Here is a 72089-nt window from a genome sequence, read left to right on the forward strand (position 1 = left end):
TCCAAGACTGTATGATTTATAAATAATAGATTCAGAATGTCCCCAGAAGTCTAGAGGTTGATGTGGTTGACAGCAAAGTGTTCTGAGACTCTCTTGTGTGCTGAGGGTTATTGAGTGTTCAGATTGTTGCTGTATCAGGAAGGGTAGAACTCTGCTTACTCATCTGAAAGGAGGAATAGTAGAAGCATCAACAGTCAAACTCTTTGTTTTAAATATGGCTTCTATAGAATACTTAATTGCATGCATGAAGTCATGTCTCCTCATGCTGTTGCACTGGATCATGCCAGGATGAAATATGAAGAAAATATCAATACCAAAACTATAATGCCTTCTATGCTCACATAATATTTACACATAAATATAGCATGTTTTTATCTGAAAGACAAAAAATGTACATGTTTCATAATTTTGTATGACAGTCCTAAATGCTTTAGTGAGTTTGTTCAAAATGTTCTTGTTAACATTAATTCTGAAATTGGCTTATTCATGATATTTCAGATTTTAAGAAGTACTATCAACATAAAATCACACACACACACACACACACTCACACACTCAAACTAACGCATAGCACCTAAACCTAAAAATGGAGCTCATTCCCCATGGTGAGATGCCATGCTAAACCTTAATGTAGCAGTGGGGTGGGGGTTGGTCCTGGTTCAACTTAATGTGCCTAATTTTGTTGACTTCCTCTGGAAGACCTTATCCATTGGGAGGAGTTGAGGGGGGTAGGCTGTGGGGACAGAGTGTTGGTGGGAGGAGGAGTGGGGAGGGAGCTATGGATGGAATAAAAAAATGAAATTTAAAAAATAAAATAAGATGAAGAAATCAATCTTTAATTTTTTATTAAGACAGATTATTATTTTTATTTTTATAAATGCTTAGCTTCCATTATTACCAGAAGAAGGTTTAGATCCTTGCAGACTGGAGATACAGAGGGTTAGGAGTCTCCTTAGGGATTCTGGTATTTGAACCCTGGTCCTTTGGATGATCAGTTGGTGTTCATAACTGGTTGGCTGGCTCTCCAGCTTAATAATTGCTCTTTACCTAACACCTTTATAACGTCCTCACATGCAAACATGTTTTAATGGCATTCTTTACCCAAGGACTAGACTGCTACTCTACTCATTTCAGTGATTCCCCTTTCATCTGCCCAATGAGTCCCGTATCTAACTTAACTGTTTTTCCACACATTGCTTCCTCACAGTTTAGTAAAACAGAACATTGTGCTATCGTTTCATTTAAATGATTTTCTCTCTGGTTCAAAACACTTAAGCCACTGTGTTCTTCAAGCACTAATATTCTAAAAGAAATATCTCCATGTTTCATTATTTAAATTTTTCCATAATTGAATTTATGGCCTTCTGGGCTTTGTTTGGTCTCCCTTTTGTTACTCAGTGACATGCACAGCTGTTGTTCCTTTTGAGACAGGATCATTCTATGTAGCCTGTTCTGGCCACCAAGTCACCACAATCTTGCCACTGCTTTCTAGATATTAAGATATCACATGTCTGTCTCTATGTGTAGTTACTAATAAGCACTTTTATTCATGTTTGTAATTCCCAATCAAATGTCAAGCCATTTTATTTAATTGATTAATTAATTAATTTATTTATTTTATTTATACTAGTTATTTTTCAAGAAACACTAATATCATGGTTTTTATGTTCACTATTTTATTATTAATAATCTTGTTTTACTATATTTAGATTTTGCCATCACCAAACAAAACTCTGTAGATTAACAACTTGATAAGAATTATTATTTTTTTGTTTTCTTGCGATATTCTGTTGTCAGATTGCCTGTTTTCTGTCTTTCTGTATTGAAGCTTCTATTAGCCTAATCTCATGCAATAACGTGTCTTGTCTCAGAATGGCAGTTAGAGGTAATTAAAAACACAAATCTAGGACCTCTTAGAACAAAATATAATGCAATAAAATTTAAGATCCCTCAAAAGTAATCACACAGAGCAAGTACGGGTAGTGACTAAGTCACTTATTATTCTTTGTGATTCTCAAATTAGATTAGAAGTCAAAAATTTGTATGTGTGTGTATATTTCTGTGAAAAAAATTATCAACAAGAAGACAGGGATAACACTAGATAAAAAAACAAATAAACTGCACTAATTTTCTTCCTTTGCATTTCTGAATCTCAAAAACTTAAACAATATCCAGTAAGGCATAAACATTGGATACTAGAAATTCACAACTTCCATAATGGAAACAATTTAATAAATTAGAAATGAGAGAGTTTATTGTGTTCAGTTTCTCATCACTTGAAACAAATTGCTTACAAAAGGAAATTAACTTATAAATCAACTTACAAAAGGAAATATTTATTTTGTCTCTGGGTTTCATAGATTTCGATCCAGGCAGAGTAGCATGGCAGGCAGCAGGTAGAAATAAAACTGACTACAGATGGGATATGAGGAGTAGAAAAAAAAAGCTTCATGGTGATACAGTGTCTAGAATTTGATATAGATATCATAGACTCAATATAATAAAGGCATTGTATGGGTCCTGCGTCAGGACCCATATCTACTATTTCTCTATCTTTCCAATTGTGCTACTGCCCGATCCCCTGGAGTTTGGCTCATCAGTCGTTAGGGTGATGTTCTAGATCCTGACTACAGCACAGACCATGTAGTTTCATATCCTTGATGAAATAATTTTCACAGGATTCCTGAAATGCTGATGCTACTGAGCTCTTTTGGATTCTTACCCAAGGAAATAAAGTTTCTTTAAATAAAAAAAAAATATTTCAAATATGTCTCATGTGTTTGTAACTACTACTTTTAAAATTTAAATGATAAACAGATCTCTCTGCCATTCTTGTAGCCAACAACCATCTCAGATGCTCTGTAGATTTTTGTCCTTTAAAACAATGAGGTATCACTCTGTCACATGTTTTGTTGTAAGCATATATTGCAGCAGTAAGTCCCTCTCAGCTCCCAGGAAAAATAAAACCAGTCATTAAACAAGGAAAGCCCTCACTTAGCTTAATTGCGGTACTTACATGATTTCCCATTATGTTTGGCTGGCCAAAGATGGTTTGCTGGTGGAGGGCTTTCTCTTTATCTCTGCTCATCTTCTATTCTGAAACTGATTTTGGTTTGTAGGGAAAAATTGCTGTTATACAGACTTGTTTTCAGCCAGAACAGTTTAGAAGGCTGTCAAATAATCCATCCCTAGCAAACTTGTATAATAGTGTATCTATATAATTTTAAAGTAGATTAAACATCAGGGATAAAAATTTTTGGCTTATTTACCCAAATAACAAGTTGTGTTACATTTAGTCCAATGTTTTGCAACTTGCAATAATCGATTTCCTTTATATTTGAAAATAACCAGTTATTTTCAAGCTACTTGTAGGTTGTGTCTTTATTTACAGCTTCAAATAAAACGAGTTCATATTGTCATAATTCAAAAGCTGTGCAATAATATTACAGTGCTGAAAATTGAATTCACATATATTATCTAGGTCTCATCTATCAATCATCTATGTATATATTTGCATCTATAAACATTCCAGTTTGCAGTGTTTAATACTGAACAAGAGTCTTAGTACTTTCACCTGCTTGATAAGTGCTAAGCAATGTACCCCTGAGCTACATTCTCAGCCAACAATCTCTTGTTTGTGTTTTGTGTTATAAATAACCATGCCTTGATCTCTTCTTCATAAACCTCTAAGTAATTAGTGTACACTTCATTAGGGCTTACATGATTATAACAGAAAATACTTGAAATATACATTGCTTCTTTGGTAATCTATATCTATATCTATATATCTATATATCTATAGATATATAGATATGCCTTTGAGCAGACTATGGTTACATAACAAATTATATTTAAGTTTAGAGGGTGTTATACAAGTTAATGAGCTCACCTTAGATTTTTGAGCAATATCAATCTATCTCTGCCTGACTGTCTGTCTTTCATTTTGTGTATGTGTGTGTGTGTGTGTGTGTGTGTGTGTGTGTGTGTGTGTGTGTGTATGTGTGTTTTAGTGCAGGACTTGTGTACATGCTGTGTGTTTCTAAATTGTTCTATTACTCATAAAGTCTCAGGAGTGAGATTATGGGATAAAAACCTGACAGAGCAGCAGAGGATCACCAGCTGTCCATTTCACCACACTTTCCAGGTCTGAGCCTACAAAAATCTCAAAGTCCCTCCCTACTCCTTCCTCTGTGTCTTCTATAGACATATTCCTGGCTTCTCTATGACTAATTCCAGTCAATTGGTCGCTTGTTCCTCCCCTCTGATACAAGGTTAACTTTATTAACACAGCCTCAGGGTGTCATAGTGTGCTCAAATATCCTGTAACATGTACATGTGCAGGTGAAGGCCAGAGGTTGCTATCAAGTGTCTTTCTTGAATTCTCTCTCAATTATTAAGACAAGATCTATTTTCAAAACTTGACTGTTAGATATTTTACATGTTCTTATCAATTAGGTTATAAACAAAATCATCTTTCTGCAATTGTTACATATTTATTGTTTCACTTTTTTGTCTTATGTTTCAGAAGGAAGAATGAAGTCAAAATAAAACACTTTGAGAAATCCAGGGCGTAGTCTGCCATGGGAGCCCACACCTGTAATCTTAATTTGGAAGACTGAAATAGGAAGAGTGCAGTGAATTTGAGGTCAGCCTGATTTGCTTAGTAAGACCCTGTACCAAACAAAACTAAACAAAACCAAATAGTAAATAAACAAATATTTTTTTTAAAAAAAAATCAACATCAGTAGCTAGGTTACAGTGGTGTATGCTGTTAATCCCAGCACTTGGGAGGCAGAGGAAGGTGGATCTCTGTGAGTCAAGGCCAGCCTGGTCTACAAGAGCTAGTTCAAAGATAGGCTCCAAAGCTAGGGAGAAACCCTATCTCAAAAACAAAACAACAACAAAAAATGAACACCAGCAAAACAAACAAAAAACAAAATAAGAGAGACAAAAAGAAGGAAGACAGAAAGAAAGAGCAAATGTATAGAGCTGTTGCCTCACCTTCCGGGAAAGTATTGAACTACCAACTTTAGAAGACAAACCGGCTAGAATGAGTGAAGAAGTCTGAACAATTTCTATAATTCAACCCTCAAGTTATGTCAGCGAGAGCTGCTTCACTGTGATAGATAGTTGTCTATCACATAACAGCATTTGACAACATTTTTCCATCAAATCTGGCAGTGGGTAAGTTTATGGGTGTTTCTCTTAACTGATGATTGACATAGGTGGGTTCAGAGAATTGTGACTGTCAAAGGTCTTGGCACGTGGTCGTGTGTTCTTAAATACAATAGGCTGAGCAAGACATAGAAACACTGTACATAGTGTGCGTCTCTGCTTTTGCATTAGTTCATGCCTCTGAAGTCCCTGCCTTGAGCCCTTCACAGAGAGTATTCTTTAAGTGAAATAAACCATTTCCTCCTCATTTTTTTAGCATGTTGTTTTTAATAAAAACAACAGAAAGCAAACCAGTAGAAAAATTGGTTCCCGGATTTTGAGCTATTGCTGTAACAGGCTCAATCCCATTGATATTAGAGGATTGTGAAGGATTTTGGAAGTGTAGTATGGGAAGTCTGTTAGGTTCTCAGAACTTAGCATGCTCTTGCAGCAGCTTAGAAGATAATGTGGAGAGCGGCGCTGACAATGGATACCCGGTTTGTGAAATTTCAGGAAAGATGGGCACACCTCAGAGGATTTGTCAGTCTGCTCATCTGGTTCTTTGAATTAATTCCATGATTCCTTTACAGAGGGTCTAAAGGCTAAGCTATCCTTAAGAAGAGACTAGGATCATTGAGGTGAAATCCTCTAGGATATATTTTCTGCCTTTCAGCACACAGAAGTATGGGTATGGGCTGTATCTCAAGCTGACAGCCAAACATTCTAATATGCTGTGGCACCTGTTTTAGTAGAATGTCTAAACACAAATGGATGATTGGAAATCAAATGGAGAGAACTTGAGGAGTGTGACTGTGAGAGATCTGGAGAGGTCACTGGTAAGGGTAGAGCCTTAGCTAGACTAGAAACCCTAAAATTAAGGAGGTCATTGGGCAGAGGTGAAACTCAGTACCAAGTGGCAAGGCCAGAGTGCTTAAACAGAAGAACCCAGTGAAGGCTATTGGTGAATATATATATGCAGTGGCAGCAGAGAGTCCAGAATTTTAGAGATGCCAGGGCCATGGCATGACCTCTCCCTGAGACTATGAGACAATCCATGACTCTGTGAATAGCGGGGCCACAGCAGAGGAGCTGAGGTGGAGAAGTGGAACTTCCAAAGCCTTGTAGAATCCAGAAGATTGTGGGGTATTTCCAGAATTGGGATAAGAGCTGCATGATTTGATTTACCCTAATGGGTACTGGTTTGCTTTCTATTCATTTGAACTTTGCATTGGCTTTTCCATGCTGGAGTAAGAAAGTATTTAACTTGTTTTGATTATATAGGATCCCATAGTTGAAAGACATTGAATTTTAAAGACTTAGGCTTTGAAAGAGAATATAGATTGGTCAAATGCTATTGAAATTTTTAAAGAACGTGCAATTTTCAAAATTATGAAAATAAATCCAATAACAGTAAAAATTGTGAGTGTTTAGAACAAGGAAATGGAAGGGGAAATGATATAATTGCAGTATTATCTCAAAACAGCTATAGTATGTATTATATCTTGATACTAACCTGAGGCCTGGGGATTGATTAAAAAATAGAAAAGTTATGTTTGATAGTGATGTAGTTGTTTTTTAAGGGGTTAATTGTTCTAATTAGTGAATAAAATATCTCAACTGATAAATCACCTACATGCAATTGCATTTAGGAAAGTCTTGTGGGACATTTTCTTGATTGATAATTGACGTGGGTGTGTTAATCCCATATAGAATGGTAACATCTCAAAACTGGTGGGCCTTAACTGTATATTCAAAAGCACACTAAGCAAGCCATATATGGCAATTCAATAATCCATTTTACTTCATAGGTTCTGTTTCAGGTCTTGCTATGATTCCTGTGTTTGGGTTCCTGTCTGAAATAAATCAGGATGGATCATAAATTATAGATGGAACAAATTCTCCCTTCTCAAGTTGCTTTTGAGTATTGTGTTCTATCACTGCATAGGAAAACGAAATAAAACAGCTACAGTTAGTTCCTAAAAGCAATTTCAGTGCAAGTTGACTAATTGACAGAGCTTCAAGTGCAGCAAGTGTGACCTAAAGGCACATTCATGATGGTGTGATCGAAGCTGCTATGTTGAGTGAGATGTTAACAAATAGTTATCAAAAGAAAAAAATTTTGACTCGGTGGCCTGAGGTTACATTTCAATGATCCCTGTAAACTGGGTCAGGAAGCTAACAAATCATAAAATCAGCACCTTTAGAATACCTGACGAATAGCACATTCTCAGTTGCCAATTAAGCATGAGGAACAATGTTTGTCCATGAAGGAAATCTGGATAATTTTCCAAAATTAAAAATATCATATAAAGATATAAATTGCATGAACATTATTGTATACCCACATTAAACTGTTCATATAATATCATCTATTTTAAGCTATTTGGTCTTCTTTTGAAAAGAATAAAGGGTATCATATTGGGCATCGTACAAATAGCAGTTATAGTGAAGACTGTGACAAGATGTGTGAAAGGCACCTAGGAGCATATTCAGCCAGGGAGTCACCGGAGTGATCCAATTAACAAGTGTTTCATGGGCTTTCTCGTGCAAGTGCTCAGCAAAATAAAACCACTCCAGTGTGTGAACCTCATCATAGAAAAGCCATTTAAAAGAAAGTATAATCAACAACGAAACAGAAATTGCATTCAAAAGGCACAGCTTTATGGAACGTAACAGATTTAAAATACAAGCCATGTCTTCCCTTTGGAAACCTGTGAGATATACCAGTATAAGAAATGCATGTGGAAAAGAACCTGAACAATGAAGCGGTTCTGCTCCAAGGACATTGCTGATTTAATAATTCATCGTAGAGTAAGTGTGAACTGAGATCCTATACTCTTTATGTTTTCTGACAAAAATTCAGAAGATGTATTTTCACTAATTTGGGAATTAGCAGAGAGAGGAGAGAGAGAGAGAGAGAGAGAGAGAGAGATTGTGACAATAAACAATAAATTGATGTTACTATATTTGCCTTTCACTGGTATTCGAAAAGGAAATCAATTCTTAGATTTTTGAAAACATTCGGTAATTCTGACATTTGAGATCTCAGAAGCACACCCTCAAGATTATACAAACAATTAAAAACTAGAAGATATTAAGTGCATTTTAAAAACCAGTTACTAGTTTTTCTCCTTGCCACTATCTCCACCAATCTTTTAAATCTTTTTTATTGAGAATTTCATACATGCTTATAAGATGTTTTGTTCACTGCCCTTCAATATTGCCCCAGCCTCCATCACTATATCCTCCAAATTTCACATGTGTTGTTGCACAACTAATGAAGTTCACTTAGAGTGCAAGAACGCAGAGCTATTCGCTAAGAAATACGTCGCTTCACCCGTGCTTTTTAACCTATGTGTCACGGCCTCCTTGATGTCAAATGGTACTTTCAAGGGGGGTTGCCTAAGACCATCAAAAATTTCAGTTATCTACATTGTAATTCACAACAAAAGAAAAATTACACTGCTCTACAAAGCAAGTTGCAGAACATCTAGGGCTACACAGAAAAAAGTTTGTCTCAAGAAACTAAGCATAAATAAAATAGATAGGTAGATAGATAGATAGATAGATAGATAGATAGATAGATAGATAGATAGATAGATGATATAGAATTCCATGTTGACAGGCTTGAGTTTGCACAGATGTTCTAATGTTGTCACACACATGCACGTTCATATATGCAATTGCGCCTGTTCTGGCCAGGAAAATCTGTCTTGCCATAATCATTTTGGTTGTTTGCATGAGCATATTTGAATATTTGTTTCTAGTTGGTGAACTGTTTGGGTACAGGGAGGTGTGCCTTTTTTTTCAGGTAGTGTGTTTCTGAAGGATTGGGTTGAGCTTGCAAAAGCCCTTGACAAGCCTAGTCTGACTTGTATTCTGCCTCTGGCTTGCATACCACCATGACTGAAGTCTTCAGCTACTGCTCTATTACTATGCCTTCCTCCTCCCATCATGCTTCTTGACACAGTGGACATGGGTTTATCCTGTGAACGTGTAAGGAAGTCACCACCCCACTAATTATATTTATTTATAAGTTTCCTTGGATATTGTGTCTCTTCATAGCAATAGAAGAGAAACTAACTCAGTCACTCACTGCTCTGTAACTTACAGGCTTTCTGCTGCACTCTCCATAAAGATACATGAACCTATCCTTGAAATATGACTCACTGATTAAGAGCACAGATCTTTCTTCAAAAGCCATGGTTGAATTTCCAGTAATCATAAAATAATAATAAATCTTCTCTATTTTCAGAACTAGGTAGATACAGTGCCTATTTTTGCCTTCAAAGAGGATACCAGGAACACATAAAATGTACTGACAGAAATATATACAAACAAACGACACATACACATAAACATAAAATTTAAGTTAATTTTTTTATAAAACCCTGAAACTTGAGAGGCAATGAGATGTAAGTGGCCAATAAAGGGTTAAACATTTTCCAGGCACAGAGTCCCTACATGTCAACAGGTTGTGGCCTCCTGTTAATGTTCCTGGTTATAAGGTGGAGCTTCTCTGTTGAGGGATAAGAGTTGCACTTATCTGCAACCTCATTATTGTGATGTCTTCATACACAATTTATTTACTTAAAAATAATCAAAAGGAGAAAAAGAAGAGAATCACTATTTTAATGTTTACAAACCAGTTAAATATTCCAGCATCTCTCTCTTCTCACTAGACAGCATATCCTTATTTCATAAAGAATGATTAAAAATGTCAATTGGTGATTACTATATTATTATATACCAGCAGTGTGAATAAAATAGAAGATAATGTTGTTCTACTATATGTTTAGGTAGCGCTTGGTATTTTTTTCAAATGCACAATAAAAAAGCAAGAACTTTGGATTTAGTTCACAACTCTGTAACTTTTTAATTAATGGGACTTGGAAAATTAATCATTGTACTATCAGTGATTTCTGCAAAGTTATAATAGAAATTACTATTTCAGGTTTTGTTGTCTTTAGAAAGCACAAAAATTAGTTCTCCATAGTTAACAATCCAAAAACCCCAAATGTTCTGATGCTGGTTTGGTGTATAGTTTTATTCACTGGTACCCGCACATCACTAAGAGATTGAAACTCCAGAGGTGTTGAATTATTTTTGCTTGAGTAAAAAATGTTACACACCATTTAATGCTGACTGGAGATACTCTGTTTCATATCAAACACCTTCTTAGGTGTTATGAATAAATAAGTGCAAAACAGAAACAGAATTTTTTTCTTCCAACAGAGTTCACATACACTGAAAGTGTCAGATAGAAAACGAAACCTAATGTATTACAATAGAATGAGCCCTGTGGGAAAAATAAAGGAAAAAGAATCCTGAGTTTTGGAAGGGTTTACACTTTTAGGGGTTTTGTTTGTTTGTTTGTTTGTTTTTTTTTTTCATTAAACTTTGGATTTATTTAAATTATACAAGTATAATTTTATGTACCTATTGCAAATAGCTTCATGGCTGGTTGTGTTCTGTATTCACTTCTCCATCTAAGTGCTGGAATTTTTGTCTGGTTTGAAACTGTGGGAGTCTCTTGTGTCTCAGCCTCTGTAAATTCTCATGTGCATCAGTCCTCTCATGTCCGGAAGATGCTGTGTTCCTGGAGTCATCTACCACCTGTAGCTTTCACGTCATTTCTGTATAAATTCCTGAATCTTGAGGGGAGAACTTTGTTAAAACACAGTCCTTCCAGGGATGATTGCACCAGTCTTCCACTCTCTGTACAATGTCCAGTTATGAATCTCTGTTAATTACTGTGTACAGCAGGTAGAAACTTGTCTGAAGAGGGCTGAGGGAGTGCAAAATCAGTTCTATTTAATGTAGTGCATTAAATTATCGTAACAATTAAACTGTAGTAACAATGTAGTGCATGTCTGAAGACCAGGATTATTTGCCCAACACAAAGAGAACTATATAAAACTATACAAAATTATATAAAATGTGCATTTTTATGTACTTTTTGTTTTGTTTAGGTTTTTTTTATTGTATTGATTTTCTTCTTTTTATTTTATCTGTTTTGGGTTTGTTTTTATTGCTAATTGTTTGCTTGTTTTTTGTTTATTTGAGAGAGAGAAAGAAAGAACATGAAATTTAGTGAGTTGGAATATGGAAAGTGTTGGGGAGGTGTTGGCAGAGAAGAAAAAAATTGATCAAAGTATATTGTATGAGAGTAATTAAAAAACATTAAAAAGGATACATTTATGAATATTCCCATGAAGATATTTAAATCATTAAAATAATAATCCACCAAAAATAAATTGCACTTGAATTGGTTACATTATAAATAGTTAACAATATTATGATAGAGACAATATAAAGTACAATTAGATAAAATTATCCAATTTTAAACAATCAAAATACATTTTATAGATAATATAGAAACTAATACTAATATGTATATGACACTACCTGAGTAATAAATATTTAACTAAAATACAATATATTTTTTCTTTCATTTATCATAATATTTTTATAAATTCTCTGTAAACTATACTACATTTTATGAATACTTATATTAAATTTATAAAACTACAATTTATTGTTATATCTGTAATTGGCTCAAATATAATTGATTTGATTGATTTTAGCACTTAGTTTTTCAGAACATGTACTATCTGTTGTTAAATTTGAATGGTTTATGTACTGAGTAATTATATCAATACTTGTGAATTAAGAATGAAAAAGAGGAGGCAAATTATACCAATAAATCAGCTGAGACATAATTTCTTATTTAAACAAGAACACATATTTTTAACTTCTTCATTAAATCTTTTTGTGATGTGCCTTTTAAATTTTTAATAACTATTAAAGGTTAGATATTTGTTTTTGTTTTTTTATTAAAAATTCCTACCTCCTCCCATTTCCCTTCCCTCCCCCCTCTCCCCTCCCCTCTAGTCCAAAGAACAGTCAGGGTTCCCTGCCCTGTGGGAAGTACAAGGTCTTCCCTGCTCCATCCAGGTCTAGGAAGGTGAGCATCCAAACAGACTAGGCTTCCACAAAGCCAGTATATGTAGTAGGATCTAAACCCAGTGCCATTGTCCTTGGCTTCTCATTCAGCCCTCATTGTCCTCCATGTTCAGAGAGTCCAGTTTGATCACATGCTCCATCAGACCCAGTCCAGCTGGCCTTGGTGAGCTCCCATTAGATCAGTTCCACAGTGATATTAGCTGTTGGCTTGCTATATATTGCTTTTATTATATTTAGGTATGATCCTTCTATCCATAACCTCTCCAAAACCTTTATCATAAAGGGGTGTTGAATTTTGTCAAATGTTTGTCCGCATGTAATGAAATGATCATATTTTTTTCTTTCAGTTTATTTGTGTGATGGATTACATTGATAGATTTTCATAAGTTGAACCATTCTGCATCTCTGGGATGAAGCCTACTTGATTGTAATGGATAATTTTTTTAATGTGTTCTTGGATTCTGTTTGCCAGAATTTTTTTTAAAGATTTATTTATTTATTATGTATACAGTGTTCTGTCTGTATGTGTGCCTACAGACCAGAAGAGGGCACCAGATCTCATTACAGATGGTTGTGAGCCACCATGTGATTGCTGGGAATTGAACTCAGGACCTCTGGAAGAGCAGTCAATGCTCTTAACCGCTGAGCCATCTCTCCAGTCCCATGTTTGCCAGAATTTTATAGAGAATTTTTGCATCGATGTTCATGAGTGAGACTGGTCTGTAATTCTCTTTCTTGATTGGGTCTTTGTGTGGTTTTGGAATCAGGGTAACTATAGCTTCATAAAAAGAGTTTGGCAATGACTCTTCTGATTTTATTATGTGAAACACATTATGGAGTATAGGCATCAGCTCTTCTTGGAGGTTCTGATAAAATTCTGCATTGGGTTCTGATAAAATTCTGGTTGGGAGTTTTTTAATGACAGCTTCTATTTTCTCACGACTTATATGTCTATTTAAATTGTTCACCTGGTCTTGATTTAATTTTGGTAAATGGTACTTATCTAAAAACAAGTCCATTTTTTTTTTTACATTTTTCAACTTTGTGGCATATAAGCTTTTGTAGTAAGACCTAATGATTCTCTGAATTTCCTCAGTGTCTGTTGTTATGTCCCCCTTTTCATTTCTGATCTTGTTTATTTGCATGTTCTCTCTCTGCCTTTAGATTAATTTGGATAAAGGTTTGTCAATCTTGTTGACTTTCTCAAAGAACGAGCTCTTTGTTTCATTGATTCTTTGGATTGTTTTCTATTTTGTTGATTTCAGCGCTCAGTTTCATTATTTCCAGGCTTCTACTCCTCATGGGTGAGTCTGCTTCTTTTTTTTTTTTCTAGAGCTTTCAGCTGTGCTGTTAAGTCTCCAATGTGAGCTTTAAATTATCAGTCTATTTCTTCACCTCACCTGTGTGTGCATATGTTGCCTTTCTAGATCCTTATACTATTTCATTCAAAAGATAGAAATAAGGAAAGAAACAGAACAAGAGTAATGTTAAGTCATGTGAAAAGCACTATGGCAAAGAAGCATTAGCTATTGAATTTATATTCATGAAGCTAAAGGTAAACTGTTTAATGTGTGCTAAAGCTATAGATTTCAGTGTTAGAGGTCATTCTCTCATCTCTCATTCTCATTTAGTTGTTCTATTATCTTTTGAAACAATACCTGGGTCTTCTCATACCCTTTGTTATAATACAGCATAGCAAAAATGCCTGTCGTATTGATAAGGGGTAGGCCAATGGGAAACCTTAGATAATCCTAGATTAGGTCTCTGTTAATGTGTTTCTAGGCATGTTTTGAATTTAAGAAGAGGATCTTAGAAGCCTCGTAAAGTCCCTGCTTTCTTTATGAGAGACAAGAATGCCAGAGGAGCTAGAAGTGGCCATTTTTCTATCCCAAATTTATTAAGCTTTGATAAAATAGGTTTTGATTATTTCTGCATGTTGTATTAGGTTTTACTTGATTGGTATGCGTGAGGACACTGAAAAGTTACAGAGAATAGAATATGTTGGAAATATTTTTAAAAAATTTCCCCCTGTCCTTACTATATTTTCAAAGAACTTTTCTTAAAAATATTTGATTTTATTAATTTATCTTTATTTTCAACATTTGAAACTCCTATGGTTCTTACAGGGAGAGAGACAGAGAGAGAGAGAGAGAGAGAGAGAGAGAGAGAGAGAGAGAGAGAGAGAGAGAGAGAGAGATTCAACCTTGCTAAATTCTCTCACATGCTTCATTGTAGAGTGAATGGATACATTAGAAAATGTTTTTGGTTTTGATTAAATTACTATGTCAACCAGCGTCCATCAACCCATGATTCTCAGTGTAGTTGATCATTTCAACCCTGGCTCCATCACTGTGTGAATTCTAACACATTTTGTTCAACTGAATATGGGCATTCATCACTTTTTGGCAGTAATTTTTTTTGTCTTAACTTTACAATAGACATAAGAAAATTATGATTTTCTCTTTCTTTAGACATGATTAGGTCTGAAAAAAAGAGATGACAACTTTCAAAAACTTTAAATTTCAGACTAGCAATTAGAATTTCCCCTCTTCAAAGTGAGTAAGAGCTGACTGAACTTATGTTTAGGGTCAAGATACAGACATGAAGGGGAAGATTGTTATGCTGCTTACATATTCATCAGTTAAGGGATCTGCTTATAGCATAAGTGACCTTCTCTCATGCTTTCATTTCAAAGGGGCTTAAAAATCATTAAGAACTCTTTGTGTGATGCCAGAGATTTTTCTCCTCTCTCAGGCTATTCGGGACTCCCTGCCTGAGGGGTGTTGCTGCCCACACTGGGCAGGGCTTTCCAATCTCAGTTAACAATCAGCCCTGCGGGCGTGCCTACAGGCCACCCTGGTCTAGACAGTTCCGCATTAAGACTCTTCTCCGGTGACTCTGAATAGCCTGAGAGAGGAGAAAAATCTCTGGCATCAAACAAGCTCTGATGCATTTACTGCTCTTGACTGCGGATGCAATGTTACTAGCTGCTTGAGTTCTTGCCTTGACTTCCCCAAAATGAGGGACTATATTTTAGAATTGCAAACCAAATAAATCCTTTCCTTGCCTATGTAGTGGTTTGCCAATATATTTTCCACAGCGACAGAAATGAAATGTGTTAAATCAGGGAAGACTCTGGAAGATGCCCAGGTAGCTAGAAGGAGAAAAACCAAGGACAATGGCAATGAACATGAACTCTACAGCATGGACGGGCTCACTGTGAGCCTTGTCAGTTTGGTTGCTCACCTTCCTGGACTTAGGGGGAGCTGGGAGGACCTTGGACTTAACATAGTGAAGGGAACCCTGATGGCTCTTTGTCTTTGGAGAGGGGTGGAGTGGGGGTATGGGTGGAAGGGAGGGGAGGGAAGGGGAAGGAGGAGGGGAGGAGATGGAAATTTTTAATAAAAAAATGAGGGAAAAAAGAACTCTTTGTGTTTTAAAAATTGCAAACTTTCAATAAGTTTATAATTTATTCATAATCTTTTCCATTATTATTGTTAAACACTGTTACAGTTAAAATTGAAACTAGAAAAAAACTCTCTAATAATAGTCTTTTATAGAATGTGCACAAAAATCATAAATAGTAACAGATATAAAAATTCAGATTTTACATTTTTCTAAGTGGTTTAAGTAATAAACCACAAATTCCTTCAAACAATGGGATGTTCTTCCTCTTTGAGCTTATCAGCTATATATTATATGTTATTATTATTAATTTCTATAATTCTATGCAATATGAACTCATATGAGTTCAAACATAGTCTTATTTAAGAGTCTATTGAATGAAACATAAACATTTCAAGGCCTTAGACTCAGCCTAGATGATTCTGAAGCAGGAATAAAAATCTCAAAGAGTTATAAATGATTAAACTAAAAGAAAAAGTAACATTGCCAGGTATTATGTGGAATAATCATCTAAATCAGAGGTCTCCATCAATTCTTTCCAATCAATGCTCAGAGAATGCAATAGTAAATGAGTGAGTAAAGCCAATGAGGATAGGGGATGCCAAATGAACACATTTCTCTAAGACAACTAAGGAAGGAACAAATGAATATGAACTCACAGATACTAAAGTAGCAAACAATGCCTAAGTGAATCTGTACCAGATCTTCTGTGTATGTATTATAACTATTAACTTAGTATTCCTATGTAACTCAGGACTGTGAGAATTAGTGGATCTCTGGCTTCTTTGCCGACTCCTGGAATTCTTTGCTTTCTGTTTGGTTACACTGCACAATTATGATGGGGAATTACTGCCTTATCTAATTATATTTTATTTTGTCATGTTTTATTGTTATCTCTTAATAGCCTGTTTTTTTTTTCCTAAAGAGAGACATAAAGAGAATGGGTCTGGTGTGGAGGATTGATGGGAAGGAACTGGGATAAATGAAAAGGAAATGATGAAAAGAAAATATTGTATCAGAAACAAATATATTTTAAATAAAAGAAAAATAAAAACAAGCAAATTTGCTAGAGTTCTTTCAAAGGAACATCATTAAACTGCATAAGAGCAAAATATGAAAAATAATCTTGGATAGATGAAGGGATTAATTTTTTAATACCTGATGGTATGGAAATTTTCTAAGTAGCAACCATGAAACTAGGGTCAATTCGATAGTCAAATCAAGTTGTCATTCATATGACATTTATGGAACTCATGAAGTTTAAGTCCATATGAATTTTAGCTCAACAAATGTTCACACCACAAAAAAATCACCATCTTGACTGGCATTAATTAAAATTATTGTCCAGCAGTCTCCACAGAAAGATCAAAAATTGAATGTATTAACAATGTCCCCAAACTAATTGCCTGCAGTGATGGATATGATGGGCCAGACATGCAAAGGGCACCTATTGCTGCTTCTACTTTGTCAGGTTTTAGCTATTATAGTTGTAAATTGTCAGTTCTGTGCCAACAGCACAGAAATATTAGTTAAAAGCTTTCAGAAGTTAGGGGTTAAAGAGTCATTTCAGAAAAGGGTGAAATTGTATGATGCTGCCAAATATGTCTAAAGACTGCCTCTGGTGGTTATAGCTTTCCAAACGGATTTTAAGGAAAAATTAAATATTTTGTAAACTTGAAATATATTTAATGAGTCTGATACTCAGAAATATCTGTTTTGTATGAAACTTTATTTAAACATCACACTCAGCATACCACTTATACAATAGTTTTAATGAGCTTAAATCTAACTATATATATATATATATATATATATATATATATATATATATCAGAGTAATACACTGAAATTAAGAAAATAATTTTTTCCTCATTTTTTTTTTATTAAAGATTTCCATCTCCTTCCCTCCTCCTCGTGGCAGGTTACAAGATCAACTCCAAAAAATCAGTCGCCCTCCTATATACAAAGGATAAGGAAGCAGAGAAAGAAATCAGAGAAGCTTCACCTTTCACGATAGCCACAAATACCATAAAATATCTTGGGGTAACTCTAACCAAGGAAGTGAAAGACCTATTTGACAAGAACTTTAAGTCTTTGAAGAAAGAAATTGAAGAGGATACCAGAAAATGGAAGGATCTCCCTTGCTCTTGGATTGGGAGGATCAACATAGTAAAAATGGCAATACTACCAAAGGCAATCTATAGATTTAATGCAATCCCCTTAAAGATCCCATCAAAATACTTCACAGATCTTGAGAGGACAATAATCAACTTTATATGGAAGAACAAGAAACCCAGGATAGCCAAAACAATCTTATACAATAAAGGGACTTCTGGAAGCATTACCATCCCTGACTTCAAACTCTATTACAGAACTACAGTATTGAAAACAGCTTGGTATTGGCATAAAAATAGAGAAGTCGACCAATGGAATCGAATAGAAGACCCAGATCTTAACCCACAAACTTATGAACACCTGATTTTTGATAAAGAAGCTAAAAGCACACAATGGAAGAAAGAAAGCATCTTCAACAAATGGTGCTGGAATAACTGGATGTCAACCTGTAGAAGAATGAAAGTAGATCTGTGTCTATCACCATGCACAAAACTCAAGTCCAAATGGATTAAAGACCTCAATATCAATCTGAACACTCTGAACCAGTTAGAGGAGAAAGTGGGAAGTACTCTACAACATTTGGGCACAGGAGACTGCTTCCTACGTATAGCCCCAGCAGAACAGACATTCAGGGCAACATTGAATAAATGGGACCTCCTGAAGCTGAGCAGCTTCTGTAAAGCAAAGGACACTGTCACTAAGACAAAAAGGCAGACTACTGACTGGGAAAAGATCTTCACCAACCCCGCAACAGACAAAGGTCTGATCTCCAAAATATATAAAGAACTCAAGAGACTAGACTTTAAAATGCTAATGAACCCAATTTAAAAATGGGGCACTGAACTGAACAGAGAATTCTCAACAGAAGTTCGAATGGCCAAAAGACACTTAAGGGCATACTCAACCTCCTTAGCAATCAGGGAAATGCAAATCAAAACAACTTTGAGATACCATCTTACACCTGTCAGAATGGCTAAAATCAAAAACACCAATGATAGCCTTTGCTGGAGAGGATGTGGAGTAAGGGGTACACTCATCCATTGCTGGTGGGAATGCAAACTTGTACAACCGCTTTGGAAAGCAGTGTGGAGGTTTCTCAGGAAATTTGGGATCAACCTACCCCAGGACCCAGCAATCCCACTCTTGGGAATTTACCCAAAAGAAAATAATTTTTAAAATTTTAACAGTTTTTTTTTTTTATTTTCCCACTCCCTCTTCTTCTTCAGCTTCCCCTACTTTTCCTCTACCCAAGCCCCCATCCACTCCTCAGAGAGAGTAAGACTTCTTATGGTGAGTCAACAAAATCTGGAAAATCACTTTGAGCAGGACCAAAGCCATCTACATTACATCTAGGCTGATGAAGGTATTCCCCACAAAAGTGTATAATGCATACTGAGGAAATGAAGGACATTTGAGGAAAAGTCTCAATCCAGACAATAATGTTATTTTCACATAGAGTATAAATTGAGTTAATGAATCATAATATGTAGGTATTTTCAATAAACACTTTAAATTTGAATCGATAAAATATTTCAGTCCAGATAAATTTTAGTATTTTATTTTGCTTTGGTTTTTAATTGGAGAATTGAATGTGTGATAATTACTCCCTAAAAATGAGATAGAGAAAAAAAAGGTAGAGTTGAAAAATAAAGGTGTAAAAGAGGAATAATTATAATAAATTTTATTGCGCATAAAATACAAACTCTATTGTCATGAATGCATTTTACCAAACATTGACAATTCTTTATGTCTTTGAAAGGATTATACAATGCTCATATTATTATAGAGATTTATAGTTTATAGAAGTTCAGCGTCAGCAAGAAACTTATTGAATTCTAGCTGATAAACCTTTGTTTCATCTTGAAAAACAACTGTAAGAAATATAAATCAGCAAAAAATAAGTGATTTAATTAAAAATAGTTTTGTTGTTGTTTACTAAGATTCAATATATATTTGAAATATTAATCCATGACTATTGTTTATTTTAAAAGTCATTGCATTAAGAATATTGGAAAGATTTTTTTAAAACACAGGAATGTCCTCTGAAAATATTTGTTTAAATGATCAAAAACTATTGCATATTAAATCATTGGTTATATGTGTATATATGTGTGTCTTTGTATTTACACTACTATATTCATCTAATTGATTTACTTACTATTAAACACTTTATACATATTTCTTTTAACAGATTGGAGATTTTCATCTTTCTGAAATCTTTACAGATGTACTTCTCTGTGACAATGGTGGGACACTGGTGAGCACAGCTGCTTTCAGAGATGTTTGGAGCTTTCAGAACTGGCTGAGATTCTTGCAGCTTTCCTATTCACAGACTTATTTCACACATAGGTGCATTCTCTTTGGAGAATGATTTAGAGACTTTCATATCATAGCACTGAAAAAATATAGAAATTTCCTTTTTGCAATTATTTAACTCTGTTTCTCCCCATTTTAATGTGCATATATACTTCTTGATTTATTTTCATGGTGACAATGGTGATTGCAAAGCAAACATTGCCCCACCTATGCCCATCTTCCAGTACTGCAATGCTTCAAGTACAACACAAATATTAGAATATGATAATTCCCTGTTCATTGCTCAACCTCTAAAGCATGACAGTCGACATTTTCATCTATGTGCCAGCAATAATCGCTCAATATATTTTAAACCATATTTTACATTTTTGCCAATTTTTATTGAGCTCTACATTTTTCCCTGATCCCCTCCCTGCTTCTCTTCCTTCCCAAGGTCCCCATGCTCCCAATTTACTCAGGAGATCTTAATTTTTTTTTTAAATTTTTTCCCATGTAGAGTAGATTTATGTAATTCTCTCTTAGTCTCCTCATTGTTGTCTAAGTTCTCTGGAATTGTGATTTGTGGGCTGATTTTCTTTGCTTTATGTTTAAAAACCACCTATGAGTGAGAACATGTGATACCTGTCTTTCTGTGTCTGGAATACCTCACTCAAAGTAATGTTTTCTAGCTCCATCCATTTTCCTGCAAATTCAAGATGTCATTTTTTTCTGCTGTCTAGTACTCCATTGTGTAAATGTACCACATTTTCTTTATGCATTCTTTGGTTAAGGGGCATTTATGTTGCTTCCAGTTTGTGGCTTTGACAAACAATGGTGCTATGAACACAGTTGAGCACATGTCCTTGAGGTATGATCGAGAATCCTTTAGATATATACCCAAAAGTTGTATTACTGGGTCTTGAGGCAGGTTGTTTCCTAATTTTCTGAGAAATTGTCACACTGACATCCAAAGGGGCTGTACCAGTTTGCATTCTCACCAGCAATGCAGAAGTGTTCTTTTTTTTTCCCCCACAACCTCTGCGGCATAAGTTGTCAGCAGTGTTTTTGATCTTGGCAATTCTTTTTTTTTTCTTTTTTTTTACCTCTTTTTTTTTCCAGTTTATTTATTTTTTATTAAAAATTGCCATCTCCTCCCCTCCTCCTCCCCCCTCCCTCCCCTCCCCTCCACCCACACCCCCACTCCCTCCCTCTTGAGGCCAAACAGCCATCAGGGTTCTCTACACTATGTTGAGTCCAAGGTCCTCCCAACTCCCCCCAGGTCCAGGAAGGTGAGCAACCGAACTGACAAGGCTCACACAGAGCCCGTCCATGTCGTAGAGACCAAGCCCATCGCCATTGTCCTTGGCTTCTCGGTCAGCCTCCACCATCAGCCACCCTCAGAGAGTCCGATTTGGTCGCATGTTCCATCAGTCCCATTCCAAGTGGACTTGGTGGTCTCCCATTAGTTCTGTCCTGCTGTCTCAGTGGGTGAACGCGTCCCTCATGGTTCTGACTTTCTCATGATCTCTCTCCATCCGCTCCTCATCAGAACTTTGGGAGCTCAGTCCGGTGCTCCAATGTGGGGCTCTGTCTATCTCCATCCATCGCCAGGTGAAGGTTAAGGCTCACTGTGAGCCCGTCCATGCTGTAGAGTTCACATTCATTGCCGTTGTCCTTGGTTTCTCAGTCCTCCTCCACCGTCAGCCACATTCAGAGAGCCCGGTTTGGTCCCCTGTTCCATCAGTTCCATTCCAACTGGACTTGGTGGTCTCCCGTTAGATCCGTCCCATCGTCTCAATGGGTAAAAACGCACTCCTCACGGTCCTGACTTCCTTGCTCATGATCTCCCTCCTTTTGCTCCTCATCGGGACCTTGGGAGCTCAGTCCGGTGCTCCTATGTGGGGCTCTGTCATTTTCTCCATCCAATGCTAGGTGAAGGTTCTATGGTGATATGCAAGATATTCATGAGTATGGCAATAGGATCTGGCCATTTCTGGCACCCTCTCCTCAGCTGCCCAAGGACCTAGCTGGGGGCGTCTTCCTGGACACCTGGGAACCCCTCTAGAGCCAAGCCTCTGTGATCTTGGCAATTCTTACAGATGTAAGATGGAATCTCAGAGTTGTTTTGATTGCATTTCTCTGATCTGGGGTACATACAGCATAATGACAGCATGCAAACATCTAATAACTTACATATCTAGACTCTCTTTCACTTCTTACTTTTAGTACTTACTCATTATTCTAAAAATATTACTAGGCTTATGCTTGATCAATGGTTTTATACTTTAAATTTTAACTTATTTACTCTGAATCCATCCATAATACCTCAGTTGTCAGCTTTATTATACATTAAAATTATTTTCCAAAAATTTGACATGATTTTGAAATTTTTATTTACTGTTCTTTTGATATGTTTCCTTTAAATCATTTGTTTTGTTGAAATAATGTCAGAACAAGAGAAATAATCATGCAAATGTTGTTCAGAGTGGGAATACAATTGTTCACTTTGTTAAAAATGGATTATGTTCCCTATTGTAGCTTGAGGGTTTAATTGTTCAGAACAAATGCTATATCGACATCATCATCAATTTAACATGGAATTACAATTCTTTATTCATTTACTGCTGATTTTTAGTCTTTAAGTAATAAAAATGCAAATTATATTTTTCCTTTTTATTTTTTAATATGTATATATTCAATGTCTAGCCCTATATTATATTTAATAACACAAGTTTATAGATATAGTAAGTATTTTATTTTGGTCTATATAGGATTGCATACAATTTGTAACCATAATATGATATTATATTCATGAGACTACCAAAAATTTGAAATATAAATAAGCAAATTAATTAATATATGCATCCACAAAGAATATTTTATTTGATTACCATATGCCCTATTTTGGTCAATATTATTATTTCATGGTGGTGAGGGTTTTTCTTTCCCATGTGGTCCCTGTCCTGCCCAGTTCCTGCAGTCATTAAGTCCCAAGGAAATCACACAGAGGTCTACATTAACTATAAACTGATTGGTCCATTAGCTTTGGCTTCTTATTAACTCTTATAACTTAAATTAGCCCATTATTCTAGTATATGTTAGCTATATGACTCAGTACCATTTTCAGCGAGGCAGTCACATCTTGCTTCTTCTGTGATTGGGCCGGACAGCAGAGGAATGGGCTTCCTCCTTCCCAGAATTCTCCTGTTCTCCTTGACCTGCCTCTACTTCCTGTCTTGTTGTCCTACCTATACTTCCTGCCTGACTACTGGCCAATCAGCATTTATTTAAAATATAATTGACAGAATACAGACCATTCTCCCACACCAATTTTGCTTATTATATAAGAACACTAAGGTTGACTTAAAGGACTCTTAATTTTAAATCAGGCTATGAATCTATATAATAAAAGATAAAGAAAGTTAGCAATAAAGCATTTAACATGGCTACTGTTTCTTTTTATATCATCTAATCTGTTCCCCTTTTTTAATACATAATTTATTTAGTCTTCCAAATATTAAAGGTATCAATTTTGTGAGTTATCCCAATTGCATAGTTAGAAAAAGCAAATCACACAGGAAAAGGTCATTCACCTTTTTCTTCAATATTTCTTTTTACAATATTTAACTAATATTTACTGGTTTGTTCATATAAAGCAGATTTCCAAGAATATAAGATGATAAGTTAAAAATTCAAAGTAGGAATTGAGCAAACACATCTGTAAATGTTGTTCACATAAATTTCACCATGTATATGTTTCCAATCATTATCAGACAAAGGAATTTGATGTGTTTGAAGAATTTGAAGAAGCAATTGACTATTACTGGAAGGGTCCAAGAAACTGGCATCTGGTCTAACCATGGAAAACTTTGTTGGATACATCAACTTGATGAGCGATTCCACAAAGTTCTCATGTCTTCTTAATTTAAATATCCTCTCATAAATATGAATGGATAAGCAAGGACAGCTAGTGGTTTAAAGAAAATTGACTTACAAATTAAGATAAAAATATCTAAATGGAACATTCAGCATAACTTACATGGTGTAGGTAGGGCTAAATCAAGAAGAAGAAAAGAATTTAAAGCAACTCTAATTAGTTGCTTAGAGAGAGTTAGAAAGTTACTGAATATATGAAAATGAAATAAGATGCCATATAAAGGAGAGATAAGAAATTATGAAATAGCTTATGGATACTGAATGCATGAGTGAGTAAGTTAAATATTTAATCTATGGACTAGGAGAAGAGTATCATGGAATTTTTTCAAATGCTTATGGGGAAATATGGAGGTGTGTGATATGAAGGGATATTAAAAGATGTGAAGCATTAGTTTGAGAAGTTAAATATTCATTTTAAATAAACTGTGTAAAGTGAGAGGAAAAGATATGAACAGAAAGATTATTTAATAAAATGTTGGTGTCAAGCATCCTAAAGATGAGACACATTCCTGCAAACCATCAGGCTGTTTATCAGATTAGCAACTAATGCAGAAAGGAAAGAATAATGACACTGTGATGAAGCCAAGTGAATTTAACAGTCATATAGACATATTAATTACATATTAATTACTACTGCTTCTTTATATCATTCATTGATTCATATGCATAGATCCCATACAAAATTATAAATCAAATGAAATGTTACTGAAATGCTTGCATTTGAGTTAATTTTCACATACACTCCATGCGCGCGCGCGCGCACACACACACACACACACACACACACACACACACACACAGTTTACTCTTTTGTATCAGTTGTGCAGAGTATCTGTAAAAGAACTATAGATTAAATGTTAGAAAAAGTAGAATCTATTTCTCACATTCTGAAGGTATAAAGATTTAAGATCAATGTGTTGCAATGTTGGGTGTGAGGGAAGAAGGAGGCTCATAAATTTCAACTTATACAATTTTAGTATAATTTAGTAATTATGTGATGGTGTTATAAATTTTAATTCACATTTTCTTAATGTCTGTTAATTTTGAAAAATCTATATATTTTCATTGCTCGTGCATATGTCTTTGGTATTTTGTTTGTGATTGTGTTGTCTTTTTATACATTAACAAAAATGATCTGGCCCTTCAACCTTTATGAACAAAAGTGAAACGAGTCACAGAAGGCAGAAGGCATTGATGTTCCTCACATGGGAGTGATTCAAAGTGCTTTATTCTATGCATATTTAAACACAGCTAGGATTTTGACCAATAATGTCAATGACATGTTTTCTGAATTTACTGTGAAAGAAGATACATATTTGGATATGGAAGACACAAAAAAGTAATAAAATTTTACTATTAATACTTAGTTATTCTGTATGATAATATAAAGCGTGATAGTTGATAGAATAAAACTCTAAAAAGTATACTATTAATTAATTTTAAATTCATCTATTTTTATTTTAATCCCTTGCCTATAGTCTATTGTGTCATTTGTCTAAATAGTGTTACTGCTTGTCTTTTAGAAAATTCCATTTAAGGTAAAACTCAAAAAAATCATACGCAGTTGAGTAGAACAATGTAGTATTTTAGTGTAATAAATAAGTTAGGAAAGGCACTTTTTTGCTGGTATAGGAAAGAAATCTATTGAATTGTTTTGCAATTTACTCATTGATGTTCAGAGAATCTGCCAAGTTTATGAAGTGGTTTAGGTGAGAAGAATGAGTTTTGGGAGATTAGAAGCACTTCTTTTCTTATGCTATTTGCTTAAATAATGTGTATTCAACAGTATTTGCTGAAACTATTATTAATATTCAAGGACACAATTTGGTTTTGTAATGGAATAACTTAATGCTAAATCAGCTGAGAAAAAAGTAGCAATAAGCCAGTAAATATCAAGATCATTTCTGGAAAGATAAATCAGTGCTTCATATGTCAATTTAAAAACATCTTCAAATGTCATACTCTATGTAAGAGAGCATATCATCTTATAAAACACATAGACATTTTAAGTAATAATATATTTATTAAATTCAGAAGCATGACTTGCTCTAAAAAACTTGTATACACCGAAACTTTAAACACACACACATGCACGCACATGCACACACACACACACACACACACACACAGAGAGAGAGAGAAATAACAAAGTGCAGCTCTACTCCATGAAACAAATTTTAGTTTTCAGAGTCAATGAAGAAGCAAATTATAAAGAGCAATACATGTAATTTTCTGGCACATACAAATATGCTATTTCTTTTACACAAGAAATTAATTTTCATTTTAGCTCTTTAGAAGACTGGTTATAGCAGCCTTATAACTGATTTAAAATTCTACATTTAAACAGTTTAATTTATTTACTTTTTAAAAATATACACATTTTATACCCTTTTTAAATACTTAGTGCACTTGCTATATATTTGTAATGTTTGCAAATTTTTAATTTACCTTTATTTAATTTATTATAATTTATTATAATACCTTCAGTGGAGCTTAAACTGTAGCAGTATAATATTAATACACACACATACAGTACACAAACTTCATTCTTTCTTTACAGAGGTTTCTGACCCACCTGGTCCCACAGCCTTTCAGCTCCAAAGAAACACATAGAGACCTACATTAATTATAAATTGGTTGGCCTATTAGCTCAGGTTTCTTTTTAACTTATTCTTACATCATACATTAACCCATAATTCTTGTCTCTGTTAGTCATGTAGCTTGGTAACTTTTATCAGTGAGACATTCTTATCTTATGTCTTCTGTGTCTGGGTGATGACTGTAGACTGAGCCCAGAATTCTCCTGTTCTGATTAGCCCACTTATACTTTCTGCCTGGCTACTGGCCTGTCAGCATTTTATTAAATCAATACAAGTGACAAATCTTTACAGGGTATAAGACCATTGTCCTATATCACTTCCCCCTCCCTTTTTATTTCAAAATAAGAATTCTGAATCTAATTTCCTTTATTTTAGCTGTTTTCCAGACCATTATCCATAACAACTTGTTATCAACACTCTAAACAAAGACAAACATCCATAATCTATATTTTGGGAATGGGAGTGTAGTTTTCTAGGCTACTTCTTGCTGATTTGGGGAGCTGATAATCTTAATGGCGACCTTAAGAAAATTTAGGATCCTGTCTTGCTGATCAGATAACCTGTTACAGAAAGCTATATAAGCTGTCCAAGATGATTTTATCTTCCATTTTTACCTAGACTTTTGAAGCTACAGTAGTAAGCAACTAAAAGTGAGAAATAGCCCTTGAATAATCACAGTAAGTTATCATGGATTATGTTCATTCCCTTTTCAATGCCTTTAAAAATCGCCATTAGAAAGTCCTTCATGATTTGATTCAGACAGCACAACTTCACAACTTAAATTTAGCCATCCATTCTTTTCTAAAAGCATATCATATAGTTTTCTTTATTTATTCCTTCCTTCCTCTCAGAAAAATTAAAAGTTTAGTTATTCAGTTGAATCACCACACATGAAAATGCATCTTTGTGACATACAGGAAAAACTCTTTACCGCAAAAGCTCTTATTCTTTTTCTTTCCTGGAAGAAGGGGGATTTCTTGCATTCTTGTTGATAATTCAAAACTTATCTATACTGCTTAAAGCAGTGACTAATGAAAACTGTTTTTTTTCAACATGGCATTTCTTTTAAACACTATCGCTTAAAGATGAATCTCTCTCAGTTCTCTGAGAGTAATATGGAGATCTTTGAGGTGGTGGGCACCCAATACATATTAATTAATCTTGATTTCTAAAACAAATGTAGGACGAGGACAAATGAAGATTAGTAGAAAGCAGAAATGGCTTATTAGGAAAGAACACAGTTTCATGAAAGGAAGTGGTTCAGAAATGGGATGAAGATTAGAAACTAAATGACAATACTGTAAAAGACGTTAGGACTTTTATAACCCAATAATGTGTGATTATTTGCACAGTGTGAGCTTCTACAGAGTATTCTATAAGTTAGAATGTAGGGGGAAAGAGTTTTCAGTCTTTATCTTTGTTAACTGGTTTCTTTCACACATATATTTCATCCTGTCTGTAAGGATTTTTAGATCTCACTTTTTGTCTTTTTTTTTCTGTCTTAACTGTGATAAAGTAAAATGCAGGAACGTTCTGCTATTTTGAGCTGGCAGTCATAATCAAATGCCATATATTGATAATCAAATGCCATATATTGAGTGGTTAAGGCAGGATCAGTGCACGTGCTTGTGGAAGGTAGAGGTTCACAGTGAGACAAGATCAAGGCAGCTAAACCAATTTCATTTTCCAGCACCATTTTTTTCTTTTTCAGGCAACTTCCTTTGGTTGTGTCTGAATATTATTTTCTCTCTGTTTCCCATTATGTATGAAGGAGACAAAGAGAGAGAAAGATACAGACAGACAGACAGACAGACAGACAGACAGAATGAGAGATCATGTGCATTCTGGTGTCATATCTTACGAATTGATAAGTATTTTGTGAACATATATATCTGTGCACTTTGTGTATATGCCTACATAAGACAAATGAAGATACCATGTGCTTACACCTCTCACTCTCTATTCATATTTTGAAACATTCCTCTCCCGTAAACCTAAGCTCACCATTTAGTTAGTCACTGGCTAGCAAGTCATATGATATTTTTGTGTATATATACCTCTAAGTGATCAGGTTGTACATATGCAATTTTTATGTAATTTTTGAGGCTATTTTCTCAGGTCCTCTTTTTTGTGCAACAAGCATGTTACCTACTCAGTTATCTTCCTACTTTTCCCATCGTACATTAGTTATGTTTCTTGTATGTTCTGCTTTCAAGGCTTCAATGCACGATTGAAGAGGGAAGAACATTCAATTTATAAAAATTTAGTTCAGACACAATGGAACACTCAGTGGAGTAATAATTATTGTTGATGTCTTTCTAGTCACTTAACCATACAATTCAGGATGAATACTATATTTCTACTCTGTCGATTATTTTATATTGTGGAATAAATAATAATTAACTTCTTTCTCAATAATCTTAAAACTAAACTCCCATTTTACTGTCAGTACATTTCCTTAGAGTCGAATTGTCGAATCAACCATTTTATTAAATGTGAAAGCTATGGTTTTGGAAACAGTATGATTCAAAGAAGCCAAACTAATTTTTCCTTCCCACCCTTTATACTAGATTGCCATATTTTCACTTGAAAATAGCAATTATGTGTTCAAATATCAATATTATTTCCTCCATACTTCCATATAGCTAACAGAAACATATGCTTGTAGCTGATACTTAAGACTTCAGGTATAGGGATTTTCTTTTTTGCTTCCTCAATTTTGCAAATGGTCTCTTTCTCTGTGTTTCTGATGTATGTTTGTGTGTGTGTTCCTAACCCTCAATAAATGCAGTTCTTCAATTGTTGATTTTGTGTGCTTCTGTCAGTGGTGTTGGAGACTTCTCAACTGCCACCAGTTGTGCTAGAGGGTTTTCCTGCCCTTCACTTCTATACTTTACAGAAAATGAACCAGAACAAGACCTGGAATCTGTGTCATTTTTGAGAACTTGTCTTGGGATATCTTATGAAGACTTCCCTCTCAGCAAGGGAAAACATTAAGAAAAAGTTTCCATTGATCAGTTCAGTTTCTAAACAAAGAAAGCATGAAACACAGGATGTCTCTATCTGCTTCTTTTGGTAAGGAAGAATCCTACATTCTAGTAAATCAAATTGGCTGGATGCACATCACTGAGGACTTATTTATAGACAAACTTCAGTTTAACATTTAACCTCATGCTCAGTGCCCAGGAGAGGACAGTTCAGTCAGATAAACCCGAGAACATAAAACTCAACATAAAACTCAGAGGAGTCTTTCAGGATCAATAAGCTAACAGATGACAGCTTCTATTTCCTCACAACTTACAGGTCTATTTAAACTGCTCACCTGATCTTGACTTAATTTTGGTATATGGTGCTTATCTAAAAAAGTGTCCATTTCTTTCACATTTTCTAATTTTGTGGCATACAGGCTTTTGTAGTAAGATCTAATGATTCTCTGAATTTCCTCTGTGTCTGTGGTTATGTCCTCTTTTTCATTTCTGATATTGTTAATTTTCGTGTTCTCTCTCTGCCGTTTGATTAGTTTGGCTAGGGGTTTGTCAATCTTGTTGATTTTCTCCAGGAACCAGCTCTTTGTTTCATTGATTCTTTGGATTGTTTTCTGTATTTCTATTTTGTTTATTTCAGCCCTCAAAACTGGCCTTGTCCCATAGTCACAGTGATGAATATCTTGCATATCACCATAGAACCTTCATCTGGCGATGGATGGAGGTAGAGACAGAGACCCACATTGGAGCACTGGACTGAGTTCCAAGGTTCAAATGAGGAGCAGAAGGAGGGAGAACATGAGCAAGAAAGTGGAACCTTGTCAGAAATTGACCAAACACTTGTTAACAAAACAATCCTCAACAGATATAAAAAATTGGAATAACCCTATATATCTTATTGAATCACCATGACTTAAAATTAGAATTCAGCAGCAATACTAATTCCAAAAAGCCCACAAACACTTGGAAATTAAACAATGCTTATCTGAAGCGTGAATGGGTCAAGGAAGTAATAAAGCAAGAAATTAAAGACTTCCTAAAATTCAATGAAAATGACCACACAACATACCCAAATTTATGGGACAATAATGAAAGCAGTGTTAAGAGGCAAGTTAATAGCACTAAATGCCTACATAAAGAAGCTGGAAAAATCCCACGCTAGTGAATTAACAGAACATTTGGAGACTTTAATACAAAAAGAAGCAAACTCATCCAAGAGAACTAGATGTCTTGAAATAATCAAATTGAGAACTAAAATCAACAAAATGGACAGAAAGCAAACAACACAAAGAATCAATGAAACAAAGACTTAGTTCTTTGAGAAAAATCAACAAAATAAACAAATCTTTATCCAAACTAATCAAAAGACCAAGAGAGAATATCCAAATTAAGAAAATCAGAAATGAAAAGGGGACATAACAGCAGACACAGAGGAAATTCAGAGAATCATCAGGTCATATTTCAAAAACCTGTACTCCACAAAATTGGAAATATTAAAGGAAATATACAACTTCCTGGATAAATATCACTTACCAAAGTTAAAGCAAGACCAGAGAAGCAAATTAAATAGACCTATAAAAAAAGCCCAGGACCAGACGGTTTCAGTTCAGAATTCTACTAGATTTTCAAAGAAGAACTAATGCCCATACTCCTCAAATTGTTACACACAATAGAAACAGAAAGAACACTGCAAAACTGTTTTTATGAGGCTACAATTATCCTGATATCAAAACCACAGAAAGACATTACTAAAAAAGGGAATTACAGACAAATCCCACTCATTAACATTGATGCAAAAATACTGAATAAAATGCTGGAAAATTGAATCCAAGAACACATCAGAACCATCATTCACCATGATCAAATCAGCTTTATCCCAGAGATGCAGGGATGGTTCAACATATGAGAATCTGTCAACGTAATCCAACATATAAACAAACTGAAAAATAAATACCACATTATCATGTCATTACATGCTGAAAAAGCTTTAGAGAAAATACAACATCCCTTTAAGATAAATGCCTTAGAGAGAGCAGGGATACAAGGAACATACCTAAACACAATAAAGGCAATATACAGCAAGTCAACGGTCAACATCAAACTAAATGGAGAGAATCTCACAGGAATATCACTGAAATCAGGAACAAGACAAGGTTGTCCACTTTCCCCATATCTATTCAATATAGTTCTTGAGGTCTGAGCTAGAGCAATGAGACAACCAAAGGAGATCAAGAGGATACAAATCAGAAAAAAGAAGTTAAGCTCTTATTATTTGCTGATGATATGATAGTTTACATAAGAGACCCCAAAAATTCTACCAAGGAACATCTATAACTTGTAAATAACTTTCAGTAATGTAGCAGAATACAAGATTAACTCAAAAAAGTCAGTAGCTCCCCTTTACAAAGATGCTAAGTGGGCTGAGAAAAAAATTCAAAGAAACATCACCCTTCACAATAGCCATACATAGCATAAAATATGTCAAAGTAACTCTAACCAAGCAAGTTCAAGACTTGTATGACAAGAACTTTAAATCTTTGAAGAGAGAAATTGAAGTCACCAAAAAATGGAAAGATCTCTCATGCTCGTGGATAGGTAGAATTAACATAGAAAAAATGCCAGTCTTATGAAAAGCCATCTACAGATTCACTGCAGTGTTGATCAAAACCCTAACAAAAATCTTCACAGACCTCGAAAGAATGGTATTCAACTTCATCTGGAAAAGGAAAAACCCAGGATAGCCAAAACAATCCTATACAATGAAAGAACTTCTGGGGGCATCACAGTCCCTGACTTCAAACTCTACTATAGCTACAGCACTAAAAACAGCCTGGTATTGGCATAAGAACAGACAGGAGGACCAATGGAAGCAAATAGAAGACTTGGATATTAATCCACATATCTTTGAACTCCTGATTTTTGACAAAAAGCTAAAATATCAAATGGAAAAAAGAGACATATTTAACAAGTGGTGCTGGCATAACTGGGTATCAACATGTAGAAGAATGAAAAAACATCCATATCTACCACCATGCGCAAAACTCAAGTCCAAATGAAAACCTCAACATAGTCAGCCACACTGAACCTCACAGAAGAGAAAATGGGAGGTACATTTGAACACATTGGTACAGGAGACTAGTTTCTAAATATAACTGCAGTAGCACAGATGCTGAGAGAAACAATTAATAAATAAGACCTCCTGAAACTGAAAACCTTCTGTAAAGCAAAGGATATGGTCAGCAAGACAAAATGGCAGCCTACAGAAAGGGAAAAGATCTTCACCAACCCCCACATCAGACAGTGGTCTTATCTTTAAAATATACAAAGAACTCAAAAAATTGGTCATCAAAAGAACAAACAATCCAATTAACAAATAGAGTACATATCAAACATATACCTTAAGGCTGGAAGCTCTCTCTCTGAAGTTAATCTAGTAGCATCTAGCTTGGGTAGATTCCTTTTAACTGTTCTCTTTGCTGGTACAGGATCAGGTGCTCCACTCCCTGATTCTTCATCAGGTTCAGCTTCTGCAGGATCTCTCTCAGGAGAAGCTGGAGGTGGGAAGGGTGGAGAAGTTTCATCTTCTACATGATCATAATCTGGTATTTCAAACAAGCCATTCTCTTCTTGCTCCAAATTCTCCAACAAATGGCTGGTCCCTCTGGCCAACAGCGTGAACCATGTTAGATAAGATAAAATTGAAGGGGAAAGGTCATGAGAACCTAGGACCTTCTGCCCAGGGATGGCATCACCCACTATGGGCTGGGCCCTCTCACATCAGTTACTAATTAAGAAAATACCCTACAAGCCTGATCTTATTGAGGCATTTTCTCAGGCTGAAGACTTGAAAATGCTAATAAGACACATGGAGCACTGGGCACATAGGCTATGCCCCAAACTGCAATTTGAAGATTTTATTGACAGAGTTGAAAACCTGGGAAATAAAACGGAGGTTCAGACCATTTTAAAACTAATTTGACTTGATCTCCCTATTGTAGATGAAGATTTTGTTAACAATAATAATGAAGTTGAAGAAACTAATAATCTCTATGCAACTGCAGCTGGATTTGATCCCTTTTTGACAAGCTTATCTGACCACAAGAAGTTGGTTTCTGAATCAAGTAGGAGTCTAACAGAAGAGCAGCAACAGAGGATTGAGAGGAATAAACAACTGGCCTTGGAAAGAAGACAGGCAAAGCTACTGAGTAAAAGCCAGTCCCTAGAAAACAATGTATTAATGACTACACCCTGGCACAGACAGTGGAATAGAGCAGTACATGTGAGGATCAAGAAGACTCAAGTGTATTAAACACAGATACTGCAGATGCTCCACATGTTCCTTCTGCCAATACAAATGAAAAGGAACAGTTCGATGCGGAGGAACCATTCTGACTTGTACTAACCCAGAAATGTTCCAAGTAGCCAGACTTCCACAACAGAATCCTGCAGAGTTTGGGGTTATTTCTAAATTTTTCTACTTTGTATAAGTCTAAGTCATAAAACTTCTATGGATTCCTGCCTAAAATACAATGACTATTTATTAAAAAATAGAGTACAGACCTAAACAGAGAACCCTCAACAGAAGAATCTAAAGTGGCTGAAGGACACCTAAGGAAATACTCAACATTCTTAGTCATCAGAGAAATGCATATCAAAACAATTTTGAGATTCCATCTTATACCTGTAAGAACGGCCAAGATCAAAAACATTAATAACAACTTATGTTGGAGAGGTTGTGGGATAAAGGGAACATTCCTGCATTGTTAATGGGAGTGCGAGCTGGTACCACCCTTTATCATATAAATATTGTGATTTCTCAGAAAATTAGGAAACAACCTGCCTCAAGACCCAGCAATACCTCTTTTGGGTATATATCCAAAGGATGCTCAAGCATACCACAAGGACATGTGCTCAACTATGTTCATAGCATCTTTGTTTGTCATAACCAGAGCCTGGAAACAACCTAAGTGCCTGTAAACCAAAGAATGGATAAGGAAAATGTGGTAAATTTACTCAGTGGAGTACTACAGAGCAGAAAAAAAGTAACATCTTGTAATTTGAAGGCAAATTGCTGGAGATAGAAAATATATTGAGCGAGGTAAGCCAGATGCTTGAAGACAGTTATCATATGTTATCACTCATAAGTGGTGTTTATACATTTAACAGAGAAAACCACCCTACAAATCGTAATCCCAGAGAACATAGACAAAGAAAGAGGACCCTAAGAGACACATATATGGATCTAATCTACATGGGAAGTAGAAAATATCTCCTAAGTGAATTGGGAGTATGTGGACTATGCGAGAGGGTTGAAAGGGAAGGGAGCAGAGAAAGATGTAGAGCTCAATAAAATCAATAACAAAAAAAGATCAGGGCCGAAATACATTAACACTGATTATTTAATTTGAGATGCTTGCTCACCTTGTCTCACGAGGTCTGGCATGAGTTCTTCACCATAGAGCATGCTGAAACCTGCATAGATGCCCAGATGATGTCTCAAATCCTGAAGGATATAGGGACTACAGATTAGGGACCAAGATTTATACATCAGTCTGCCCTCCCATATGTGATTACAATCGTTGTCAATGCTAAGAAAGGTACTGCTGATACAAATGACATTGTGCATATCTTACTTTCAGTTTTTCTCCCCTGAGAGAATTCATACTAGATTTTACAATCTGGGCTAGAACTTCACCAAAAGCAAAGTAAAAATTGAAATAGAAATTATTTCTACAGGAAGAATGATGATTTTTCAGTTCAGTGTTGGTTCAGTTACTAGGAGACGAGGTACTCTCACAATGGGCACAGAAATTTCATGAACACTGTTCGTTTCAACTAACATAGAGACTGCAATGCTAATCACAGCAAAAGATTTTGTTACGGATGTCAGCTCTTCTAGTCTGATGCTGGAAAAACTTCAATTACCGCAATGTCAAAAGCACAGAATGGTCTGTTTAATCTATCATTAATTGGTTCCATATACTCTTATTGTTACTCCAATATGCTGTCACAAAAATACAGCTAATGAACTGGCAAACGGGCTGACACCAACATACAATACAGACCTTTATGACGACTGTGAACAGAATACGTGTAACGGGTTTACTTGTTTTTAAATACATTGCACCAAACTTAAACAAGCTTGCCAAATGTGCGTAAGCTTTAGTTTAGCATATGGTATGCTTAATAAGTATAGTACTTAATAAGTACTTTGCTTTTTATTCAAAATGTTTAGATTTCTTTGACAGAGTTAGCAGTGGTTTCCCATTAATCTTTATGTGCAAGAAATAAAATTGTCAACTATTTAGAATAGGACAAAAAGTGCTCAATTTCTGTGCCAATAAGGAGTCAGAGAGACTCCTGTTGACAGTCCTAGGTGGTGGCTGCAAAGGACTGCTCATGTCAGTAGCAGTCGGGATTGGAGAGCCCTGGCGAGGAAGTCAAACAATCTTTCACAGCGGTGGCTGCCAAAAGCCTGGCTCCTGAGGCCATTTAACAGCCTGCTCCCAGGACTGAATGAGCATCTCCACCCTCAAACTAAACTGCTGCCTTTGTGACAGCCAGATGCTTATTTCCCAGTGACTTCCTTGGCAACAAGGATATTAAGCACAGAAATCCCAGTTGGCATAGAACGCACACGAGAATTGTTGAATGCAGCAGGCTGCATTGATCATCCCACAGCGACAACTGTGTAGGTCAGAGATGGGGACTTTCAGCCTGGTAGCTCCATATGATGGCTTTGGAAGCCAAAAATGAGCCCCTAGCACAGCAGGCTGCTTTATCCCAGTTACAATTGGAGCTTCGCAGCAATTAGAAGAGCCCAGTTTTCTGCTTCTCTCTTCCTGCTCTCTCCAAATACAAGAAAACCAAAAGGAAGAAGGGAACTAGAGCAGCTTAATAGTCTTGACTGAGATCACAGCTTCAGGTTTGGATGGCATTTATCCAATTTTGATTTATCATTTGCGTGCACACACCCAGACACTTAGGGTCTGGGCTCAAGATAACAGGACCCAACACAGAGTTTATGAAAGCCTGACTCTCTGGTGGCTCCTGGTTCTGGCTCAGGGTGTGTCACTCAGTGGTCACTGTGGAAGAAAGGAAAAGAAAAATATTTCTCAGATTTGCCAAGGACAGATCTTCGAAAGCTGAGACTTGGAGAAATTAGGAAACTTGCTCAAGTTCCAGACTGCTTCAGATCCAAGGCACTGCACCTCTTTCCTAGTCAGGGAATTTGCTCCTGCCTTAAAGGCACTGCTTCTGTTCTGAGATTTAACATTCCTGCCTCAACCTTCAAAGCCTATTGTTTTAACTCATTCAAGTTGACTGTTGCCAGTCATCAAGACCTTCCAGAGACAGGAGACCAAAAACTTCTGGTGCCTTTGTCAGTAACCTATCCTTTACAGAGTAATTTAATATCCAACATCTTTATAACATTATTCTAACTTCTCCACTTCCAAAAGCCTGCTTTGGTTATTTCCTATCTAGCATGCAGAAAAAAAAATGAACCTGCATCTTTGAATAAAATTTGCAAGCTTTAAAACTATAACTGTATCCATTTGATATAAGACAATTACACTATTGGGTATTTGTATATGAAAATAATGATTTGGTTTCCATATTTCAAAGAATAACAAATACATTTGTTCCCTGTGAAAAATAGAAGACTGTTATGTTGTTGTTCTTTTAAATCTGAATATGTTAGGATATGTCCTGAAACACTCAAGCAATAAAAAATGAGGCAATTGTTTAAGAGAAGTCATAACCAAAAGATTCAGAACTTATCAAAGGTAGTATATACTTTGATGGCCTACCCTGAAAACTTATTCCTAAACAATGATTCTTATGTTTGATCGGTTAAGCTTTATGTACTCCACATTAATGTAAGTACTGGGAAAGAAGATCATTATTATAGCACTTGCTTATAATATTCGTGGTTTTGAGTTCTACTTCCTCTAGTGGAGGGAAAGAAATAAGGAGTGAGCAAAAAGAAGGAGGAAGGAAGAGAATAAAAGAGGAAAGACATAGAGAGAGATAGAAGCAAGGAGGGTAAGAGAACATTTTACTTTTGCATTGATTTTCAAGAATAGACAGTATATCAGTGAACACAGGTAGAAAATTGATCTAGAACATGTTAAGTTCTACTTTTCTGCTATCTATTGTTCACCATGGAAAATTGGATTCTGAGGTTATTTAAAATGAAACTAATCATATTAACCATTGACTTAATATGTTTAACATAGTTTTATTTTTATCTCATGGGGTATATTAAAAACCTAGATAATTAGTATATATTTATAGGAAGAGACAAAGTACCAGCATTTTAATATTGTATTAAGAAAATTGATACTAAAACTGTTCAGGATAATTTGTAATATTCAATAAAATTCTATTAGGTTCTTATATTCAAATTAAATTACATATCCAATTAAAATTAGTTTTAATAATTAGAGAATGTAAATGGCTTGTAAACAACATTAGGCTTTACCATTAAATCACATAATCATTGTGGTTGATTATGTTAATATTTTAATATTTTGTGACAGCCAATAATTCTGAGAAAGTTGAAGGTCAACAATTAAAAGTACGTTTACTTTATTTCAAAAAGATACTCTCACCCAAACATAGGAATTTAGAATAAAAGGCAGTGTTCTTTCATCTCAGATTCTGTGGCAACTGCATACAGTTTTGTAATCTCAGAAGTATTTTGGCTGTAGATGTTCTGATGATTTTCAAGAAGCAGAGCTAGAAAGCATAGTGCACTGAATGCCTCTCAACCTTGTATATTTTAAAGACCACAGGTGAGTTAACAATTTAGGGCAGGCCTCTGCACACCCAGAGCATCCCTGAAATCCTCTCCTCAGAAGTCATTGACCTTATTTCTGATATTCATTATGTTAAAAAGTCCTCACTCAAGCTAAATGCCTGTGTGCCTAGCAGTATATGCTTAGAGATGTTCAGTTTTCAAAATTAATAGATTTGATATCTTTTTATTAAAACATCAGAAGTTTAGATACATAAATCATTACGTGATTTTGGATTTTATTGACCTGAAACCATAAGAGGAATTCGCTCTAGAAAGGTAATTCATCTTCCATTTAAGGCAAGTCTAAGAGACTGAATCGTGTTAAGTGATGTGCTGAGCTTTCCCAGCTCTGCATTGCTGCCTCTTATAGATTTCTGCTGAGATGAACAAACTCACAGAAACTCTTTACAGTACATTCACTTATTGAGCTAAAGTCTGATAACATTCTTGTGGAGTTGGGTCAACAGCTTCTTAAAAATGAAGCATAACAATGCATCCCAAATACTTCAGAGATTACAATCTGTACACTCTGTATTGGACTTACCTTTTATTTTCAAAGCATTACATGCCATAACTTTGATTAATAAAATTTTATAATTTGTGGGTTATGTAGACTTCAGCATTACATTTTATTTCATATTTTCTTTAATAGAAATACTAGGTTTAATAGTTATGTTGGTTTTGCTTAGTTTCCTTACTACAATAAGCATATATAGTATATAATACATATATAATTATATATTATTTATATATTATGCAATTGTATTTATTATGAATTTTGAATATTTCTCTCACATGATGTAAATAACATGTATGCACATATTTTGGGGTGAAAATAAATATATTAGAAGGTTCTAATGTAGCACCTGTTGGCTGCAAACTCATCTTATAGCCATGGGTAACCTTGACATCTTCCTGCCACCATGTCGTAAATGCTAGAATTGAAAGTATATGCCATGAGAAATGACATTTATTTTTTAATTTTTTTTTAAATTCAAATCTCCATGGCATATTTTTATTTTTTTTCTTTTCTTTTTCTTTTTTTTTTTCTTTTTCTTTCTCATGGTTTATTTTTTTTTATATATTTAAAAAATTCCTGGACCTGGGGGGAGTTGGGAGGACCTTGGACTTAGTATAGAGTGGGGAACCCTGATGGCTCCTTGGCCTTGAGAGGGAGGGAGGGGAGGTATGGGTGGAGGGAAGGGGAGGGAAGGGGGAGAAGGAGGGGCAGGAAGGGGGAGGAGAAGCGGTGGGAGGGGGAGGAGGAGGGAAGGAGATAAAAAAAGAAATGTAAAAAAAATTAGAAAAAACAAAAAAAGAAAAATAAAAAAAAATTCCATTTATTTTTATTATTAACTCCAGATAGCTACCACTTATTTTAGATTTAAAAAATCCTCAAATATGAAAATTATATTGGCCAATGATTTAGGCATATTACTGCCTAACTCTTACACTTTAAACTAACCCTTTCTATTATATTTTACCAAGAGGCTCGTAGTTTGTTACCTTTTGCTTCTTGGGCAGCTACATGGCATTTCCCTGATTCGATTCTCCCCTCTCTTTATTTCTCTCTCTCTCTCTCTCTCTCTCTCTCTCTCTCTCTCTCTATATATATATATATATATATATATATATATATATATATAATGTGTGTGTGTGTGTGTGTGTGTGTGAGAGAGAGAGAGAGAGAGAGAGAGAGAGAGAGAGAGAGAGAGAGAGAGATGCATTTCCACCTGGCTTTATTCTGATAAGCCATTGGCTGAAACAGCTTTATTCACCAAACAATAAAATCAACACGTATACAGAAGGACATTCCACCTCAGTCATCTCTTGTGCAGAGAAGCCCAACCAGTTTCTCTTCTCTCCACTTCTCCTTTTTTATTTATTTATTTATTTATTTATTTTTGTTTGGGGCTCTGTCATTTTCTCCATCCAATGGTGCTGGCATAACTGGATGTCAACCTATAGAAGAATGAAAGTAGATCTGTGTCTATCACCATGCACAAAACTCAAGTCCAAATGGATTAAAGACCTCAATATCATTCTGAACACACTGAACCTGTTAGAGGAGAAAGTGGGAAGTACTCTACAACATTTGGGCACAGGAGACCGCTTCCTACGTATAGCCCCAGCAGCACAGACATTAAGGGCAACATTGAATAAATGGGACCTCCTGAAGCTGAGCAGCTTCTGTTAAGCAAAGGACACTGTCACTAAGACAAAAAGGCAGCCTCTCCACTTCTCCTAATTCCCTCTTACTTCCCCTTTCCCAAGATCCCCTCTCCCTCCATTATCAAGAGCAGGGATATTCTAATTAACAACATCTATATTTACTAATTAGCTCTTAAAAGTGTACCAAGTATAAATTTTTAATGTACAGCCATCCTGGATGAATTTTTCAAAGTGGATCCATGTTATAAACTGTGTGTCACAGCCCCTTATAGAACCATATTGTTGAGTGTATGGTTGCAGAATATTTTACAATAATAAAATATCTCTAAATAGACAATGCTCCAAACTTAATTCAAAAGAAACATGTAAAGAACGTGGGAGTTTCAGGCGGGACCAGATTAAGGGTGCTGCTTTTCCACTGCAGTCCCTTTTCTGAACACAGCATATGGATTTAGTGCAATACACACTGCCAGTCAAGACCAGTGAACTCCTCCTGAGAGCATGAGCAATGAGTTTAGAAATTTAAATTTTTATATCTCCTAATTGTGGGTATATTTTCTACCTAAATAATTTTGGTATAATTTCAGAATCATCTTTAAGCAGGTCACCAATTATTAAATGAGAATGGTAAAAACATACAGAAAGCATCTTAAATAAATAAAATGAGGTAAGGCTTTGCATTTTCATTAAATGAGGAAAATATATAAATAAGTTAAATATATAAATGAGGTATATATATAAAGGAAGTATATGTATTCTTGTTATGATGCACAACATAGTCATTGCTTTAATACTTTCAGAGCTATTTTAAAGACCTGGAACTAATGACACTGTTATAAGTTATGAAAGACCTTTGCTTTGGACTTAGCACCTAAACTATGTAAAAAAGGGACAGAGCAAGATGCTGGCAGTGAAGGTGGGTGCCAAGGTTTCAAACTGAAAAGGTAAGTACACATGAAAAAATTCAAACAAACAAGTTTCTTATCTCACATCTTCTACCCAAGAATAGGAGATGCCCAACAAATAAGGACACATCATAGACCTTTGTCATAAAATTCTGCGTGCAGAACAATCCTCTGGCTTACTTCACACAACAGAAAGTATCAACCCAAACCCCTACTCCAGGCTTCACATCTTCTCTAAAATTATAAGAACAGAGGAAAACAAAAACATTTATTTTCAGAGTAGTGATAGTTACTCTTCTGGTTAATAACAGTTTATCTATGAAAACATTATTTTAACATTTGAAATTATAACAACGGACATAAAAATACCCTTGAGCATTTCCTTATCTCTGTGTGAGAGCTCTAAAAATCATTTGGGGATATTAAAATATTACTTGTTTCAATTCATTTTTGGAAAAACTTAAAACACCAGAATCTCTTAAGGAAATTATACAAGGATAAAAGGGCTGGGGATGGGAGGTGTCCACACCTAGTCCCTTTGATCTCTTGGTATTATTGCTCATGTTCAGCTCATTTTGAATTTTTGATAGGTATTAATTAATTTGAACAAATTAGGATGCTGCTATGCCTAATGATCTTCTTCAATTTAAAAATATCCTCACACAAAAGCCAGGAGAGCAAGCTAATCATTCACAGCATACCTTGGAGTGTGAACAGATGTTTTAATTAAAATTGACTGTGCGACAAATTACTATTGTGTAATTTAATGAATAGCTATCAAAACAACAAATTACAAAACAAATATTTACTTGACCACTGCTGAATTACTTTGTTGATCATTGTAGTAGATACTGCCTAGGCTTTGTCACATTCTTTGTAGTTTTTAGTAAGAAAATATAGTGCTGCTTCTTTCTTTTTCAATTAATGGCCTGCCTTTGTATTCATCAACTTCCCAGAAATTTTTTTGGGGAGTTTGTTGGTTATTTGTTTCCACCACCAGTGAATATTCAGTTATTTTCATGAGGAGAACAGAATGAACACAAAAAGACCATTGATGATAATCATCTTTCTGCAGATAGAAAATATAGTTTTTCTTCCTGTATTATTATTTAAATGTTTTGTGCATTGAAATAAAAATTCTTGCTGTCATCTGTAGGTATTAAGATACTTTAGTAGAGAGAGGGGGAGTAATAAGTGAAGGAGAGGAAAGGAAAATGTGGAGAGAAAGAGAATGGTTTCTCTCAGATGATTGTTTTGTTATATATCTGTGTAAGTATTGAGTATGTGATAACAGAAACTAAAATCAAAGCCTGACTCATTAAGAAAGTACCCGGTGTTTTATCCTGACTCTTTTTTATGCTTTTTTTGAAATCATAATATGATTATATTTCTCCCTTGCTTTTCTTTATGAAACCGCTCCCACATAACATTCTACCCTTTTTATCTAATTAATGATCTCCGTTAGGGAATGACTTTAAAAATGTAAATACTGGTAAATGAACATAAACAATCTTATTCATTATAATTATAAGCAGTTGAGATTTGGGAAGTGATCACAACTTTACTGTGTTCTTTTGACACATACACACAGGTGACTTACTGACTCGGTTCTTCTAGTCATATCTGCCACACTACTAAGGTTTATTAAAGTTGAATATCTTCAAGGTCCTCTATATTCATATAGAAGACTATGTCTATGCATTGTACCAAATAACTAAGAAGACTAAGCTATTTCCAAGGAGTTGAAGTTGCTTGTGTGTTTGTGTGTGTGTGTGTGTGTGTGAGAGAGAGAGAGAGAGAGAGAGAGAGAGAGAGAGAGAGAGAGAGAGAGAGGAGTGTAAAAGGATATGTCCGAATCTTCAAAATGATCAAGTGTTGGAAGAGGCCATTTGTTTGTTTCCCAGACACTCTAACTCGAAATAATCACAAAAAGAGTATTTTAATTGCAATACTCTTTGGCCAATAGCTTAAGCATTTTTCTGGCTAACCCATATCTTAAATTAACCCATTTTTATTTTATATTTTACCACAAGGCTTGGCCATAGGTTCCGGCTGTGGGCACATATTCTTCCTCTGGTGGCTCCATGGTGTCCCACTGACTCCGCCTTCTTTCTCCCAGCAGTAAGTTTAGTTTGTCTCCTAGCTCTATTATGCTAAGCCACTGGCCAAAACAGCTTTACTCATTCACAAATAAAGGCAACACATATACAGATGGACTCCCCACACCAATCAAGCATTTGAAATTGGTTCCAATCTGAGATATGAATATATGCTTTCAGTCCATGGCTATTCATTCTCTGTACCATACTTTTTTGAATACATTTACCCAAAACAATCAGAACTGAATTACCTATTCAATCACAGGCTACACCTGTCAAGAAATCAACTAGGTTGTCCGAACTCTTCTCATCTCTTTCTTTCTCTTGCCCTAGACAAACAATCCAGTCCCTAGTACTGCAGCAGAGCACCGGCTGCAGCCTTCCCTTACCCTGTCTACATTTTCTGTGAATCCCAAAAGTAATCCTGTCCTAACCTTCATCCCTCAAATTATCTCATTGTCAGACACCACAACTCTAGCAGACACACCTTGTTTGCTCAAGGATAGCTTTTCCCAGAGCCACATGTAAGCTGAAGACAGACCCACACTTCTCCGACTGCTCCTGAGATACAATACTCAATCTCATCCTCATATCTGCCCCTGGAAATCTGCTATGGTCTCCATTTACTCTTTGGCCTCATCCCCAAATAACCACAAAGAACTTCTCTTTCAATTTTGTTCCCACAACTTATCCTAGTTACTGAACTTCGAACACCAGCAGACATTCCTTGTGGCCATACCAGCTGAATAGGCAAGGAAAATAGGCAAAACAAATACATCACACTTTGAAAATCAACAACATGAAACCAGATACATGGAACCTGATAAAGGAGAAATGGAAAAAAACTCTTTGAAAACATTGGCACAGGAGACAACTTTCTGAACAGAATACGGGTAGAGAGAGTGCTAAGATTAATCATTAATACATTTGACCTCATTAAACAGAAAAGATACTATAAGGCAGACTACAATGTCAATAGGACTTAGGAACTGCATAAGCCTTGGGAAAAGATTTTTTTTAACAAAACTACCTCTGATAAATGATTAATATCCAAATATATAAAGAACTCAAAAAATTAGATCAAAAACATATAATCAAATTGAAATGTGATTCAAATGAATAATTATCAATAGAGGAATTAAAAATGGCTGAGAAACAAGGTAATGAGCACTATCTGTAGCCAAGCAAATGAAAATCAAACCTTTTTGAGATTCAATCTTAACTCCTGTCAGAAGGGCTAGGATAAATAACACAAGTGACAGTTCATGCTGGCTAGGATATGGAACAAAAGGAGCACTCCTCCATTCCTGGTGAGAGTACAAATTGGTGCAGCTACTGTAGAAATCAATATGGCATTTCAACAGAAAGTTGGGAATAAATCTAGATTTCTGAATGTCAGAAAGTTGACACTAAATTTAAATATTATTTATAGATTTTTATGTAGTAAAATATAGATTTTTCTTTTTACCAAAGGAAAAAAAATCATTTCAAATTAATCGGTCTGCCAGCTCTGATTAAATTTGATATTAAATCTTTGTCTTTGGAGCAGGATAGAAAAGATTAAAGTATACATTCAGATATATCTGGTGTGGGGTTTTGAAACTAGGGCTTTATGTGGTTTCTAGTAGAAAAATGTTATCTTAGGAAAAGAAAAGGATCTTTTCAGATGATAAATAGTGATTGTTTTCCTTTCATTGGGTCAAAGAAATGTGTGAGCCAGTGATGTCTCCCACATCACTGTCCATGTTTTGTGTTCTGTGTTCTGACTGGTACTGTGTAATTCTATAGAAGATAATTTGTTCTGTAGTCTACCCCTTTAGGAAAGTGTTCCTTTCTATCCTGTTCGTCAAAATCCTTACTTTTAATATTTCTAAAGTGTCAAAGTTGTATTTAATTTTTTTACTGAAATTTTTCTAATGGTGAGATCTTTCATCACGTTTATTTAATTATAAATCAGAATATAATTTTACATTAGACAAAATTCTTGGGTTCATACTATTTTTTTTCTGAATTTATAGATACATTTTGATAATAGGTGCTATTAAACTAATGACTATTGTATAAAATATTCATTGATTGTCATTCAATTTCCCTTTATATCTCTCTGTTAAAAGCCCAAAATGTCAATATTGACTGTTGCTCTATCTTAGATACAAAGAAAAGCCAGACACTTGGATGGCAATAAGTCTATGCTGAAGAGTATGTTTTTCTTTGTATTGGCTTGCCCTCCCCTTTCAAAAAGAACCAATGCACATGTCAAGAAATGAGTATAGGCCGGGCGGTGGTGGCGCACACCTTTAATCCCAGCACTCGGGAGGCAGAGGCAGGCGGATCTCTGAGTTCGAGGCCAGCCTGGTCTACAAGAGCTAGCTCCAGGACAGGCTCTAGAAACTACAGGGAAACCCTGTCTCGAAAAAAAAAAAAAAAAAAAAAAAAAGAAATGAGTATATAAAAGTAAGCAAGCACATATAAAGAAAAATAGCTTTAAATGTCATTCCACTTTGCGTATATTCAGTATAAAAATTTGTGAAAATTATTGCTTTTATCTTGACATTTTGGCTGATTCATTTAGAATGATGATAAATACCATCTATCACATTTTAAACTATAATTCTTAAGGGAAAATAAACCTCTTTTTCTTATTAACCCATTTGCTCTTGTCTTTGGAAATTGTGTGTTAATATAAGACATCATAAAAGATTTTAAGGACAACATGTAATATTTTGATGTAACTAAGACAAGGGGTGTGTATTTTCATGATGATATCAAAACTGTTTTTATTTTATATTAAAGTCACAATATCAAATAATAAATATTGTACTTCAGATATAAGTTTGAAACTTTAAAAAGAAAAAAAAACCTAATTAACAGGGAAGTTATTTAATTAGAAAGAATCAGATTAAGGAAGCAAAGAAAATAATGACCCAAAACAATGTGTGGAAAACCCTGATATTTATGTACAAGTTTCCTATTCATACAAGCAATTAAAAAGAGCAGATATTCATAATAGATAGACTCATATTCAAATGACAATACACTAATTTTATGTAGAAGCTATGTAGTCCAAAAAGAGAGATAAGGAAAGTATTGTTGAAACATTAATTCTGAATTTTTTCTTGTTCTCAGAGGTAATTGTAAGTATAGTGTTGGATAAAATCCTATTTACAGTATAGACATATTTTAAAATATTTCATTCATTTTGCATATCAACTACCATTCCTCTCCCTTGCCTCTTCCCATTCTGACCTCCATTCTCCCCACAATACACCCCAATTCATTCTGCAGAAAGAATAAGGGCTCCCATGGGAAGTTGACAAAGCCTGGCACATCAAGTTGAGGCAGGACCAAGCCCATCCCCACTGCATCAAGGCTGAACAAGGCATCCCATAATAGAGAATGGGCTCCAAAAAGTCACTTCATGCACCAGGGATAGATTCTGGTCTCACTGCCAGGAGTGCATCAGATAGCCCAATCTACACAACTATCATCCACATACTGAGGGCCTAGTTCAGTCTCGTGCATGCTCCTCAGCTGCCGGTCTAGAGTCTATAAACTCCCATGAGCTAGGCTCAGCTGTCTCTGTGTTTCCTCTTTATGACCTTGACCTACCTTGTTCATAGAATCCCTCCCCCTTCTCTCCCACTGGACTTTCACAGCTAAGTCTGGTGATTGGCTGTGGATCTCTGCATCTATTTCCGTCAGATACTAGATGAAGGTTTTATGATGACAAGGTATGATTACAGGGACAGGCCAGTTTAGGCACCCATATATTCCCAGCTTCTCCAGCACTTTTTTTTATGTAAAACCCATACTATTTCTGTTTGCATCTAATTGGACTCAATTGTCTTTTTAAATCTGACATAGAAGTTTAATCAAGTTAAGAAAACATATACTGAAAAAATCCTAAGTCCTATCCTAAGAGAACTAGAAATAAAGAAAGAATACACGTGTCTTCACACTTAATATAAAATAATCCAGTGATGCTTGACCAGGAAGAGAGGAAAGTCTCTAAGTCCCAATTTAATCAGCGACCATAGTGAAAAGATACCAAAATAAAAAAAATAAAAAACAGAACCCAGATTCAGAAAGGCTCATTTATTCTGTCCTGAAAAGAAATCAGCTTCATATTTGACATTGCCTAATAATTCCCTGGTCTGTATGAACTTGTAAGATGCATATCTGTACTTTGAGTATAACTGCTTTAAAACAAAGAAACCTGCAGAAAATTAATTTCCACATTGACTCTCTTAAAGCAAAGTGCAAGATTTGAGTGACTGATGGAGGAAAAGAAAATTGGGGTCAGTCAACTGTGTATTTTATCTATTATTTCAATTTCAAAGTATCATTATGAGTGCAATTTTAGGAATATTATAGAAAGGAGAAACTTGGGGAGTTTTATCTCATAAATTTCAATCTCAGCATATGTATATATATATATATACATAATATATGTATGTGTATAGAAAATGTTGGTTTAATGCACACAATGTAGTTTTATGAATTGGGAAAGTGAGGGATAAACTATAATCTTAGGAGAATTCATTTTACAATTTTTCCAGAGAACTCAAAAATTGGAATTATATTTTCTACTTTACAGTGTTGATTAATTCTCCAAACATTTTTGACATAATTTTTATGTCTCAGTTACTGTTCTAGTAAAAGAGAAGAATAATTTATAAGCATAGGGGAATACTTGACTTGCAAACTTACATAACAAAATATAGATAAAGAAAATATTTAAAAAGTCAAAATTTGTGTACAACTTTAGTATACAGCAAGAAAAGAAGCAAAGTAAAATACAGCTCTTGCAAAGATAATCTGTACTAATTAATTAGTTTATTTATTTATTCTGTCTTTATGAGACAGGGTTTCTCTGTAGCTTTGGAGCCTATCCTTTAATTCACTTTGTAGACCAGGCTCATCTCAAACTCACGGAGATCCACCTGTCTCTGTCTCCTGAGGATTAAAGGCATAAGCCATCACCTCCCAAGCAGAATTTACTTTCTTTAATTATTTTATTATTTTTTATTTCTTACAGTTTTTATATTTAAATATATTTTAATCATAAAGTTCATCCAGTTCCTCTCTTCCTGTCTTTCCAAACATCTTTAAGCTTTTTTTCTTAATAAACAAACCAAAATTGCAATATAACATCAAAATGCTCAAAATTTCGAAAACTAAATACAATATTACCCCAGAAGGAAAATAAAACAACAAACCACACTTGGTGTGTGAAGTCCTTCTGTCTATGGGTTGCTTTTATTGGTTCATGAATAAAGAAGCTTCTTTGGCCTGTGATAGGGTAGAATAGAGCTAGGCTTGGAAAACTGAACCGAATGCTGGGAGAAAGAAGGCAGAGTCCATGAGATGCCATGGAGCTGCCAGAGGGGACATATGTGAGCTGCTGTCAGATGGAGACTTGCCAGTAGGCCACGAACCTCATGGTAAAATGTAAAATAATAAAAATGGGTTAAATTAAGATGAAAGAGCTGGTCAATAAGAAGCTAGAGCTAACAGGCCAAGTAGTGATTTAATTAATACATTGTCTGTGTGGTTATTTCGAATCTGGGCAGCCAGTATAAATAAGTGAATTCCCGCCTACACAAACTGCTGACACACACCACACACACACACATGCACATGCACACGCACATGCACACACACACACGCACACACATGCACGCACACTCACACACACACACATGGCAGAAACTCTTCTGTGTATAGCTGGCAATATAGTAACAGGTCTATGTGATGGTAGTAAGCTATGATGTTTTATAATAGCCAAGTAACTAAAGGCCTATAAAAATGTGAGACTGGGACATGACACAATCACCTTTCCTCAATCTTCATAGCCTTGAGATCATCTATTGTTAATATAAAAAAAAGTATCAATACCATAATAGGGGATGCCCACTGAAACAACTTACTTGCGGTAATGGGGGCTCACTAACTCTGACCAGACCGTGGGAGAACCAGTATAAGATCAAACTAGGCCCTCTGAATGTGGGTTACAGTTGCATGACTGGGAAAGACTGTGGGGCCACTGGCAGTGAGAACTGGATTTATCCCTACTGCTTGTGCTGGCTTTTTGTTTTGTTTTGTCTTTCGTGTATATTATTATTTTTTATGGTTTACTTTTTTATATTTAAAAATTTCCATCTCCTCCCCTTCTCCTCCCCATTCCCTCCCCTCCACCCATACCCCCCTCCCTCCCTCTCCAGGCCAAGGAGCCATCGGGGTTCCCTACTCTATGTTAAGACCAAGGTCCGACCAACTCCCCCCAGGTCCAGGAAGGTGATCAACTAAGCTGAGAAGGCCCCCACAGAGCTCGTCCATGCAGAAGAATCAAAGCCCAGAGCCATTGTCCTTGGCTTCTCAGTCAGCCTCCACCGTCAGCCACATTCAGAGAGTCCGGTTTGAGAGCAGGGAAGCATATATCTTGTGCTGGCTTTTTGGAACCCATTCACTTTGGAGGGATACCTTGCATAGCTTAGATATAGTGAGGAAGGCCTTGGTCCTGCCTCATAGCAATGCGTTAGCTTTGTTGACTTCCCATGGGAAGGCTTAGCATTTCTAAGGAGTAGATGGGATGGAGTGAGGGAAAAGGTTGAGGGAGTTGGAGGATGGGAGGAAGTGGGACCTGGGACTGGTATGTTAGGGAGAAACTAACACTATTATTATGCCAAAAGGTCATAGTATTAACTGACCTTATGTTCTAACCTTACATCACAGGTTAATGAACCTCTGCACATTTGAATACAGAATGATAGAGATAACATGCACAATACATGGATAAGATGAAGGCAGATGGAATATCATCATGAATGGGGAAGGGTACCATAAAATTTTCCACCTATTTATGGAGATTTAGGTAAGTGATGGATTCTGGTAAAAGGAAAGTAAATCTTCTTCAAGAATGGATATCCTTATCTATACTTCAGTACATGGCCCCGTGTCTATGGACAGCACAAATGTGGTTCAGTTCTTTTGTTTACTTATTTTTGAGATTATAATTAAATTGTATTTCTCCTTTCTTATTCCTTCCTCCAAATTCTTTCATATACTTTTCTCTGCACTCAAATTCACGGATTCATTTCTCATTTATTATTTTTGTGTGCCTACATGCATTTGTATGTACATATATATTCCTAAATATCTCTTGTTGAGTCAAAATAATGATACTTTTTCAGGAACAACCATTTGGTACAGCCAATAGATGTTCAGATCCTTGAGGAGAACCACACTCTCACTCCCAGGTTTACTTCATTCCCTGTGGCTCTTTATGTAGGATTGAAGGCTCCTGGGCTTTTCCTAATTCAGTTTGTCACATTTGTTGGTATTATCCTTAATTAGTTCATGTTTGGATGGTCATATTGTTGAGTTTATATGAGCATAGCTTCTCTTGATCCATTACATTTTAGAAAGAGAAGTACATGAAGTCTGGAGGTATTGAGGATAGGAGGAGGGTTTAGAGCAGAAATGAGTTTAGATTTTACCAAAGCACTCTATTTTCATATATGACATTTGCAAATAATAAAATGCTTTCATTATAAATGCTGTGAATGAAGTATTGTAAAATAAAATAGATGAGTTCAACCTAAAATATGGAAGGAGTAACAAAAGAAGGAAAATAAATTGTAGAGGTTCTGATATCTTCTTTAACCTACATTTTAAGTATACTTGTACAAACAACTGCTTGCAACTATATATGTTCACTATGTGAGTACAGCCCACACAGAGACTAGAAGAAGGCATTGGATACATTAGGACTGGGATTATAAACAACTGTGGGTCACCATGTGGGTGCTAGGAATCAAAATTGAGTCCTTCAGAAGAACAGTCAGTGTTCTTAACCTGCAAACTAACTACTTTGCTCTGAATGTTAGTTTACTTAATTTGTGATTATGTTTGTTATAAAATAGATAGATAATCATTAATATTATTTTTATGTAAAGAAATTCACAGAATGAAAGACAAATCATTGTTTCTCTAAAAGTCTCTTTGGATTATTCAATGTTACATGTTTCAAAATGAAAAATTGTTCTTGTCTGCTATGTTAGTTAACCCTTTAACTAACCGAATTTACTAAGAAAATATTCACATTAAGGAAGAAGAAAACTATCAGATTTCACTCTGAATCTTATCTCATCTGATTTTTGAAAATACAATGTAAATATCTGTACTCCTTTTTAAAAATCTCTTTCCTCTCAAATTTTATCTGAGTGAACTTCTAAGGTCTCATTTAGCATATTAATTAAACAATGTATATCGATCACTGTTTTAATTTGTAGTAGATACTGAAAAATCCATGAAATGTACTTCTGGAAAAACTCTTTCAATGAATTTATGAAAGCTTTATTAAAATTATAAGAGTCTTTGTGTTTAATTCTGTGTGTTTATTAATGAAGCACGGAGAAAGAGAAATATGGGAGTGAGAGGGAGAGATCAAGAGACAGAGACAGAGAAAAACAGAGACAAAGACACATAGACAGAATTAATTTATCAGTTCCTTTCTGTCCTTTCTTTGGTTTCCTTCTTGTTACTCAGTCTCTTTATTCTGTATGCTAATGTTCTGTGTCTATATCTCATGCCATGCACTGCAATTCTGGCTCAGCACAAAGAACATGTTGCTTACTGTCCAATGAGGTATTCAAGTATGAACTCAAATAGAATAATTTGAGCAGTTATTTTAAACTAGGCTGTACTCAAAACCAGAATCAAAAGTTCTGTAAGATACAGGGTTATGTCAATTGAAGCAATTCTATGTATGATTCCAATAATATATCCCTTTTTATTTGCTGATACAATTTTGGAAAAGGTATTTAAAATATTTCAAACAATATATCTTTAATAATACAATTGAAAGATTGTAATGAGGGAATAAATTTGAGGTCATTTCACTTGTTCTTGCACAGCTATCTGCATAAGGAAGATGTGATGCAAACGTCCCTCCTCCAAAAGTTCCAAACTGCTACCAAAGGTAATTTCCATAAAAGACAGCAGGTAAGAGCATTTTGTAACATATATCCCATTCATACAGGAAGGAATAGAGAGGAGGAAAAGAAAAGAAAACCATCAAAGAGTTTATGAGGTTGTTTCTAAAACAAAGTCGAACATTAAAAAACAGCCCTTGGCTTCTGATAGAAAATCATTCGAAGTTATCCAGGTTCCATGGAATGCATTTAAGGCAATATAGCAGATGGGGTTTTAAGTAACATCTTGAGTTAATTTGTTTTTGAAGTACACAATGAGTTTTTATGATATAATTGAATTAGAGAGAGAAAGAGAAGAAATTTCTTTTTCTGTTTATTTGGTTGTTATGGTTTGAAAAAAACTAAACAATATTTTATAACAATTTTTCTAATATGAAAGATAGATACAGCGTCAGGGAGAAAATGTTTAAGATGATCTCTAATAGTGTAGCTTGGGAGCAGTAAAGCAGAATTCATATTGAAGCCCATCCGCCTGTCAGTTACTAAATAAGATTTTAGGTAATAATCTAGAATAGAATTTTGTAATAGCATTTATATGTTAAATAGCAAAACAATCATAAAATGTATGTAATCTTCCTTCTTCCAGAATCTATAAGCAATCTGTAAAGAACAGTAAAAATAAAAAAAATTAACTTCAGATATAAATTTTATCAAAAAATCTCATAAATTTGTACAGACACATTTCATTGATCTTTTACTTTTCATTCATGATAGGTTAAAAAGTAGAATAATCTGGCTAAAATAACTTGAGGAGATACTCTTTAACTTTACATTCATCATAATCTAAAATTTTCTATGATTCTGATAAAATATAATTGTAGAGTTTTAAAGAACAACAACCAATTACACACAATACTAAAAACTCACTAAAATGTTTTGTACTTATTAAAATATAAATTAGTGAATATCCTAAGAACAGATTATAATAATGTTTCCTTAGTTTGAATATCTAGGATGTCAAAAGTGGAACTGTAAAAGAACATGCACATTGGTTACATGCCTTATAGCAGAAATCTTGACAGTTTGTTGCTCTGCATCTGGAGTGAGTTCATTTGGATTCTTAAGAACATAAGTTTGTCCACGTGCATCAGATCTACTTTGAGGCAATGATTATGCAGGTCTGCTCGGCAGATCTGAGGATGACAGGCACCTTGTCGGCAAGCAACTGCTTCCCTTCGCCGTGGCAGCCTGGCAGCGATTGAGCACGGTTGTGCAGGTGCTTTCCTTTGGCAGACATGTTCAGATAATAGAGCAATCCAATCAAAACATCAGTGAGACTCCCTGACAGAACATTTGCTCCTTTGGAAACATTTGCACTTACCATATGGCAAGGGCATCTTAGGCTATGAAGCACTGTTTCTGTGCAGTTTCAGACTTTGAAAAGCATGCTAGATTTGTTGTGGTGAAAATGCACATTTGGAGGTGACTTGTAAGATCTTTACACAATTAATGAAAAAGTCAAAAATTGAATTTTGATTTTATCTTTCTAAATATGTAGTTATTAATCTTATTCATATGTGTTCCATAAATAATTCCTAAAATAATACTATAGCCATCCCTTTATGTCTATTACTTCTACGTCTATGAGTCATGTGATCTACATATTAAAAATACTCATGAAACTTAGATGTAGGGCTGAGTAGATGAGGCAACAGTTAAGAACATGTGTTGAGTGATCATGAGGACTTCAGGTCTGATTTTAGCACCCATGTAATAGCTAGTTGTTCTGTACAGCCTGGGGCAGCAATCTAGGATTTAACACCTTTGGCCTCATCAACAAAAGTACATACACCTGCACAGCATGTGCCTATCGAAGAAAAAAAATCTTTAAGAATAACAAGAAGTTCATGTGTCTAAAATGGGTGTCAGCTGCTGTGCCGAAGTAGACTGAGAAAATCAAGGCCTCATCTCTAAAGGAAGAGCTAATCAGTGGTTACTGAGAGACAAAGGTTTTATTTTTTTACTTTTTGAAAATAGATTGTTTTTCATGCAATGAATTCTGATTACAGCTTTCCTTCCACTTACTTCTGTTATATTCTTCCTACTACCCCTCCCACTGATATTCACACCTTTTCTCAAATCCACTCTTTCTCATTCAAATCCATTTCTTTCTTATTAGAAAACAGGCATCTACAGATCATAATTAAATAGAATGACAAGGCAACTCAGTAGGAGAAAACGGGTCTCAAGAGCAGGCAAAAGAGTGAGAGGCATTCACACTCCCACTGTTAGGAGTACCACAAATACTCCAAGATACACAATCATGACATATGCAGAGGACCTAGCTCAGCAAGTACTGGGTCCCTGATAGTCCCCTCCGTTTTGCGAATCCCTATGAGCCTTGCTTAGTTTATTTTGTGGCGTGTGTTCTCCTGGTGTTCTCAAACTCTCTGCCTTCTATTATCTTTCCACCCCATTTTTGACTGGATTTATAAAGTCTGACTAATGTTTGGCTTTTATACCAAACACTTATTTCCTCCTTATGTGAATTCTGCTAAGTGTTATTTGTCAAACTCTTGAACAAAGCTATCTTTGTGATCAGTAACTGAATTGCAGGTGACATAAAATATGATTTTAAAAGATTTCAAATGATTTAATAAGGTAAAACTAACTTAAAATAAAATTGTAGGATGATATAGACCTTGAATACAGAAGGCACTTTATACATTATGTTAATATAGAAAACAAATCACTATGTCTTCTCCCAAATTGGAGAAATAAAAGTAATAGAAACTAGAGACAAGCTTAAAATATATTTGCTTTGTACCAATAGTTAATATATCTACATTTATAAAAATAATTATATCATACAACATCCATAAATTTGTACCATTTATAATGAAGTTTTATAATTTATTATTGTTTTGGCCTCTGCTTTAATTTCAAATATAATTTTTTATGATAGAAGCAGAGTTTTGTCACACTGAACACTGTTTCCAGGGCTACATTATACTCTAATAGCACAAGACAATGTCAAGAGATAAAATTTCCTCAGCTTTCAGCTTTTCCATAGTTTATTTTTAAATGGTCTAATCAAATATTTTCCTCACAATTAATGTCATCACATACCTTTTAGCAAAATGCTAACTCCTAGATTTCCAAGTTTTCTTTTTTCTTTTCAAGAGGAGTTTTCTAAGTCTTCCATGGTAATTATTTAATTATTGTGTGTGTTTGTGTGTGTGTGTGTGTGTGTGTGTGTGTGTGTGTGTGTCTGAGAGAGAGAGAGAGAGAGAGAGAGAGAGAGAGAGAGAGAGAGAGAGAACGTCAGATGAAGACAGCTTTCAGAAGCAGTTGTCTTTTGCATCTTTGTTGGTCCCAGGGTATCAAATTCAGATCATAAGGTTGGACGATAGTTATCTCTGTGTTCTGAATCATTTCACCTGCACTTTTTCCAGAATATTTAAAATAAAAATACTTGAACCTGTTTTCTAGTAATTTACTTGAATTCATGGCTTCATCTGAAGGCCTACCTCACAGTTGGTATTCTTTATGACGTCGAAGAGGTCTCATGTTCTGACATCCAGCCTGGTGAGACCAGTGCCATAAGGTTGTCTTCCAGTTTAAGCAGATTTTCACTGTAAGACATCTCCTCAATGTAGGTTAAAGAAGTACACAAGAGAAAAGGAAAAAAATTTCCCCTAAAACGATTGTGCAACATGAAGCCCAAATACTTCTTGGGACTCTATTCAATGTACTGTCAAAATTCCGTGATTTGTCCTTCTTGCTTGAAAAAAAAAATTGATTCATAAGTCTGGTTTGGTGTTTTGGGACAAGCTGGTTTGCAGCTTAGCTAAATATGAATTTCAAGTTAGATGAAATGAACTGCCTATACTTTTAAAAATTATTTTATTTGATAAAAAAAGAAGTACACATAAGAGAGCTCACTATTAAAAAAAGGTTTCTACGATATGGACGGCTCTGTGTGAGCCTTGTCAGTTTGGTTGCTCACCTTCCTGGACCTGGAGGGATTTGGGAGGACCTTGGACTCAACATAGTGTAGAGAACCCTGATGGCTCTTTGGCCTGGAGAGGGAGGGAGTGGGGGTATGGGTGGAGGGGAGGGGAGGGAAGGAGGAGGAGGAGGGGAGGAGATGGCAATTTTTAATAAAAAATAAATAAACTGGAAACAACAAAAAAAAAGGTTTCTAAGAGGCACAATATAAATACTAACTACATTTTCAAGTGTTATTCCTATGAGGCCATGTTTACTAGTTGTTCTAATATTTTCATAAACCATGAGGTCTTAAAACATTAGCCTTATTATGGATCATTTTGAGGTGACAAGGTATTTAATAAGCTTCATATTTAAGGAAATTATTCATTTTAGTGAGACATATCTTGTTGACACTTGCTTTTTCTATCTGTTATGCCCTAATGAGTTCCACTGTATTTCTTTTTAAATGGTTTCTTTCACCAATTTAGCCACTGATACTCTTTATTCCCCTTTAGGTTTTACAGCCATAATTGTCTGTCTGTTCTCTGGTATTCACCCCAGATATTTCACAACATCTATCCTCAGTAAAGGTTCGTGATTGATGACAAACTTTGTAATTGTATAGAGAATATGACAGACTTGTAGAAGATAAGCATTAAAGCACTGTATTATTTTTCTTTATTATTCATTCAAATAATATCTATGAGCTAAATTATTTCCATACAATTACATAAAATTGTCACCCCATTAATTTCTAATTAATAAGATATCTTTCAGGAATTTAAAAGTAATTTGATTTAATGGCACATAGATTTTAAAAATATGTATAGAAGATTGATATGTGGTAGACACCGATTTAGATGATTGCATACATAGTGAGGACATAGACATTAATCAACCTCTGCAGGAAGCTTGTACATCCATGGAATGGACTGTGTACTTGGGTCTCTTATCAGCCTTCTAGAGACATTAATGACTCAAGACTAACTTACATCTTGTGGGAAGTTTTGTCTATGCTAAGATCATTAAACTTGGAAAAAGGTAATATATCTATAACCCTGATTTTAGTTTTCTCAATGAATGACAGCTGTTTTACTATAGAAGGCCTTTAAGGTGAGAGGCAGTCTGTATTTGCATAGAATATGTAATAGTTTCACATGTGCTTCAGGAAGTAAAGAAAGTGGTGTAGAAATGATGTGTAAAGTGTACATATTTACTTTTCACTAAGCCACAGAATGTATTCCCAATAAGAGAAATGTATTTCCACATCATATAAGACTGTTCAACAGCAACTTTCCTAGCAACATATCTGCCTGAGTGCCAGTATGCTTCCTACCATGTTGACAATGAAGGGAAACTCTGTAAACAAGTGCCAATAAAATGCCATTCTTCATAAAAGTTCCTGTGGTCATGGTGTCTCTTCACAACAATAGAACATTGACTAGGGCAGATATGGAAGATCATTTTTCTTCAAAAGAATGGTATTGGTCATTAAAAAAAAATACTACAGGACCGTTCCCATGGTCAGGAGTAGTTTATCAACATGAAACAGACTCCATACTATAATAGAATCATCTAAAATACATTGTGTTTCACATTTGATACCCAAAGTTCTCATTATTTTTCCTTCAGAACTGTAGGAATCTCCTTCTTCTCGATCAACCTGAAAAACATCTCTAAGTTCTCAGGTATTTTTTCTCTATTTTTATGCTACAGAATGCACTTGTCATGATGCCAGAGTGCTAGCAAAAGACACAAATACATGAAAGACACAATTACTCACAGCACAAAAACAGCTACATTCAATAGAGAACATATAACAAACCAGGTGTCATAAAACTACTTATACATATTTTCAACAAAATGAATTTCTGAATAGGTGAAGAATTTTGATGATAATCTTAGAGAGTACTGGCCTTCGTCTCACATGAAGCTAATCTATTCATCATCCTGGGCAGTGTAGAAAAACCTGCAGTTCTTTTTTTCTGAATAAAACTACTTTTTCATTTTGCATGCAAAACTGATTGGAAGGCATTCCAAATACTTTAAAAGTTGAAAGTACAAAACCATTTGAAGCTTAAGGAAGAATGTGTTGTACAAGTGCCAGCAAGCATGATCTAATCACACAGTACACACTTCATTGCAAAGAGAATCCCCTGAACTTGAAAGGACCTATTCTCTTATTCTCTGAAGCTTATTGTCATGTCATGCTCTCAGGTACGCTAGGAACTTATGTTGTACAATACCATGATGACACTTGTGTAATAGAAATGAATCTTCTTCTGGAAGACTAGCAGGAACTTCACCTGCCTTTGAAGCCTGTTATGACGAATGGCAGACATATATAGCTCTAAGATAAAACTATGAATGGATATTTCGTGTCTATTTTAAAAAATATTGTTGGCAGAGTCTGCTTGTTTGTTCCTGGATGCCCAGACCATGAAATAATCTTATGTGAATTTATTATTTGCAATACTCTTTGGCCAATAGCTTAAGCACATTTCTACACAGCTCTTATATCCTAAACTAACTCATCTCTATTAATCTGTGTATCACCACGTGGCTGTGACTTGCCAGCAAGATTCCGCCATTCTGTCTCCTGTGGGCAGCTGCATGGCTTCTCACTTACTCTGCCTATCCTCCCTTTCTATCTTTTCCAACCTGGTATATTCTGTGAAACCATTGGTCAAAAGCAGCTTTTTTATTAACCAATGGTATTCACAGCATACAGAGGGGAACCCACATCAGAATATGACTTGTTTTTTATCTAATCTTCTTTGCAGAATTAAAAATAATATCTTTCATATGTTTCATTGACAGATATTGTGTATCTGGATATTTAATAATATACTTAAGAAGTAATGAAACATGTCAATGAAGTTAGTTAAACTATTTGACAAATCAATTATAAATTTGGTAAATCTGTAGGCATATTAGTATAAATAAAAGCACACTATGAGAACTAACTAACATAGGATATAATCAAAATTTCTTCTACTGCTTACTGTAAGTCTTACATAGTGGGAAATGTTTAGCCATTAACTGGGCACAGGGTGGTGTTCCACTGGACATATGAGACAAAGTAGACAGCAGGGTCCCACCCAAAAACCCTGAAAGGCAAATAATGTTTATATCTACAAATCATATTGTTTTGCGAGTCATTCATACTATCTTGATCAGCTGAATAAAAGAACTTGTCTTGTACCAAAATGTTTTTATTAACAAATCTATGATGTTCAAATTTTATTTAATGTGTGTGTGTGTGTGTGTGTGTGTGTGTGTGTGTGTGTCAATACACATGCATATGCTTTGTGTATCCGTTTAGGTAAATGAAACAGTTATAGAAGTTTGTTACTAGACAATACTAAAATGAAGTCAGGACGGTGAGGAGTGCGTTTACCCATTGAGACGGTGGGACAGATCTAACGGGAGACCACCAAGTCCAGTTGGAATGGGACTGATGTAACAGGGGACCAAACCGGACTCTCTGAATGTGGCTGACGGTGGAGGAGGACTGAGAAACCAAGGACAACGGCGATCAGCATGAACTCTACAGCATGGACGGGCTCACTGTGAGCCTTGTCAGTTTGGTTGCTCACCTTCCTGGACTTAGGGGGAACTGGGAGGACCTTGGACTTAACATAGTGAAGGGAACCCTGATGGCTCTTTGTCTTGGAGAGGGGTGGAGTGGGGGTATGGGTGGAAGGGAGGGGAGGGAAGGGGAAGGAGGAGGGGAGAAGATGGAAATTTTTTTTAAAAAATGAGAAAAAAAAGAAAAGAAAAAAACTCCAAAAAAAAAAAAAAAAGAAAGAAAAACCTCTCCTTGCAGAAAAAAAAAAAATGTAGCACAAATGAATGACATTACGCAATGGGAATTGTTTTCTCTAAAAGACACAAAATAATTTGATTATTCCTCATTAGAGTTTTTCTCTGACTATATACTCTATGCATGATCATGAATTTGCCCTGAACTGTGCTAATGTCAGGTGAAGAAAGAACCATGGTAGGAAAAGCATGCCAAAGATGATTTTGATCTCCAGATACCAAATTTGAATTAAAAATAATATACATATGAGATAACTGCATGCTAAAAGATGTTGCGTTATGTCTGGAACAATGATAGTAGCGTGTATTTGCCAGGATGTTTTAAGGATATATTTCACAAAGGACTCTTTAGGCAGGAGTTTGTGGAATAAAATATTAACTCCAGTCTGGGAAAGGAGCCAGACAATATAAATCCTCGTAGGAATAACAGATCTTCTCTTCCATACATTTCTATCTTCATCCTTTTATAATATATGTGCTGAATAGCCTTTACATATGCTGCATATATTGTACATAGAGCCTTCATATTCTTCTTACTACCCCTCACACCATTGTGAGAGAAAGTAATCCTCAATTACTACTTCAAACTCACCAGACACTCTGCTATTTAGAGTACAGGGGCGTCTTCTAGCTACGTTTTGCCATCTGGCCTCTAGCACTATAGAGCACACTGTTTGTTGGGATATTAATGTATGCTAGTCTAGGAATCTGTGATTGCTTCTGCTACTCTTAGCTCTGCTCAAGGGAGAAGAAACAATTGAATTGTTGCATCAATCCAGTTGTGCCTCTCAGTCCATTCCCCATGAGGTGTCTATAGCACATCTTATAGAGTAGGCCCTCCAGTATTTTGTTTCTATATAAAATACCCTGTTAATCCTGGCTCCCTCTTCGGAGGCACTTTAACCATTTTTTAAAATTAGTTTTCAGAGCAAAGTGAGGTGTATCTGCTTTATTTAACATCAGCAATTACATCTTCCATGCCTCTAAATAGCAACTTACAAGTGCATTAGTTCCATCTCCCGGGGTCCTTCCAAACATGCTTATAACCGTGTCCTTATGAGAAAACCCAGATCAGTCCTACATTTCAGTAGTTCTCTCGGTAAATTGTCCTCAAAGTCCAGAACTACAGGCAATTCTGTGTTGTTGTTTTAATCTATCCTTGCAAGTTATTTCTAATGAGTTTTTCAGATTGCAGCTACTTTCCAAATATTCAAATGTCCAAATGTCAGTAGGGTCTGTATGCTGTTATTTCAGCCTAATGGACAGAACAGAAGATGATGTGAGAGAAGCTCTTAATTGGCTGATCTTGCACTGTGGGTAAAATGACTCAGGAGCCTCTTTCTTCCAACTATAGGTATAGACTCCTAACGAGAAAGCATATGTCAACTAGGCACCCTCTTAAAGTTCATAGTTTTCAGAGCAACCAATGCAAACAATGAGCTCTTCAAGATAGAAATATATCATATTTCAGGGTGTACAGGTTGCTTATAAAGCATAATATTCTTTTTTTTGGTTTTTCGAGACAGGGTTTTCCTGTAGTTTCTAGAGCCTGTCCTGTAACTAGCTCTTGTAGACCAGGCTGGCCTCAAACTCAGAGATCCGCCTGCCTCTGCCTCCCAAGTTCTGGGATTAAAGGGGTGTGCCATCATCGCCCAGCTAAGCATAATATTCTTTAACTGGCCTGAATGTTCACTTCTGGTGTCCATGTACTTAAGGATGAATTTTTAGCTTAGTCGACTAAAAGTCCAGATGTAGCTACACTTTTACAGCGGCTATTGAAGCATCTTTGTATGATTCTAATATAGCCTTTTGGCTAAAGACTTAGTAATTAGGAATTTCATGGCTTGTACTCTCATTCTCTAGCAGTACAACACCAAAATAACTTAGTAATAAGCAGCTGCCTTGTATTCATAGGTATGTTTCCCTCTGTGTATCAAATATCTGGTGTATTTATATGTATCATTTCAATGTGGACATTCATTTCATTATACAAGTCAACCTTTTGCAGAGTGTGTCCACTACATTGTACAAGGTATTAATATATGTATAAGCAGCACAAAGAATAGTTAATGATAGTCTCATTTTCTGTGTGGAATGTGATCCAGAATTAAATGGTGTTCATTATTTTTCATATTTGGCTGTTTTTAACACCTCATGTTTAAGTACCATTATCACTTGAAGCAGACATCAAGATATAAAAAGAAGTTCAGGTGGTTCATTGCAAGAAAGGACAGAGAGGAAAAGGTTAATTTGGAAGACCACTGGGCCAGGATGCAGGACTAACTCCTGGAAATAATAAAGAGAATAAGCCATTTATGATTGTGATGAAGATTAGGATAGGGTGATCAATGAGCTAGCATCCCTATTAGAGGAGTCCCGTATGTTGTAAGGAGGAGATCCTTGCACTGTGTTTAGATAAACAACCAGCAGAAAGTATGCCTTAAGCATAAATGTTATAGTGAATGAGTGTCCAGGGATGTTTTCATTCCTCATGCCTGCAAAGTAAGAGTGCAATATCATTGTAGCAAAACACAAAATAAGCAGTTGTTGTTTAATGTTAGCATAAAATTGACCATACTGTCAATAAAATTGACAGAGGCTGTTAACATGAAAAAATCCGATAGGATTTGAGATTTTGAACATTTTCAAAAATATTCAATAACTACTTTCTCTTCAATTTTTTTCTAAAACAACAAGCATTTTATTGCATAAAATAGGTAAGACTACTCACTGTAATTCAATAAATGTTATCTCTCTGATCCTTGTGATTTGAGCCATAGTTTTTATGATGTAACTTAATAAATTTTTTAAAAATCTCAGTGAATTTAAGCTCAAACAATTTGTATCAGTTGCTTTGTTTTTAGTAAATAGGCTCAAATGCTTTAAAAGATCTAAAATTCATTTGGCATTTTTAAATTGGATTTTAAAAATAACCCCTAAGGTTTCTTTCAAATACTTTTAATCTTTGTGATATAGTTGTGAATGAAGAGTGACCTAAATCACATTTTTTGTCTTCCTAATAGAGGTGGTAGAAAGAGAACAGCAGGTTTTTTTTCTGAAAAGAAGTAGCCTGGTCTGTCTGAATATATTTATAGCTGGCATATTATCTTTTGCACTCCATGCACAAAAGATTAGGGGGTCAATGTATTTGACGTAGAAAAAAGTAGAACGTTCCCTGGGAAGTAAACCTATTAAGAGCAATGGACTTTCACACCATGAAGCTTTGCAAAAGACATACTTATTGAGACCTATCAAATGTGTCTTTAACTTCTATGTAGGGGGTAGTAGGGCAGCAGAGAGACAACACAGGCAGCTCACAATGTAGCCTGAGACCAAAGTCAAGCTATTAAGTATGCAATTGCAGAGGGCATAGCAGACCCAGACGATTTCACACTCTCAGTAGACCAAGGACTAAAAGAAGAAAGCAGTTAAAACAAAAGAAAAAAGAGAGTACAAAAGGAAAATATTGAAAACAAATTGTTTCAGTCTGCTAAGTACCATATTTTATACAATTTTAAATAAAATACAGATTTATAGTCATAATAACTTTATATTTAAGATAACAATATCCATCTATTTCTGAGTGCTATGCGCTCTTTGTCTTTAAAAAGTCCTGATTTCTAGATACTATGTCAGTTAAAGATGCTTAGCTCCTCCCTTATTGCAGCCTTCTGATGTCTGATGGTCTAACCCTTCATTCTTCAAGTAGTAGTCCCTGGCTCAGTATTATGGTCTAAGAAATTAGTGGAGCCCCACTAATAGTTAATTACTTTATCCAAAAAAAAAAAAACCCATTTCTAACAAGACTCTGTTTCAAGTCTTATTCTAATAAACCCTCGCATTCCATTGCTTTACCAACATCATTGAGTATTGTCTTTAAAGGTTGTCCGTCTCTATCAGAATCTACATACTCTTCATTCTATCAGCCAAGTACATTTTACTGTGCTGTTTCTTCCATTTATAAAATAACATTCTAAATAAACCTTCAACACTCATGTAATTCTTTAATACACATAGATCATGTGCTTTGGCTACATATACAACAGGCAGACTGTTATTAAATCATTTATTGATTTCATCTAAGCCTAATTTGCTGAATCTAAGAAAAAGAAGAAACCACAGTTGCTACTCTTGTCTTTAGATTTTGTGCTTTAATCTTACATACCCGCAATGCTACCTATCATGTTTCTATTTCCAAAGGAAAACAGATTGCTTCATTCTTTTTACTCCACGTATTTCTCCTATCTGACTGCCTCTAAGGGACTGCAAAGATACCATGGAAATTCTCTAGATCATTCTACTACAGGCACACCAACCAACACAAACTAGGCTGATGCTCTCAGAGTAAATATGAATGTATCTTATTTTCTTCTTACTCCAGTAAATTTCTGAAATTGCAAATTAATCTCATAATAAAAATTTGAATTCTCACTATTCTGCTTTGAAAAGCTTTAGCATCAACACCTGGCCCACTTTTGGCTACATTAGTTTGGTTTCTATTATCATTTCCTCTAAGCCCCTCCTAATTGAGTACTATTTTACATTCTTATTCTTAACTAGTTCCGTTATTATTCATGTTACTGTGTTCTGTTTGTTCAGGGTGTTACACTGAATTCCTATTTCCTAGAGTGATCCTTTAGTGATAATGAATATTTCTTTTTACTATTTTATATATTAGGCATTATTGGCTTATTATAGTCTTTCACTAAACATCTTTATAAAATGAGACACACAATATTTTCAAATATAGAGGTGAAATTGAAATGAAATAAAGTTGATCAGAAACCAATGTTAATAACATTATTTACTTTATCTATTGCTTATTTTAGTTAAAGAGTAATATGAATCTATAAGAAGATATACAAAATTCAAAAATGGAGGATAAACACAATACAATCTATATTTAGACAAGTATCCTCATTTTTCTTTAATTGTGTATTAACAAATGAAATGTGTACTAAAATTTGTATTCCTTTCTTTGCTAAAATAATATATAATATTTCATATTTCTCATTTATTATTTAAAGTCTAATGTTGCTTTCTTATGTAGTCTTCCCACATGAATTGATAGAAGAGATAATAAGGAAGGCTTCCACTGAGTAGGGCTATTCTGACAAATCTCTACTTTGTACTCAGTTGTAAAACAATGTTCTCTAAGAAAAAAAATTTTAAAAGCAATAATTTGTTGTCTGAGGTTTCTATCCTGCCCGATTACCACAATAATTAAGAAATCACACAGAGGTCTACATTAGTTATGAACTGATTGGCCCATTAACTCAGGCTTCTTATTAACACTTAAAACTTATATTAGTTCATTATTCTTGTCTATGTTAGCCACATGACTGGGTACATTATTCAGTGAGGCAGTCACATCTTGCTTCTTCTGTGGCTGGATCATGACTGCAATCTAGGACTTCCTTCTTCCCAGAATTCTCCTGTTCTCATTGACCTGCCTCTACTTCCTATCTGATTGCCCCACCTATACTTCCTGCCTGGATACTGGCCAAACAGTGTTTATTTAAAATATAATTGACAGAATATAGACCATTTTCCCACACCAATAATTAAAATCTCAATGTGTTCATCAATCATGCCCTCTAGAGGACCTCAGCAACAAACATTTTCCAGAACTAATGAAACCACTCCATGTGCCCAAGATGACAGTCACATGCTGCTTATACATCCTGAACACTTCAAATCTTGTTACTATGATAAAGAACAATGCTATTCATGACATATAATCATAACAATGCAAAACAAATTATACACACATGTGGCTATGGATAGCACATTGAACAGCATAGTATTATAAAAGCTATGTTGAGGAGAAAAAGAAAAAAAACTTAATAAAAGTAGGAAATTTCTTTCTAAGAATTAATCAACACAATTTACAATCAGTCAGATGATGACTTACAGCAATAGCAATTTTCTTTACAGCACAGACAATAACAAAAAAAATCAAAATGCACAGTTACAGTACTAAGTCTATAGGGTTCAGAGAACATTGGGAAACAGGGAAAGATTGTAGGATCTAGAAAATATACTGTGAAACTGGGTCCCTCTCAGAGTTTCAGAAATTATACTCATAAAGTCTTACCAACATGACTGTCTAATCATTAACTGAGCGAAGGCAATAATACCACTCCAGCGGATGGAGGCAAGACCATGAGGTCTGAAGAACCACACAAAGACGTAAAGGTAATAGCAGAAGTTTCTCCCAGAGAAACCTTCATCAGCTAATTACCCCATATCAAATAAGCAACTCTGAAAACATACGTACAAGTAGAATTATATAGGTTGAACAAGATATACTTATGTATGTAGGAATATCTGTCTATCTACTACATACCTACCTACCTATCATGGATCTGTCATGTATCTATCTATATATATATGTATATAACATATGCCTGTGACAAGAACTAATGGAAAAACAGGTAATTAATTTGAAAAAAGTCAAAGGCAGTTTATGTGGGAGGCCTTGGAAGGAGAAAAAGACACAGGAGGGAGAAATGATGGAATTATATTGTAAACGCACAACATAAAGTATTAAAAATATTACTTTGAGAATAAATTTAAGCACCGTTCTTGAGGACCAAAAACATCCTCTAACAGTTCATTAGAATTTAAGTTAACATTTTCTGTAAGCAACAAAAAGCATTACCTGCGAGGACCAGACAAAGCAATGTAACAAACTGAGAACTTTAACAGCCCCAGAAATGCTTCTTGCTTTCTTTGTGATGAGAAAATTAAAATGGCTTTATTCTTAGGCAGGAAGAAGACCCTGAGCATGCTCGGACCATATAGGCATTCAGACCCCAGAGTTTGAGTTCCCACAACTATGAGAACTTTATTTTTGTTCACTGAGGATATAGTAATAGGTTCTAGCTAAAACTGAGGCATTATCTGTATAAATTACATTGTGTCACAATCAAAATAAATAAGATCATCTTAATATTCATCGACAGAAAAATGTAGAGAATAAATGATAAAAATTCCAGTCAAAGTATAATCTCAATTTTTTAATGTTGGAAAATATTGAGAACTAATGGCTATTATTGCATCAGCGCACTAAATACAGAGAGTACTTACCCTGTGTCTTTCTCAGTTCAGAAATCTTGGACTGCATAGTTTAAGTAATTAATAAACAATAGACACAGATGTAAGGCTACCGGAATTACTGCCATTACTGCTTCAAAAGTCTTAGTCTTGATTTTCAAGGGAGAAATACAGTGAATCATTTTACTTCTTCATCAGTACTCAATACTGTATCATACTATATTGAAAAATAGCAGATCATTGAAGATAAAAACATGAAAGCATCATTCAGAGAAATTTCTGAATTAGAGAAAAATCATATCCATTGGAAAGAAGTTAGCTCTATATTTCTTTTTTACACTGTGCAAAGAAACCTCCTTCAACTGCCTTGTGTAGAATTGGATAAGAAACAGGGAAAATGGCTCTGGTCTTTTTCAGTTTCCTTGCAAATGCCTTATCTGATCTACCCCATTGGTTTTTTTTAGAGCTAATGATTCAGTACTAGTGTCTACTTAGCAGCATGGTGGCATAGTTGCAATGGCTTGACTGATATCCTTTCTAGAGATCAAACCATTTAAAATGTATTATCCCCAATTACTTTTTTTCTGTAAATGTCTACCTAAATTGAATACCTGAGTTGCCAGCGTCACTATTTCCTTTTAAACACAGCTGTAGCTACCATTGCTATTGAAGAAAGCACCTCTGGGGCCAGGCAGAGTTAGCTTGAAATTTATGCTCCCATTGGAAAGTACCCAGCAGTAAGTTTCAGTGGATTGTTTGCATAAGGACTGTGGGAGGACTCAGGAATAGCTGTAATGGCAATGGATGTGACTCTATTAGGAGCCATAGCTTGAATCTCAGGAACAAAAGAGGTGCCTTGGGGCTTTCTGAATGTTCTTGCCCAGAGTATACATTTTAGGAGAAAAAGTTCTGTTCTAACATACTTCTGGGAATGAATCAAATCTTTGTATGTTACATATTTTTTCTTTTGTAGCTACTTTACTTTGTGCCTGCCAAAAGCTCAGCGAGAAATTCCTAATGTGTTAAATGAGCTAATCTCTGAGGTTCCTTCCAGCTTTCAAATTCTCCAGCATTGTGGCAGCTAGTACTGCAAATGTGCCCATGGTTAGAGCTTATTCCCTAAAATAAAAATGGAATAAAACAGATGAAGATGCAGGTGCCACATGAAAAGCAAAATGACTAAATGGATCAGCATGAGGTACATTGTGTCCTGGCTGCTCAAATACAAGGCAGATTCTGTGCTAATTTTTGCACATAAAAATTTGTGTATCACATGTGAAAATTTATATCAACTTATGAATTTCAAATATATATATTGAGAATGTCATATAGCATAACAAAGTTTTTTCTGTAAGTACTGTTCAATTGATATGCTTTCTGAAAGAGATTAAAAAGATTATTACTGATGGTAAAAACACTGACGGATGTTTTCAATGTAGTGTGTTTGAAAGATGCAGAGCTATATCTATATGCAATGATACACATGCAAAGACACAAACATCTATAATATACAAAAGATTCTGGAGAAATCAGAGATCCTTAGATAAAAATAGGTGAATAAGATTTGAAAGTGATCTTTGTACATGGTAGTCAGGTATTTTCTTGAATTCAGGCTTTCTATTCACTGAGAGAATAGATACATTTAGTAAAAACTTAAGTAAGAAACTGAATGTTCACTGCACACATTGCATGATGTTCACACATATTTAAAATGATGAGGTAATTACTTTTGTCTTTGTTGTTAATTATGACAAGAAATATAGAGGCAAATTATTTAGAGTATTTCAATACACCCAAGTAAAGCATCCTCAGAACAAATAAGATGACGTACCAGCTGCACACATCTTATGTGTGACTTGGTTTTGTAGCATATTGATGTTAACTCTCATTTCTGTCCACGAGGTTAAGTTCTGCTTTCCCTTCTAACCACTGCTTTTAGTCATTTATAGGTATGGCTTTACCAAATACGATACTTTCTGAAGAAAAACAATGATCAGCTGTGATGGGAACCTGTGAGAACACCTGACCTGTGGATAATGTAAAAGCTGAGAAACTTCCAACAAAGTGACTAAGAATGGATGACCACGGGTAGGAAGAGGTGAGCATTTGAATTTGAGCAGCTCAAATATCTGTAAATTGCACCATAAAAATTATATTATATTGAGACACACAAGGACAATAGTTATCCCCTCTTTCACAGAAGATCGGAGGATTATGGCAAAAAAAAAATGAATGAAGAATAATTTCTCTCCCAAATCTGGCAAGAAACGAGTCATGTAGATGAAGACAGATGGTAAGAATGGAAAGCACACAAGTGAGCGTCATCACTTCCTGCTGTATGCACACCACACATAGGGAGCCTTCTGTACTACAGCAACAGTACTTCAGTCAACAGCAGAAGCCTGTGTTATGGGGTTTCCTTTTTATCCCTACCTCATCTCCGTCACTTATACATCTGTCTAAGTTAAATTTTTTCTTTCTCTTTCAAGACTTCAGTCTTTTTAAATTTAATTTTAATGTTTTAATTAATATAGAAATGCATCTCTTTTCATTCTTTCCTTCCTTCCTGTGCCTCCCAACTACATTCCTTCTGCGTCCCTATTCCAAACCCACTCTCAAGTGTACACTCTTTTTAATTCTGATTATTATGATTACATATGTGCGTGTGTGTTTATAGAAAAAGAGAGCAAATGCATATATACATGTAATATATAACATATAAATTATATTATATTTATACATAATTATATATTTATATATTATATATATTCTACTGACATCACAAATCATGCATATATGGCAAAGGAAATGATATAAAAGAGCATCTCAAATCAAGGAAAGACTTCACTCCCACCATCCTTCAGTTAGATCTGGTATTTTTTATAAACATTTTCCTGTACAATGATAGTGAATACAGAAGTGCATATTTTCTAATGAAATGATTACATTAGCCTTTCTTATAAACATTTTGTTTTCTTAATCTGAAGAGAAACGTGCATTGCCAATGTTACAATCACCAAGAGATTTTCTATTTAAAATAATAGCCAAGAAAGTATAATCATCAACTCTTACGTATTTAAATTCTTCTACCATTCTGTTTCAAGTTGCAACTTGGATGAATGTGAATTTGTTTTTCAGGCCCAGTAACCTTATCATTATTTTCCTAAAGTGTGATAAGGAAGACCAATCTAAGATAGAATGCTCTTCGTGTATTTTTACATAGTCTGCTTTTGCTTAAGTTTTATATTTTTATCTTGGTCAATTAGCTAATTAATTTGTGGTGTATCATATTCAAAATAAACTTTAATTATAATGGAATCAGTCATTTTGTAGATGTTTTTGATATGTGCCACCCCGGAATCAACTCATCTTAAGATATCACGCCTGTACTGACACTTTTGTCAATATAACGTCACTATGTTTGAGACAATGATGGCTCCACTGCTTGAATGTTTGGAGTGTGCAGTTGTATGAATAAACATAATACATTCAGGACAAGGAAGAGTAATAAGGGTTCACATCTGATGAGAAAGATGTAGAGATATAAGAAATATGAGATTATAGACCTAAAGCTGCTGCCAGAGCAAAAAGATCTTGTCCAAAGTACTTATTTTATCATATAGAAAAATATGAGTAAATTAGTATTGGTGTTAATCATAAACTAGTAACATTTAGTTTTCCATTACCTTTTTACAATAAAATTTTGGTGTTCTGTTTCTATATTTCAGAGTATGGTGGCAATCATCGTTCATAAAAATGAATTATTAAAAATGAAAATGTGCTAAGATTAATATTTCCCTACCTTTGAAGACATTTAATTTTAGTTTATAGAAGAATATTATGTAGTTGTTTAACTTTATCTTAAGATGAATAAACATGTTCTACATTTTTAGATCTCTTGCAGAGAACCCACATTCAGTTCCTAGAACACACATGTCCCTTCACAGCAATGTGTAACTCAGGTTCCAGGGTATCTAGTTCATTCTTTGGGCCTTCAGGAACACTGCATGTATAAAGCAAGCATTCATACATTCAGAAATATTAATACACATAAAATAAAAGTGTTTAATCTGTGTATATATGTCAGAGGTGATATAAGAGCAAACAATGTGATCAAGGAGTATTCAGGACGTTCTGTACAAATATTAGTCACTAAAATATCTGCACATTTTATTAAATCTCTGAACTATCCATCATCTATCTATCTATCTATCTATCTATCTATCTATCTATCTATCTATCTATCTATCTCTCTATCTATCTATCATCTATCTTCTATCTATCATCTATCTGTATCTATCAGCCATCTATATTCAACTCTATCATCTATAGATCAATCTCTATATCTGTATATCTATCTATCTATCTATCTATCTATCCATCATCTATCTGTTTCGTGTATATGTCACAGTGTGTGTTGAAGACAGAGAATAACTTAAATAGTTGCTATTCTCCTTCTACCATGTGGTTAGCAATGATTAAACTCAAGTCTTCAGACATGGATGAAAGTGCCTTTGCCCATTTCGACAAGATTTAAAATTTTTAAAAATTTCCATATTTGCCTAGTGTGCATTGAGCCTTGAGTTTAGTGCCCAGGACTGATCAAACTAGTTATGACGGTACACAAATTTAATTCTAGCACTTGAGAGGAAGAAGAAGAAAGAATATTGGGAATTCAAGGATAATTTTTGTGTCAGGGAATTCTAATAGCCATCCTGTTATACCTGAGGTCAAAAATGAATGAATAAAAGCAATGTTAGAGTTGGATATGTCTTTGGTTTTTTTTTAATGGAAAATTTTAGTAAACTATAGCACATTCACACTCTGTACATAGCACTTATG

The 72089-nt window shown here is 35.1% G+C and overlaps 1 pseudogene; it reads left to right on the plus strand.

Moving 5' to 3' along the window:
* Positions 1-5921: 5921 nt before the first annotated feature.
* LOC119808906 lies at positions 5922-33847 on the plus strand (annotated as a pseudogene).
* The last annotated feature ends 38242 nt before the right edge of the window (positions 33848-72089 follow it).

This window comes from Arvicola amphibius, chromosome 3, assembly GCF_903992535.2.
Source record: "Arvicola amphibius chromosome 3, mArvAmp1.2, whole genome shotgun sequence".
Lineage (NCBI taxonomy): Eukaryota > Metazoa > Chordata > Mammalia > Rodentia > Cricetidae > Arvicola > Arvicola amphibius.